General features: G+C 39.4%; 5 protein-coding genes across 9 annotated transcripts in view; 3 read left to right on the top strand and 2 right to left on the bottom strand.

The window, feature by feature from the left end:
- LOC129099221 (protein ILRUN-like) overlaps positions 1 to 2,319 on the top strand; it is a 4,965-nt gene extending 2,646 nt beyond the window's left edge. Inside the window, exons 4-5 of one of the 2 annotated variants that reach the window (XM_054608362.1) lie at positions 682 to 1,007; positions 2,232 to 2,319. In XM_054608362.1, coding sequence (XP_054464337.1) covers positions 682 to 1,007; positions 2,232 to 2,267 — 362 coding nt within the window. In that variant the 3' untranslated portion in view covers positions 2,268 to 2,319. Of the gene's footprint in view, positions 1 to 681; positions 1,792 to 2,231 lie in introns of those variants that run through there. The other variant, XM_054608361.1, reaches the window with a different exon arrangement.
- An 8,998-nt stretch (positions 2,320 to 11,317) lies between these two features.
- Positions 11,318 to 14,866, top strand: LOC129099501 (SAM pointed domain-containing Ets transcription factor-like). Its single transcript, XM_054608755.1, has 5 exons — positions 11,318 to 11,741; positions 12,798 to 12,995; positions 13,176 to 13,220; positions 13,344 to 13,478; positions 14,688 to 14,866. Exons 1-5 carry the CDS (start codon positions 11,318 to 11,320, stop codon positions 14,864 to 14,866), a joined length of 981 nt encoding a protein of 326 aa, XP_054464730.1.
- A 3,119-nt stretch (positions 14,867 to 17,985) lies between these two features.
- Positions 17,986 to 39,327, bottom strand: LOC129100138 (protein kinase C and casein kinase substrate in neurons protein 1-like). Its single transcript, XM_054609680.1, has 10 exons — positions 39,256 to 39,327; positions 27,967 to 28,096; positions 24,780 to 24,936; positions 24,360 to 24,595; positions 22,835 to 22,990; positions 22,138 to 22,313; positions 20,680 to 20,800; positions 20,468 to 20,574; positions 19,628 to 19,824; positions 17,986 to 18,313 (listed from the first exon to the last, which is right to left on the bottom strand). Exons 2-10 carry the CDS (start codon positions 28,024 to 28,026, stop codon positions 18,204 to 18,206), a joined length of 1,320 nt encoding a protein of 439 aa, XP_054465655.1. The 5' UTR covers positions 28,027 to 28,096; positions 39,256 to 39,327; the 3' UTR covers positions 17,986 to 18,203.
- Positions 39,328 to 56,514: 17,187 nt separating this feature from the next.
- smim29 (small integral membrane protein 29) lies at positions 56,515 to 60,347 on the top strand. Of its 2 annotated transcripts, none has more exons than XM_054609634.1 (6): positions 56,515 to 56,603; positions 56,687 to 56,767; positions 56,960 to 57,268; positions 57,404 to 57,429; positions 57,561 to 57,666; positions 58,751 to 60,347. In XM_054609634.1, the coding sequence occupies exons 3-6, from the start codon at positions 57,161 to 57,163 to the stop codon at positions 58,817 to 58,819; spliced, it is 309 nt and encodes a 102-aa protein (XP_054465609.1). In that variant the 5' UTR covers positions 56,515 to 56,603; positions 56,687 to 56,767; positions 56,960 to 57,160; the 3' UTR covers positions 58,820 to 60,347. The 2 variants fall into 2 exon arrangements, with proteins under 2 accessions (XP_054465609.1, XP_054465608.1); XM_054609633.1 differs by having other exon boundaries at positions 56,942 to 57,268.
- A 2,012-nt stretch (positions 60,348 to 62,359) lies between these two features.
- hmga1a (high mobility group AT-hook 1a) lies at positions 62,360 to 67,182 on the bottom strand. Of its 3 annotated transcripts, none has more exons than XM_054609411.1 (5): positions 67,082 to 67,182; positions 65,861 to 65,979; positions 64,760 to 64,840; positions 63,346 to 63,402; positions 62,360 to 62,619 (listed from the first exon to the last, which is right to left on the bottom strand). In XM_054609411.1, exons 2-5 carry the CDS (start codon positions 65,957 to 65,959, stop codon positions 62,554 to 62,556), a joined length of 303 nt encoding a protein of 100 aa, XP_054465386.1. In that variant the 5' UTR covers positions 65,960 to 65,979; positions 67,082 to 67,182; the 3' UTR covers positions 62,360 to 62,553. The 3 variants fall into 3 exon arrangements, with proteins under 3 accessions (XP_054465386.1, XP_054465387.1, XP_054465388.1); XM_054609412.1 differs by lacking the exon at positions 67,082 to 67,182 and adding an exon at positions 66,837 to 66,942; XM_054609413.1 differs by lacking the exon at positions 67,082 to 67,182 and adding an exon at positions 66,841 to 66,942.
- Between the last annotated feature and the right edge of the window lie 4,441 nt (positions 67,183 to 71,623).

Genomic DNA, 71,623 nt, shown 5'->3' with positions numbered 1-71,623 from the left:
TTTGGGCTCTGAAATTTATTTAATCTATTTTAAAATGTCAGCTTGGGCAAACATTAAAACATTTGTGTACACTACAAGAATACATCGGCAGTTATATGCAAATCACGGGTCTTGAACTGAGCTGCCAACATGTAAATAAAAAGCCACGTACTGTAGTTAGCGGTAGGAGGCAACAGCCATGACTGAAGATACAGTGCTGGATAATTTTGTAAGCATTTCCTTCCAGCGAAAACTATTAAGACTGAATGGCTATTCTATCAGCACACAAATTAAATTAAGAGTCATTCATTTAATTGATTTATATCCTCCTGCAGGTTAAATCTGTATGAAAGATCCCAACAGGAAGTCCCTCAAGATTTGCCTACTTAGAAATGAAAAAGCAGTGGGATATTCAATTAGAAATGTCTTGGCCTTAATGATTCTTTTAGGTGTTCATGGCGATCATTTCTCACTCCTTGAGAGAGAAGAATTGCTGTTCTGGAGCAATTTAAATCTTTGAAAATTACAGGGGGGGGTTTGTGGTTCAGCTTCTTTTTACATGATCTAAATATTGTTTCGGAGGCTCACTGGGATTTTCAGACTGGTTCATACAATCTTCTGGTGTGCAGCTAAGCATTAGGAAGCGTAGGACAGTAGTAGTGCCATTTTAAACTAGAACTATCTGTTCATTTCTTTCGACAGACGTCATTTGGGTGATCCTGAGTGTGGAGGTGGGAGGCCTCCTCGGCGTCACGCAACAGCTGTCCTCTTTTCAAGCAGAGTTCAACACCCAGCCTCACCGCAGCCTGGAAGGAGACTACAACCCGTTCGCCTCGCCGGAGAAGAGCAAGTGCCCCAACAGCAACAACAACAGCCTCCTTGACGCCAGCAGTCACATGGTCACAGAGGAACATTGGCAGGGAAGCCCCAACCAGCTGCAGCAAGATCAGAATGGACTTTCACACAACTCTGTGGATATAGTAGCAAATAGTCTACAAAGCAATCTATCAGTAGTCTCTTATAACCAGGTAAGACATATCAAAGGGCAGGGGGATTTCCCATATTAGTGAATCATGGTTGAGGTTATTATGGTCACATTTCCATCATCATTAGAATGGCAACTTAAAATTCTGGAAGAATTCTATAATTAACAAAAAAAAAAATCAAATCTATAAATACAAAGTTGATTGTAAGGATATTTTTTTTAAATACATTTAAAATTGTGTGAGTTGAAAGTGACGCCAATCGTGAGAAAGGAAATATCTAATCTAAGTCTCTATCGAGCTGATGTACTATTCTATTAACTTCAATATAACTTTACACAGAAAACATTTCTTACGGCTGCAGTTTTAGTTAAATGAGGTCTCTCAGATTTCCTCCCAACCATATTAACTTGAAGCTGCAGGGACGTTAATTCCTTCCATTTACCATTTTGATCTAATCTTTTAACGAATTGTCTACACCTACACGTTTGTGTGGCTATAATTGGGCACAGGGGAGATTTGAGATAGATACTAAAATGCCAATGTTAAGCAGGTTATTATATACCAGGTTTATCATATCAGTTTAGTCTTTAAGCATGCTAACATTTGCCAATTACTGCTAAACACAAAGCACAGCTCATGTTGATGGCAATGTCATTTATTTAGCAGGCATTTGGTCATAAACTTAACCTTCTATCATGGCTAAAAAACACCTAATAATGTTCAAAAATGAGAGTACAAGGCAACAGGATTTTAGATGCAAATGCACACTCAGAGCATTGACAGGGCAAAAAAAAAGAGGACTTTAGTAAACCAGCGTTCAAATGAACAAGCTTACAATTAGGCACGAGAGGGGAGTCCAAACAAGCAAACGCATCCGAAGGGTTGAAGCAGTTACCAGAGATCAAGCAGAGGAACAGGAGAGCTGGAACACAGAAATGCACAACACAGGAAACTGGCCGGTGAGCTGGTTGCATATAGAGACGGTCTGACGAGAGAGTTGGAGGCAGGTGTGTCTGGTGGGGGATGATTTGGAAGTCTGAGGGCAACTGGTGGACAGGTGGAGAAAGGCAGGTCTGGAAAGTTCCTCAGAAATGCACAGGGAAGTGAGAAGTGTCTGCAGGGAGACTGAGCAAAATGAAACTGAGGCAGCCGTTTGAGCAGTAATTTAGCTTTCTAAACCAATTCAACGCTGACTTTACAGAGAGTGGAACTGTACACTTAAGTTTTGTCTCATGTTTTGTTTTTAATAATGTCTCTCTATTACAGGGTATACAGGAGCCCTATCCTTTTGGGCACTCTTAAATCATGGGACTTGTCACAGTGAAGCAGCACTAAACCTCTGGAGTCTGTCACACCAATGAGAGAGAGAGAGAGAGAGAGCAAGAGAGAGAGAGTAGCTGAGGTCCAGAGTGTGGAGATTCAAAAACACTTTATGCAAAGCCCAGCTACACTTTTGAGAAAACCAGAGGCCAACGCTCCCGACGTGCAGCTCAACCAACATCCCGCAAACCCACTGTATGCACGTGTGAATGCTAAGTTAAAAAAAAAAATGAGTGCTATGAGTCTTTTTGAGTGGTGACTTTTTTCTTTTTTCAGATTTTTCTTTTTTTTTTTTTTTTTTTTTTTTTTTTTTTTTTTTTTTTTTTTTTTTAGTTGTCAGAGTGCAAATGAAACAACGATGACAGGGGTGTGTATTTGTGAAATAGTGTGTGTGTTTACGTGTGTGCATTGTGCAACCTGAAAGAGAGACTTTGGAGGAAAAGCCATTTATTTTGCCAACTGATTCTCCAGTTTCTGCTCTGACTCTTGGTATATCGATTGGGTTTCTGTACCTGTTCCATGTAACTAAATTTAATACCATCGTCATCTCTGAAACAAACCATTGGATATCATTATTTACTTTTTATATTCATTTTTCAATATACACTTTTTAAAAGAATGAGGACAGAGACACCCTTCAGAAATATATATCTTTAGCTCATTCAACATGCCTCGCGCATTATGGGCAATCATTTCTATGCTGTCATAGTACCGGAAGTCATTCAGCCGTTACTCTAACACAGAAGAGAAGATCAGCAATGATAAGCAGCATTTATGTACAGTATAACTCCTATGATTTGTTTAGGCGGAGTTTTCAAAGTTGTACAGAAACTTTATTCTCTAAAGCTTTAGAATCAGGAGCAAACATGCTGAAGGTTTTATTTTTCCACACATGAAAGAGAGTCATTGTTTTGCATATACACATCTATGAAATATTACAAGATTATAAACAGAGTATTCATTATTAGTAATAATGCAGTATTAGAGATTTCCCCAATTATTGTCCGGAGCTAAGAGTTAGTTTTTGTTTTACATGCTTGCATTAGAATTAAAAATAACAGGATTAATGCACACCATGACATGAGACATTGACTTCAAGCCATATGAACTGCGGTTAAAAAAAAAAAAAATCACATTAAAACATAAATTTCCCTTTTCATTTTAAAGCTGTCTTGGAGTTGCTTTTACCATATTAAGTTGAATGTATTCGATGAATGTAGAAGAGGATAATGTTTTATTAATTTACCCAAAGATTCAACATTGTATATAATTACATTGAACTGGCAATTTTATTAATGTAATTATTGTTCTGAATATTCCTGTCTATCGTTAAAGTTTTGCTTGGAATGTTCCACATTTAGAGTCTCCAAATTGTCTCACTTATCATCAATGAGCTTTTTAAAAACACATTTGATCCAGTTTGATCCTTTCAGACTTCCACTGCACCGGTTATGTTGTCTTGAAGAATTGTTACAGCATATTTACTCGCACCAACCAGCTGATTCTATGCACTGAGTGATGCGACCTCCACAGCGAGGCCTGTGCGTTTTCTTTCCCCTTCCACAAGTACGGTTAAGTCCTGAAGGGTTTTATCCACTCTGTGATTTTATCTCATCATCCACAGCCAGGGTGAAAGGCCACCCCGCCAGGTAAACACCCCTTTACCTTGAGGCGCTAACTGTTAGCCCGGGGGGGCTACTCAGCTTTGACATGACAATAACCCAACATGTCAGGTGGATCTCTGTGCATCATTTTCTTCTTCTTGTAATATCTCTGAGGTTTCCACTGGCCAGATTGCAGAGTGAATCAGTTGGCATTAGACTCATGCAACAGCACATTAATGAGGATTAGGAAGTGCAAACCATATGAAAGCTTTTTTTCCTGTATGTTTGATGAATGTTTGTATGATTAAATTATCACTGAAAACTAAAAGTATCGGCATTTGTCACGTGTTGTTTTCACACACAACTGCTTTTATATTGTCCTCATGTGTTTTCTTTACTCCACATAGTCAATTATGGTTAGATTTATATACTTTTTAACCGCTACTACAACATGTTTACTCTACTCCCAGCTTTCTATTTTGATTTAAAATCTAACAAATTTCAAGTGGAATTTATTTTATGATTACTGATGTGCAGCAGTTTTACCAAATGTTTTCTTGTGAACTGTTGTGAATGCTTTTATGCATTTACTACTTTATTAGTTTATTTACTATCAGTTTTATGCATTTAACATGGGCCTTTTCAAGATAAAGTAACATTCAAATTAACATAAAAAGGAATCAATCAAGACACTACTGCATAAGTAAACACATTATTGACATATGTTTCCTCCTCTTGCTCACCATTTTTGTAAAAAATATAAAATAAAGTTTAAAATCTAAGCAACAGGGTCAAATCAAGAGTGAGTGCATCAGTTTCTGGTGTCAGTGAGCTCTCAATTCTTTAATTATGGGTTTCTTATTTGAGTAAAAACAGTAACTGGGTCATTCCTACTATTCGGTGCCATTTCAGTCTGGTAACTTTCTATCAAAAACTTTAAAATGTTCCATGATTTTATCTTATCATCTGAAGGAGGGCATGTTAAATTATAAGAAAAATATATTGGTCCAGCTCAGGATATTATATTTTAATAATTTTGACCAAATTCTTCACACCTAACATAGGCCAAATGTCCACCCTGTTACGGGACATTCTCATTTCTATTAAAAAATGATTTGAATTCGCAGCTGTTATAAAATTTACATTTTCTTAGAGATATAATGTCCCTTATTTAACCCTGCAAATGTATTTTAACAAAAACTCATAAACAAGCATTATCTTGAGAAAAGACATGTGTTATTTTAGGACACAATGTAATTTCAACACATTTCTTTTAGTATAAAAAGGAATTTTAATGGGATTTGGCCCATTTTTTTAGTAATTTAATTTAGTCAATTTACTCCCTTTAAGCAACCACAAAGATATACATATTTTTTTGATGATTTCATTTAATTATTATCAATAAACACACAGGTAACAGGGTGGACAGAAGACTAACAGGGTGTACAGGACGTAACAGGGTGGACATCACAATATATATTTCATGAAAGAAAGGCAGTTAATTTACCTTAGAACATTCACATAAACATTGATAATGTAAAAATGATCTTCACTAACAACCCATTAATGAGGATAACTGCCCCAAACCTATATAGCAAATCAGCAACAGCAAAATAACACAAAGGTTGTGGCTCTTTCATCAGGCACACAATCTGGTCATCTCTGTACCAGCTAATGTCCTCTCGTGGACCTGGCCAGTAGAACTTGTTGATCCCATTCTTATGCATGCATTTTACTCTTACGTCTTCTTCAACTTCCAGGATGATTCCTGGGTAGGGTTCACCATCATATTTGACAATGCACCACTGCCCAATGTTTTCTTTCATGATGGCCTCAGGCCGTGAAGGCTCTTCAGTGCACTGCAGGCTTGCCTCTTCTCCCAGGCTCACCTCCTTTATCCCATAGCAGGCACATGTAGGAGGAGTGTTCATTGACTGAAAGGTCGTCCTGGCTCTGTCATTTTTCCTCAGCTTTCTCTTTCTTTCTCGCCATTTCTTTCTTACTGCTCTCTTCTCTCTTTCGCTTAGGTCTGACACTTTCTTTTTTCTCCCTTCATCAATGTCCTTTCTCCACCTCTCCTTCTCTTTATTGAGGTATTGCTGCCGTCTTTCATGGTCTACATCCCGACGAGCCCTGTAGCGCCGTTGCTTTTCTGCGGCAGACAACGGCGCCATTCCCTGATAATTACATGCAAACCATTTTTAAAAAATCTTATGGAATCTTATGGAAGTATGGAACAAAAAAGGCATAATAATGTATAAAAAATCCAATACAAACTGGAAACACTTATTCATCTAGCCCTCTTACATCCACCCTGTTACTATGTGTCCCCCCTGTTACTGTGTAAAACAGTAACAGGGGGGACATTTTATGCTAAATTTAGCTATTACTACTCATGTGATGCAGAAGAAGCTAGCTAATGTTGACCACTGAGGAGGATTTTTAACATGTTTTTTAACCATATTTTCAAAATTACAAAAAAGGATCAGTTTCCACTATTTATAAGCATAACAGGGTGGACATGTTATGCTTTACCGCATCAGTCAAGCTTTCTAAAACATTGAAAAAACGGTTGATTAAAGAGTGATACTTACTCTGCTTCTTGTAGATGATTTCCCTCCAAAAAGTAATGTTACTTGTTGAGTCATGTGACTAGAGGGATAGTCGGAGGGGGGTGTTCAGGGGGACTTGCATCAGAGTAACAGGGGGGACAGTCGATTCAGGGACACAACATATTTTAAATACTTAAAGTCTTAAAAATGTTTTAATCACAAAAAATAACATTTGGTAAGGAATATTATAAACAAAGCTATACAACAATAATGACAAATGTAGAATTTCTTTGATTTTTATTACTTATATTTGTAACTGAAGTTGAGCAAACACGATTGGGGACATGGCAGTTTAGTTGTTTGTGCTAAAGTTGGAGGAATTATTTTAAATGCAATTAATCCTGGGGACATACTGTTGTGTTCTACGGTAGAGGGGGTTAACTATATAAGATGAGCTTTTAAAAATAAGTATTGGCCAATTTTTACAAAAAATATACCATATTAGGCTATGGGGACTCAAATGGCACCGAATACTAGGAATGACCCAACTAGCTCAAACAGTAAACCTGAAAGAGACCTCACATAGCCTGGAGGTTTACTGGCCATGAGCAGTTTGCATCTCTAAGGTGCCTCGGCATCTATTAGGGTCTCTTGTGTCTGTCAAGCAGTAAAAACAAACTGCCTGAGGGAGCAGCACTCACCTGACATTTGCACATTGAATGTAAAACGTGTTACAGTGCAGACACAAGAGATTAGCAGAAGAAGAAGAGTTAGCTGCTTGAATGTTTATCTGTATAGATTTAACTTTTTTAAACAGTAGCATCTTGTGGAATAACTCTCTCTTCTTCTTTTTACATCATCATCTCAAAACACTTACCGTACAGGTTGTGAGCAGGTTGTGAAAGCCGCCACTCTAAAGGTGATTTATGTGGGCGGATACACATGCAGCACTTCTTTTGAATATTTCAACACGATCGCACAAACTCTACTGTTGAGCTTAAGCAAACATTTACACACTCTCGCTTTCTCTTTTCCTTCTCTCACACTCGCTCTGTGTACCAGTTATACAACTTTTTCCTGATAATAGTTTTTCGTCCTTTCAAAACTGTGTCCATTAGTTATTTCTAGTGATGCTATCTAGATCCCATGTGTTCCTTCCTGGTGTCATATAAGTTCAAGCTAAAATCAAGACTATAAAAACACACTACAGTGAGATATTAGATCCTGTCTCCATTATGACAGAACCGAGCCTTCATATTTCACTTTTCCTCCTATTCATTTCTGTCCTATAGTCTAAAAAAAAATCCCATTTTTGACTGTTTGGAAAAACATGTTTTGGACCATTTCTTTACCATGTAAAATTCCCTTTCCTGAAGCTTGACTTTAATAGGAAGCTCTGTATGCAAACAGTGTGCTAATCCTCTTAACAGTGGATTAATTTAAGGGTTAGTTTAACACTTCATAAAGTGTGAATTCACTTTTTTTTCTGTGGTGAGTTTAAAAGCTCCTCTGGTCTAAATTTCTACCAAAGATTCATCCCCCAAAAAAAGTTAAGGATTATTTCCCCACCTCTCACATAGAACAGTGAACTTACATCAGTGGATCAGATTTAGGTAATTCATTTATCTTCAACAGCTTAATGTTATCTTTAAAAACTGCCATTTGTTAAGAGCGCTTTTTTTTCTTTTTTTTTTCTACTAAGCTTCTCCTCATGGCTGTTAACACTCACCAGGTTTGTTTACTGAAGGAACTCTCTGTGAATACTGCAGTACTGCCCCAAGTCATTATTAAGGAACTCAGAGCAACCCTCCGTCACTGGGACACACCCTTTCTTTCAGAATTGATAAGTCAAGAAGCCACTGTGTCCGTAATTAGTAAAACTCCTGCTGCTCGGACCACGAGTCCAACAAGGTGCCTCGATAGCTGGACTGGACAGAGGGGATCCAGCTGTGAGTGCTGGGTACGAGGAAAAAGATTACATGCAGCACATCCTCACCTGAGGGCAAAATACAAACAGTCTCCTCAGGGCCTTGGCTTTAGTCCACACTTAAACTAAGACAGAGGCACAGTTTAAGAGAAGAGCCAGGCAGAGCTGAGAAGAGGCCTCAGCATTGGAAACTCTACTGAACGCAACACTGACAAGGTAAGACAGAAGTTCACAGTAAAACTCAAAATACTTCTACTACTACTTCTACTATACTACTATTATTACTACCACGTGATAGAACCTGTTACAAACGCTGCTACCACCACATTACCAGAAGTGGAAGAAGTAGTCAGGCCGTTATCCCGAGTTAACATCAAAATGTGAAAGAACTTTAAATAGATCAAGACCGGTATTGGAGTTGAAACAGTCATGTAGTCAAGAATAAATTTAGCACTTGGCATTTATTTTATGGTAATTCTATTGTATGATTGTTTTGAAATAGTTTGTGTTTTTATAACTTAGTTTTGTGTATTCTAAAAGACCCATCTTTGGCCATAAAGGCTGTGGTATGTGGAAATGGATGGCTGCTTTGACTACGAGAAAGAATAATACAATATATGTAAATGTTTTCCCTCAATATTTAACTCTTGCACAGTATTGTAGGGCCTTTGTTTAGTTGATGCTTCAGTTTTCTCAAACTCCAATCTCCTGAAAGGATTATTTTTTTAAACTCTAATCTGCCTTATGTTGTTTTTTTGTATCTTTTTTGCAATACAACACATTGATTAAAATACATATCATGATAGGCCCTTTTCACAGCAGACCCATTTTTTTTTTTGACACATTACAATAGTCAAGGCACTGGTAAATGAATTACAGCTGAATTCTATTTTGCGGTTATTGGGGTCCCAGTATTGTGCATGCTGGCTCACTGTCAAACACTGTCATGGCTTACTGGGACACTTAATGATGCTTAATGTTTTACACTATGACAAGTCAAAAGTCTGCTGTCAAAAAGATTGATTAAAACATATCCAAGTGTCCTGCGTTTAAAGTTTTACTACAGTTAAAAATAAATAAATGATCTTATATAACTTTTTTTTAATCATGGTACTCATACATTGATGGTTTGTTCAATTTAGAATATTGGCTCACATTTTATGAGAAGTTTGTTATAATCATTTATTATTTATAGCTTTCTTTATAATAATGTCTAGATCCATTAACCATAGCAAATATTATTTAAAATGATGAATTTCCAATTGGGATGCAGACAGTAATCAACTGTAGTTAACATCTTTGTTTTCTCCAGTTATTTTTCTGATAATGCACCTATTTATAATTGGATAAATGGCAATAATCACAATTTTGTAAAAGATCAGCCTTTAATGTAACACACAAACAGATGCATGCACACAGGCTCATACAAACACAGCTACATGTAGACATTTTGCTAAACAGACACAGAAAAGTGAAGGCGTGTTGTTAAACACCCTTTGTCCAAAGAACAGTGAAATGCAGGCAGCGATGAATGACTATAGCTTTTCATATCAACAAAATACCTCTCATATCAGTTTGGCTGCTATCTCACAAGATTTAAAACGCAACTCCAAATATGAGTCTTAAAATATTAGACTTCTAGATAATCTAGAAGAGCAACTTTTTGCTAAACATATAAACTGGTAAGGCCTGCAGGTGAGAAGATTATAGTAGAGACGTGTGTCCAGACATCTAGGCTTTGCAGAATGTTCACACAGACTCAGTACTGTTTAAGTTGGCTACAGGTAATAAAGAAGCATCAATATGAATGTCATTTCTGTCATCTTTGCCTCCTGTTTTGTCCTGCAAACACACTTCAATCTGTTACTTATAGCTCTGTTTTGTGAACAAATCTCCAACAGCAGTCCAGCTTCTGAGAAAAGCCTTATCACACCACCTCGCTCCATGTGCCAATTGTTTTTGACTGAGGAGCAGTCACATGATCAATCGTCCTGGCAGTAACTCAGCACAGTCAATGTTACCAAAAGGTAGCCTGTGAATAATATTCAGCATAATGTGCTCAGTGTGAACAGTCTGCGGATCATTTTTTGCAACATCTATTTCACTCGTATTTTTGACATGCATTTTTGATTTTTTTTTGAAAAGTCATATATATTGTGGGTGAAAGTAGGCAAAGTTGATGAAAAGTATTTCCTATAAATAAATACATATATCACTTTAAATAGAAACAGGTGTATGATTTTGTCAAATCAAACACTGGCATACAGCACCACTCCCCGCAGTGTGAGCTGTTCTCTTACTCATACCACGCTGAATACACTCCAGCTACTTATCCTTTATCCACATATTTAATGCGCCCCACCCTTCATGCTCTATTCTATCAAGCTTTTTCATTTGTAATTAACTTACGATCCATCTTAGTGACCTGATTTTTCTAAAAGGCACTGGGTGTTACACTTTGATAGTAGCCAAATGTAATCTCATGCATTTTTGGGAATTACTGTTAACTCGCAAACACATTTATTTTAACTTATAGTTGCAGTTTCAAACAAGGCTTTGATCTTCCTTTCTTTATTTACTTTTAAAGGTGGAGTAGATTGTTTTCTGATATTGTTGAATGATGTTGAAAATAATGTGAGGTAATGCTCAACGTGTTTGACCTGGATGTTTCCAGCAACGAATATTTGTGTATGCTTTGTTAAAAACTGCATTTTTGAGCCACAATGGCGCAGGTTTTGCCAAGCTGCAATGACAGAGTCCTTACTTTAAATTAAGTCCCAGAGAAGTAAATACCATGGAAGAAATGTCATGTTTACTTTAGGATTGTGGGTATTGAAGCATCAATGCAGTAAGTGTCACTGTTGAAAATGTCAGGTAGGGTGTAAATCAGTGATGACACAGATGACATTTTCTCACAACAGTGCTTTCTTCTTCCAGTGTTAAACAAACATGAGCATGGGCAGTCCAGGCTGTGAGCACACCGGCTACACTGTACACTCACCTATCTACATCAGCCAACCCCACACTGACGCCATGATGGCCTGGCCGGACGAGGCGGAGGACATCAAGCCGCCCCGCACCTTGTTGGGGCTGCCTGAGCTCAGCTGGCCGGGGGTCTACCTCCCCTGCTACGACAGACTAGCTATGGAGGAGAACCCCTGGATGCTGAGGATGACAGAGGCCCCTGCTCCCGCTGTTCCTCCCTCAAGGACCCTGGAGCCGAGCCCAGCCAAGCCCACTCAACCCCCGGAGCCCCCCTCTGAGATGGAGGGTCAGGTGGAGGAGCGCTGTCTGGAGCAGGTCCAGACCATGGTGGTGGGAGAGGTGCTGAAGGATATCGACACGGCTTGCAAGCTGCTCAACATTGCCCCAGGTAGGACAGGATGCAACTCGTTAAAGTCATATTATTATTATTATCATTCTACATTTCAATAGACAAACCTGCTGTAGAAAGTGTTGGCAGAGGTTGCAGTCTAATAAAATAAACCCGTCAGACGGCATCATTTGATGGATTAATCTCACATCAACATCCTGAGTGTCACAGCTGGTGAGCATCTGAGGCCCGGCCCACCTTGTGCAAACTTTTCTGTTGGTAGATGATCATCTTCACTTCTGATGAATTTCACTGCTAACGTTTGTGTCAAATATTGGTCAAACACTGGAGTCTTTGTTTTCCAAGGTGCTACTAAGAGCATCTTTTTGTTTCCTGCCTAGTTACAAATTTCTAACTCTATACCCCCAATATGTGATACGGGTTGTATGTTTAAAAATATGTAGTTTGAGAACCTAAAATTACATTACTCAAGTAAAGCAACATATCTTCATACAACGGTTCATATAGGTCTTTACTTATTTTATTTCATTTTTTTTTATTCTTGTCTTGGTTTGGTTTTGTAAAGAACATTCCTTGCATAAAATAAGTATATTTGTTACATAACTTACGTAGGCTATATTAGTTAAGTAGGGAAGTTACGTAACAAAACTAAGGTAAAATAAGTAAATATTGACTTGGTTTCACTGACATGGACAAAGGCTTCCTGGGAAAAAGTCCTGTGTTTGTTTGACCCATACGATCTTCCCCACAGCACTTTATTGCTCTTTAAATGACCTAATCTGACGTCCTCAGAGGCAGCCCTGCATATATTGGCTCACAATTATATATTTGAATGCAATACAGTGCAGAGTTACTTTTCATAGGTAGACGTAGGAACAGTAATTGAGAACAGCCTGAGCCTGAGTCACTAAAGCCACAGAGGAAGAAACTCTCTGGATACCAGAATAAAACCACAAACACAGGTCTGTTAGAGACCGAATTAATTGATGTTGTCACGTTTTCATTGGTGAAAATAATGTCATCATGAAAGTTCTGAACATGTTGGGGAGCTGTGTATAAAATACCTGCCTTCTCTCTCTGTATTTTCCTCTTTAGACCCGTTGGACTGGAGCTATGTTCACGTTCAGAAGTGGCTCCTCTGGACCGAGCACCTGTACAGACTGCCGCAGGTCAGCACGATGTTTAAGGACGTGAGCGGGAGGGATCTGTGCTCCATGACAGAAGCAGACTTCAGGCAACACTCTTCGCAGTTTGGAGACATGCTGTATGCTCATCTGGACATCTGGAGGTCTGGTAAGAACAACAGGAGCACAATGGAAATTAATCTACATCCACTCTGATGTTGTGCAAATTAGGGAAGGCTGATTGGAAAGCAAATGCAGTGTGACGAAGAGCAAATTTAAGACTTGGCTTTAAGTATTCTGTGCGGTGTAAACTGATAAATCTCTTTTTTCTTTCTGACTGTTCTTTTAGCTGCAGCAATGAAGGAGAGTAGCCCACCGGAAGACAGCAAATCTGGTAAGTTCTTGGTTATAACCAAATTTCAATAACACAAACTAAAACAATGGTTTTACAGATTTAAACATTGATGTTAAACAAGTTGAAGTGACATCTGTTTTCTGAAAATCCCTCATATGTCAGCAGCTGATGATTCCTGGTCAGATATGATACGTACCTACCCCAACCAGCCCATCCACCTGTGGCAGTTCCTCCGAGAGCTGCTCCTCAAGCCTCATAACTACGGCCGCTGCATCCGCTGGCTTAACAAAGAGAAAGGTACGGTGACACGGCATTATAGTGTGTTATAAACCATTGATTTAATGTTTGTATATAGATTATAAATGCAAAAAAGATGGATTTAAAGTGAAGTTACTCAAAAGAATATCACAACATTTACGCCAATCTACATATTTATCTTTTTTGCCAAGAGTTAGATGAGAAGATTGATACCCCTCTCATGTCTGTACGCTACATATGAAGCTACATGTAATGGTTGGTTAGCTTTAGCTTAGCATAAAGACTGGAAGAGGAGGAAACAGCTCGTCTGGCTCCATAAAAATGTAAAATATCTGCCTACCAGCAAACTGATTAACACAACACATCAAGTCAATTATTTTTCCTTTCTCTGTGCAAGTCATTGTGTCCGGCCAAGAAATAGTTGGGCATTAAAGGCCGTATAAAATTTGGATGTCTCCATGACATCACCCATAGGTTTCTAAAAACAGCGGTTGTGATGCTCAAAGTGGTTGCCCTGCTGTCGCCATCTTGGCAGTGACGACACCCTAAAAAATGGGCAGAGAAGTGCATCATTGGGCATAATTGAGCAAGCTGGAGACATGGACAGCGAGCTCAATTATGCCTAATATTTAATATAATTTAAATGGGGGAGTTATATAAAAATATCACCACCCCTACAGTTGTAATGAACTGGGAAAATAGTTATAGACACCAAAAACGTTTTATTTTTTCTGTAAACATGTTTATTTCTGCTGTAAAGTTGGCCATTTTACCATGACGGTCTATGGGGACTGACTTCGCTTTTGGAACCAGCCTCAAGTGGCCATTTTTAGGAACTGCAGTTTTTGTTACTTCAGCATTGGTTTCAATTCTCAGCAGTAGGGTTGTCTCTTGTTTGACAGAGAAACCCTCCTAAAACCACAACTTGTCGTTTTAATGTTTTTGTGCTTCTACGCATTAAACAACAAAGATATAATGTGTTAACTAAGAAGCTTTAAAGGTGCTGGTAGGCAGACTTTCTTAGCTTTGGATAGAGCCCGTTAGCTGTTTCCACTGTGTTTCCACACTGCTAGACTAAGCTAACAATCCTCTCGCTTCATGTGTTGCATACAGACATGGGAATGGTAGCCATCGGCTCATATGAGTCTTGGCAAGAAAGTAAATACGCCTACTTCCCAAAATGTTGACTTTCAGGTTCACTTCTAAAACAAACAAACTCAACACATGCAATTTCTTCTGTCCAAAAAGGGATTTTCAAAATAGAAGACTCCGCTCTCGTCGCCAGGCTATGGGGCATCAGGAAGAACCGCCCAGCCATGAACTATGACAAACTGAGCCGCTCTATACGCCAGTACTACAAGAAAGGCATCATTCGAAAGCCTGATGTATCACGCAGACTGGTCTATCAGTTCGTCAACCCCGTATGAGGCTGATCTCAAGACAACGAGCTGTGGAGGAACCAAAAAAAGATATGCTGGACATACAGTAGGAGTGACGTGAACTCTGAGGCTCTTTCGTTCATTGTACTTAATGTTTCATTTCAATTATAGAAGACTGCCTACTGAACTATGCACTCCTGCCTATCGTCACTCTACTTTATTATTCTAAATATTGATTTTATTTTATTTGTTTCCATCGCTCCTGTTTGAAATGGGGTTTTTGGCGTGATGTTTGATTTCTTAAAAGCGAGGCTAGCTGTTTAGCCCTGTTTTCCTGTCTTTGTGCTAAATTAATCTAACTTAACCAGCTGCAAAATCCTGCTACATATCTACATTGTCGGGTATCAAACTCGTCATCCAATTCTTGGAAAGAAAGTGAACTAGCATAATTTCAAACAAGGGATAGTGAATTTAAAGGGATAGTGACAAAAAAATGTCACTACCCCTTTAAATTCTATTTTTCAACAATGTCACTTATTGATATTCCCATTCAAGTGTCAAAGTACTTAGAAGTTGCAGAGCAATGCAAAAGTAAGTGAATATCTTATCAAAGCAGCCTTGATGGATAATGTGTTCAGGATCCAGAATAAAGGAATGTATTTCCGGATGTCGTCTTTTTTTAAAATGGAGAAAATAAATAGTATAAATCACATACAAAAAAAAAACACACAGACACTAACTTTCTTTTTTTCTTCAACAAACTTGTTTCCCCTTTCAAACCAATATCGCAATATTGACACCATCACAACAAATTTGAGTCGGGTTTTTCATCACTATCATCATTATTATCTGTGATCATAATCATCTTTATGCATATTTAAATGAACTTCTTGTTACATCAAGATGAACAGGCACTACACCAGTTAGGAGATAAAAGTACATCACTAACTATGAACATACATCTTCTAGACCGCTAATATAGGGTTTCCACAACGTGAGCTGCTGTCCCCTGTGTGCATAAGGAAGAGATCATCAACATAAAAAAGCATTTACATGTACACCTTTTTACTGCCTCAACATGGTTAGGTCTCATTTTTCAACTCAACACAGTTGTACAGTTACAATAGAATATAATCTTTAAATTACATCATCATATACAAATCTGACAGCGTGGGATAACGTCACGCTTTTATGATACACTGACAATTCCATTGCAATGAAATCCATAATATGGTACCTATTACTTAATATGTTTTCCATTGCTGTTATTTTAATGAATCACATTTACATGTATAACACTACATTTTGTCTTAATAGTCAATCACTTGCATTTTTTTTGTTACTTTTTTTTCTGTTACATTTACACAACTCATACACACTGGATGATGTTTTCCCCAAAAATATTAACCTGGTAATGTGGATTATGTGTTTGAACTTGTGTGTTTTATGCTTGTGTATATATATATGTATAAGTATATATCTGTGTGTGTGTGTGTGGGTGTGTGTGTGTGTGTGTGCCTGTGTGTGCATACGCACATCAAGGAAGTGGGACAGTTTAATGATAGTAGTCCTTTTTGCTATGCTGGACAGCTTTACTCTAAGACACAACTTGTGAGCTGGTGATGTGTTTCTCCTCATGTTTGAGACCCAAACCTGTCAAAACATGTTCCAGACACAGAGCTAAACACATCTGACTGCTGTTGGTCCAGTGAAATTTAAAAACTTCAGGACAACTAAGTTATAAAAAAGCATCTTTTCAATCTAATCAGAGATTTAGGTGCAACTCGTAGAAAGATGACTCGCTAATCAACATCTAATAAATTCCTGCTATAAATTTAATTTCTACGTATTAAGGATTTAAAAATGACCATGTAATGCACTGTGTATGAGTCATCTTACATGCAGTGCAGTACTGGTGACAAATGTATTCCCCACGTGTCATTGCGTGGTGATTTGCAGACAAATGAAGTTTAGGTGGACTGGGAGGCAGCTACAAGTTGATCCTCACTGAAGCTGTTGCACATGTGATATGTAAAGTTATTGCATGGAGAGAAAACAGATAGTTGATGGTATTGGGTCATTCTTTGGCTCAACAGGGAAACGGGCCACATAACTAGTGCTTTTTGCTAGGTAGGGCATTAAATGACGATGGAGAACCGTGTTTAGACAACACGACCTCTTTCGAGCCCAAAGACTAGTACATTCATGTCCTGTTGAAGAGGCTTCGATCTTCAGACAAGCGTCTGCCTCCACTGGCCCCTCGCTCTGGAAGAAAAGTGCCCGGCACAGGCATTGTTCAGAACCCACCTCTTCTACTGCAGTGGCAACCTCAAGAAGATGACTCGATCCGACTTCGCTCTTAGGGAACGTATCACTCGGGGTTTCTTGTTAGCAGTAGTGGATTACAATGAGACCTGAATTACTGAACCAAGAATGAAAGCATCTGCAGAAACTGTATATCCTTTCCTTGGGTTGCATGGAGATGATATTGTCAACGGGTTTGTGATGCTAAGAAAAGAAAAATGTCAAAAAAGAAAGAAACAAACATAAAATCAGTTCATCGACAAGCTTCCATTCATGAAAACAGAAGCACGTCCAGAAGAATGAGATGCTATTTGATGAACTCTGCATTTTGTAGTTGAAGTGTTGCATCAAGTTGTAGCCTAAACAAGGCTGCAGGATTTAGGGAATGCAAGTTTTTTTTTTTCTTTTGCATAGCACATGCTGCTATGCAAAGTTCAGAAACAGTTAAAAACACATAGCACTGCACACACTGGAAAAGAGGTTGGACCAAATCACAAAGAAAAACCAAAAAAACGAGGAGAAAAAAAAAGAAGAGGATACTGTTTGTGGTACTTTTTAACACTACACAGCATTCCAGATGTAAGGATGACGACTGACCACACACGGCATTAAAAATGCTACACAGAAATGGAATCACACCGTATATATACACAATGCAGGTTAGAGAAGCTTGTCTTTGTCGAATGGGCGTAACTGATTATATTATCTTCCCATTTTCACAAGAGAACAGACCGCAGTATACTGCAAGTTTAAATAAGCTGCATTATATGTTAAATACAGCTACACAGAGAAGCAATGTGTTCCTGCACTGTCTTGATGTTAAAGTTGAGTGTGTATATACTGGAATAACTGCTGCTCCTGTTTTTAAATGTGTAAGTCCACCCACCCCAAATGCTGGATAAAATATATTATACTGATATATTGTCTTTTTAGGTTACTAAGTTTTTTATTTAGGCAAGACTGCTTGGCGCATCTGTTGGGCAAGGGATGTGTTGCTCTTAAGTCTCTGGCTATGTGCGATGCAATTGGACGGGACAGTTCAAGCTGCCTCCAATGGCGTGTCCTTGTCCAGTTACCGGGACTAGATTGGCTCGACATAATTGGCCGGGTACAGTCCCTCTCGGCCGCTGTCCAAACGACCTCTACACCAGCCTTGCTCGTCTTCGTCCTCGGTCTTGGTCAGTTCATCACCTGTGAAGGAGACACCACTCCTTAATCAACACGCAGTCCCTTTGTCAAAAAGTGAATGTAATTTGAAAATGAAGATATATCTGTAAATTACAGCTCCACATTTGTTCTGATTAATGCTCTGTAGGTCTTTAGTTGTACTTATTGATGTAAAGTCTGTTTTTGTCCTGTATATTTGACAGTATTTTAGCAATACTGAATTCTGATATATTTGACAAACAATATTTTTTTTATTCATGCAAAGACAAAATATTTTTTTTACTATCTTGAAGTTATCCAAGTTAATTGTATGACATTTTGGGAGGGCAAGATGAGAAGGTCGATATTAAAATATTGTAAATATTAAAATTCTGTCAGAAACCAGTCATACAACAACTTCTTGTGTTACACTTACATTTTTTCTACCTTCAAATTATTCTCCACACTGCTAGGATTAAATCTGTGGTAGGGAAATAAAGAATTTGTGTTTTTGTTCTTGTTGGTTTAAAAAGGACCAGTGTGTAGGATTTTGCAGCCTCTAGTGGTGAGGTTGCAGATTGCAACCAACTGCAATCTGACTGTACGAGAACTATGGTGGCTGAAGCAAAAAACTTGAATAGCCCTGTCTAGAGCCAGTGTTTGGTTTGTCCCTTCTGGGCTAATGTAGAAACTGGACGTGCAACAGAGTGAAAACCGTTAGAAGGACCAACCTAGATTTAGAGGGCAACTTTCTTTTTGGTTTTCTTTCAAAGAACGAAGAAACTAACAAAATTTGCATGCAGGTATTAGCCGTCTTTAAAGACCTATTAGTCATTGCCAGATATCCATGAGATGACTTAAAAACACCTCATCTCAAACTGTGTGCTTAAAAATAGGACCTGGATGGGCATTATGAGAGGATGCTGAAGATGCAGAGCTGTGGCTTCTTCAGAAGTTGTTTTTCTGAGCAAAGCTTGTTTTTCTGAGTAAAGCTTGTTTTTCTGACTAAAGCTTGTTTTTCAATCGTTAGTCATGTCACTATGTCGGCTCTAAAGCACGTTTTAACACCATTTCCCAAAGAGCTTATGCTAATTGGTGGCGAGTGCCTGTAATTTGTTTTCCATGTGGCAATTATTGACTAATCACTGCTTTCTGTTCTATGGAGGAAGGGAGCTTTAGAATAGAAACCAGGAGAGAGTTGGTGATTTTTGACCACCTGGTTGATGCCACAGCTTCAACAGCTAAACTACAGCGTTCAAGCCCCTTTATAAAGATTAATAAGTTCATAAATTAATGAGAAAACATGAACTGTGCGATGGTAAATCATATCTCCTCTGTCATCTGCTAACTGACAAATACCTGCTTTGAAGGTGAGCTCATCCTGTTCCTGGCCTTCGTAATCATAGAGCGCGCGGACACGGACCGCTTTCCCAGAGCCGGAATCTTCTTCAAAAGAATTCCCGTTCCCGCCGTTTTCGTTGCCAGAGTACGTGGCGGGCTGCTCATCGTCGGACCACTCAGTCGAGTAAGCTTGGTTTTTCTCATAGCTGCTCACACTAGAGGACAGAGGAAATGCAGAGTGAGTAAATACTAAAAGTATTTTCAAAGATTAAAAAAAATAAATCATATACATATTGTCTGCGTAGCTCATTCTTCTGTGCTGCAGATTTAAACTGTAAAAAAACAATTAAAACAACTTTAATAGTCTCACTGTTGCACTGGGAGATGTGTTTCTTCTTTATGATGGACATAGACACTGTAGTTTATTTTTCCAATTGTTCCCAAATTCACCATCCTGCTGCTGTAAGTACTCACCAACATAAAAAATCTGCAGCTGAAAGTAGTCCCCGACAAATACACAATTTACTCCTGTTTGAGTAACATTAACTAAAAACTACAGCTGGTCTGTTTTAAGAAATGATTTAGCCATTTGAAAAACATGATAGTATGTATTTATTACCCATTTTTAAAGATGTATGTACAGGAATGACCAATGGGCTTGGGAGTGGGAATTATTGTTTTTGTGTCATTTTGTTGGTTTTGATCTTTTCATGAGATTTGTTGACACAATCTTTTCCTTCAAAAAAATATTAATTTGACCAAAAATAAATACGAGTTCAGTCCATGCAATTTAATGGAAATATCATTTCATGATAAGTTATGTGCTTTGCAATGTGATTGTAACCTTAGATTACTAACCTGCTACGGTCACCAGGGGGAGCCACATGGTCGGTGCTCGGAGTGGGTGGGGCTCCGTCTGGTTTCTTCTTCTTTGGAGGAGCAGCAGCCTGTTCTGGGTTGTATTCCTGGAGATTAGAGAGAAATAAAACACATGAAAGTGGAATAAAGAAGATCAGTAAATAAAGAGGAGAGGTGTCTAATGTTTGTGTGTGAAGGTTGTAACGTTGTACCTCAAATGCAGGCCAGTTCATATGCATCCCAGGGCCGTGGTTGTTGCTGAACCACTTCAGGTCCTCTTGTGTGTTTGAAGACAGGATGGTGCGCTCCAGTTCTCTGTATATTGTGGCATAGCTGAGGAGAGGAGGAGGAGGAAAATGGAACAAATGGTGAGGATGAAAAGTGCCAGAAGAGACCCGGGTGTCTGCTGCCAACTTGGCAACAGAACCGACAATGTAGTTCAAATTCTGGGTTGAGAGAGATCCAACATTAGGTCACGACAAGACTGAAGTGTTTGCCTGAGTTTTCTGCTGAAGCCCTCAGCAGCTGAAGCATTTGGCCTGAATAATCCTGAAAATCCTTTACAAGGATATTATTGTTTCTATTGCTACCGTTTTACAAAATCTCTGGAATTTGTAAGAGATTAAAACCGTGTAGTAATATTAACTATTTTACAGGGTAAACATGTCTAGGTATCACACATTAATGCAATAAGGAAATATTTATCTACATCCAGTCTCTGGACAAATTAGGCACAGACATTTTTTCCTTTCCAAAGATGGAACATTAAATAAATGGGATGCTGTTTTTGGATTGAACCACTCAGCAAATTTTTCAAAAGAGAATATTTTATTTTCATAACTAGATTTTTTAAAGACGAGTGTAAGATCTTTTGTAAAAGGCGATAATTTACTTTCATCTGGGAGTGCAGCAAATTCTTCTTTTTTTTTTATTGTTTAACTTAATTTAATTCAAGCCAAAACAATAATTGACTTAACTTTAGTAACGCTGTTGTGATGATGATCATTGAATCTTCCATGGCAACCAAAGGCAGGTTTGGTTAAAGGCCCTGAAAACCACTTTTCTGTGGATCCCCAGCTTTGTTGTTACACGCAGGTTAAAAACGACCCAGAATATGACAAGCATTCAACTTCCAATTCAAATTCAGTTTGGCAGAAACGTCATTGCCTGGATAATCAATTCATTAGTGCTGTGAGTGTGACCGCTAATGAGAAAATGCATGCCTGGTTGAGAAGTGTGTTGAGATTAATCAATGTGAAGTGAACTGGGCTGAATGTGACAAAACAAATCAAACTAATCCGTTATAAAATGTGTTTGCAACGTGATCATTTCTGATTAAAAGTAAAAGGTACAGTATGCAATCATGCTCAAAGAGTTATATGCCCATGTTGCATGAAATATGACTGTGAATTAACAAAATGTACATCAGATTGAGGGGGAATAAAAGAGAGGTAGATGAGCTACACTGCAGGGGGATGATGCTTTAGCAAGAAGCATACAGAGATAAAACAGAATAGTATACACATTGTAGACCAAAATTATCGCTAAAAGTCCGTTTTACCTCTCAGACACTATTTTACTAAATCATATATCGGAGTAAACACAGTCCATCATCTTAAACCAGCAGCTCTATAAAAATCAGAGTAAAACTGTTTTCTGGCCCCGCTGACCTTTGGTTCTCGGTGAGGTTAAGATGGCGTTTGATGTCCAGCAAGGCCTCTTTGAGGAAGGTCAGCCTCCTGACTTCATGCTGCTGGCACTGGTCGAACACCTGCTCCATGCACTCCATGTACTGCGGGGTGCACTTATTCAGCTCCTCCAGAGACTTCTCGTACTTTTCTTTAGCCTGAGACAGAAAACAGAAAACACACTGATGACTGAAACCTAGGTGGCAAAGAAACCAGCTTGCACTACAACTCATCTTTAAAAAGGGTTTATCAGGGCGCTTTGACAATGTTGTACAACTAAATATCTGATCTTAATATCTGATCCTATAACCGAAAACATCACATTAAAAGTACAAAAAAAGACATGTTTGCCTGCACACTGCATCGATCCATCACAACACAACACCTTACACTGTTTAGCTGAATAAGAATGTGTGAAAAAGACCTGATCAATTAGCCTGACTGAGCCATTTAAAATCCTGCCAGGTCACCATTTTAAAGCTGCAGTGAGGAAAAGCCTCAAGATGCTTTTCATTCGTGTTTGCACGGAAACATGTCTTGGATCTACTGACCAATGAGACGATGTTTTAAATGCATGCGATCGTGTGTATTTACGTGTTTTTGACATCTTTGTTTTTCACTCTCCTCAAACTAAATAAACTGAAAATGTTCTGCCTTTTTTTCACGGCCTTGTTCTCACCTTCTGGGAATCCTGTTTGCATTTGTCCACCTTCTCGTGGAGTTTCTTCTGCTGGTCTGCTGTGACAGAAGCCTCAGTCTTGCCGTTGGCCTCGCGGGCCACAGCCAGCTTCTCCTCCTTGCAGGCCATGTGGTATGTTTTCTTAGCTGCCTCCATCTGCATGTCCAAACACAGCAGGCAGTGTCAGTATCGCACATACATTATCTAATGTGACTGAAGGAAGTCACATCAACTCATCTCAAAGTAGGAGTGACCTCACCCAGACACAGTACTAGATCTTAATGTGATCAGTATCTATAACTGCATTGACATTATTATGTCCTTGTATCCACGACAAGAACCTTATTTAGCTATTTACAGCAAAAAACAACAACATGAGTACAAATACACTACTGCTTGCTCAAGTACATTTTTGTTTTTCAATAGTATAAGTAAGTTTCCATGTAGAATCATCATCATTTCATATCATACAGGTCCAGGCCCAAAGCAACAAACCCAAACAACCTTAAACACAGTTTTTAAATCGACAAAGTTGCTCCCCTTAGTTGAAAATCAATACTTGGTCCATTTACAATTTACTAAGTGACAGACTTTGTTTGAAATATCACATGCACATGCATTTGTACTCAATTGTAGCTCTCAGAGCTGTGAATCCGGAAACGTGCCAGTGACGCCACCATGGGTGCAGCAACAGACTCTGTCATGGAGAAGCTCCAGGATTGGCCTCAACAGGGGTTTTCAAAGTCTGTTATTTCATCCCATAGACACTCAACAATTGAGCCACGATAAGAGCCTAATATTGCTGTTTGACATTACTTTAGACTACAGCAAATACATAAATCAGCACTGATTGGACATCCACTTAAAATGATTTTTTTCAACATTAAACTGTCAATAAATAACATTTAGTCAACTTGAGGGCAGTGGAAACAAGTTAGGAGCACAACATTGACATATCACCTTCTAAGTTGATATGGCTAAAACAGTGGCTTATTTACACATCCAGCAGCTACGGAGCAACATTAGCGAACATTTGGAGTCCTTTTTGTGTCCACCTGATGAATGGAAGTCCAACATTGACTCTCTTTTATCTTTTTTTGGTCTCCACCAACTCCAGAGGGAGATATCTGTATCCATAGCTGCTAAATATTTCACGATGTTCACCAGCTGTGTGTGTCTGCAGTTTGGTGCCGAGCCGGGTTTTTAGAGCTTTATTGCTGAAAGCAGCTGCCTGCTGTGGCAGAAAACGTTTACACTATGAGCGTGGAGAGAGATAATCAGTAGAGTTGTGGGCTTGGCACTTTAAAAACAATTACCAAATAAATCAATCAAAACATTTTTAAGTTTAAGGTTTAAAAAATTAGGAAAGATGAATGTTGATGTGACACAGCTGGACACAGAACATCACAAGCACAAGGTCAGAGCCAGAACGAACCAGAGCTCGTTTATGAGGCGAATATCACTTTTTCTGCTACACCGAGAACAAAGACGATGAGTCATATACATTCGTTTCCATCCCCCTCACCTCCTTGAGCTTTTTGGCCCATGGTTTCTGAGCCTTCTTGAAGCCTTCGTCCGCCTCCTTGGCCTCTTTGAAGCCTCCGATCATCTGCTTGTGATAGGCCTCCTTCTGCCAGTTCTTCACCTTCTCCACGTCCTCGTTCATCAGGTTGTTCTTCACGTCTTGGTGCAGCTCACTCACCTTCTCCGCCTCGGTCATCACAGCCAGCCAGGCTCTCTCCACGGAGCCGTACTGTGGGCCTTTGGGGGAGTCGGACAAAATGATTCATTCCAAATAAATTATTAATCGAATAACATGTACCCAAATATTAACAGAGAGCAAACAGCAAACTGTGTAAACGGAGCTTTGGCAAATTGAAAGACAGCATGAGGTGCATACATTTGTTGAGGTATTTATTTTACTGACCCCATCCCACATGCTGACCTTTCTCAATGAGCTGCCTCCATCTCTTGGACCATGCAGTTAGCTGATCGCCGTACGATTTTTCTATCTTGGCACGCTCCTGCAGGCAGCCCATGAGGTCATTGCAGAGCCGATGGCCGTCATCAACTCTCTTGACAGCACGTTTGTAGTTCCCCACCTGAGAACACAGAAACAAATAGGTCAAAAGAACAGAAAGCAAATCTGTCTTTACATATGTCACAGAAGAAAAACTATTAGAAAATGTATGTCTACATCAAAATATACAAAAAAAAGGATTAAAATAGTATTTTTATATCTTTTTTTAATATGATATTATGCTTGATAATTACCAATTTATTTAAAGAATAAGATATTTTTTGAAAGGCCACTTATTCTCAAGTTTAATTGTTATTTGCAGATTTGCTGTAAGCAAACATTATCAGAGTTTAAAGTGATTTCCTGTCCATTCCTGGAAACAAAACATGTCTTTTTAGAGATCATAGTATTTTTTAATCATTGTTACAAAAATCAGGCAACATAAAAATATAAGTGAGGGGGAAGATTTTAATGTTTATACCCATTTACAATTAACAGGAAAAGATATATATAATATTTTCAGTTATGAATGGAGTAATGAATGGTTCCTCACATGCAATGCAGAGGCATTAACTTGTATTGTATTGGTTGGGCACTGGCTGAGTTACATGTGTGTGGGCATCCTGTTCCATTTCACCCTATAATGCATGTAAACCAGCACTGTTTTGATATTAAGAAGCATATCTCAAAGTACGTCCTGACATATAAAGCACGTTTAACATTCTAAAGAAAGAAACAGCATCAGCCACATTCATTGTATTTATTTTTTCATCCTACTCAGTCAAACATACCAGTATTCAGAGTTACTGTCTGCCAAAATGATTTTACTGCCTTTGCTTTTAGATCCTGCCACCTTAAGCGATACCGCCTTAAAAGAGCACTGCCAGGCCGTGTGGCTCCTCCTCCTCAGTGCCTGCAGGGGGCGTGAGCTCATGGTGCATGATGAAGGGGGTGGGGGATGCTCGTGCCTGTGCATGTGTAGTTATGCAATGACATGGGGCTTGTGTTTGTGTGTATGCGTGTATGTGTGTGTGTGTGTGTGTGTGTGTGTGTGTGTGTGTGTGTGTGTGTGTGTGTGTGTGTGTGTGTGTGTGTGTGTGTGTGTGTGTGCTTTAATCCTCTTGGGTAGTGTAATGCAGGCAGACAGAATCTCAGGGATAGACGTCGACGCAGATACAGAAATACAAAGAAACCATAGAGTGCATGTGTTTCTGCTGTAAATACATACAGTCATGCACATACATCATCTACTCGTTGAGAGGCCGTCTTATGCGTTGGCTGTCTGCAGCGCTGCACTGTGATTGGTCCTGACACGAGCATGCGTGTGTGCCTACTGTGTGAGATGAGAGAGAGCTGCAGGGAGGCAGTGAGACAGGTGTGCGGCAGTAGGAGCTTTGGCCTGTGTGACAGATTGCCAAATCACAACAACAACAACAACAACAACAACACGCAGGTGGACTTGTTGTACATATGAAAATGCACATGAGCTCTTGTATATTTGTACAGTGTGCAGATTATATTAGGGATATATTGAGTTTGATTAGTTGTGTCAAATATCAACATCTCTGAGGACAAAACCTGAGATTAAAGTGTCTTTCTGGCATTTATGAACGATGAGCTGACCCGAGCTGTGTTGCTGGTATACAGAGGCTATAGGCAGGTGCATGTGGTGAAAGGCCGCCTCAGAGCGACTGATGACTGAGGCTCTTTGTCTTTGTCTCCGTGGCTAAGAGCCATGACACAAAGAAGACTCTGTACTGAGGGAATTCATTAACGCTACTTTGGTGCGGGTATAAATGTACACACACACACACACACACACACACACACACACACACACACACACACACACACACACACACACACACACCGCATCTCAACAACAGGGAGTGATGATGGATTGAACTATGATGTTTACATTTGTTGTTCTGTGTTCATTAATTTGTTGTGCTGTACCCTGTGATGACACATTTTACAACAAATATGATATACAATATACTGCCAAAATAACTGTAACAGGTTCACATTTGGTATTTATTGTGAAATCCATTTTGGTTGTATCCAAATATTTAAAGTAAATGCGGAAGCCCATTTATAAAAATGTAATTAATGATTGCATAAGTTTAATTTTTCAATTAGTTATTCATACCGTGTCTTTATATCCACAAAGGGAAAAGACACACAAAAAGAAATGCAAAATATATAAATAAGCCAAAGTCTAACCCTTACCCAATTCAGTTCAATCTGTAGCTCATACTTTTAATGTACAATAACCATTTTTATTTGTATCTTTCCAAACTTTTATGTATTTACCAAATTACTGGAGAAAAAGTGAAAATAAAAAAAATCATTCAATTACTTCAAAAAGTACATGTGCATGTTCACAAAATAAGATTTGATAACGAGAACAATGCAAGAGTATGTCTTTGGATCATTACTCTTCATTTTCTTTCCTTTTTACAGCTGAACGTTTTAAACCCGTATGCTTTTTTCAAACTACTGAGAAGTGGCAACTGTATTATAGTCTAGTTCTACCAAAGACTAGTTAAAGCTTGTGTACTTTCATGAAATGTAAAAATGAAATGTTTGCACTGCGGCCAAAAATACAGACACTGCAGGTCTTAATTTGCGTAAAATATTTTTAGCTGCAGTCCTGCTTAATGAGATGGAGGAATTCTTAATCAGGTCACTTTAAGAAGCACGTCATTTAAAGCAATATTTTGATATTTTTGGAAATACCCTTGCCAATGGTAGGATGAGAAGATCGATACAACTCTTCTATCTGTCTGTTAAATATGAAGCTGGTTAGCATAGTTAAAAGTTTTAAAAACAAGGCACATCTTACTCTGGGCAGGATTGCTTTTGCTTTTATGCAAAAGCATTTTTTTTTTTTAAAGCCCTGGCAGAGTCACCCTCTGCATTGAGCCTCAGTGGGTATCAAACAGCTACAACTTCTCTCAAATGTTCCTGTAAAAGCTTGGTGACACTTTTCTCATTGTTGTGATTTCAAAAGTGACTCTTTTTGCTTTAGAGGCCACATGAATACAAGACAAAGAGGCAGGTAGGGGCTTGGGTTGTGGGGTGAAAACACACATGTCGGTTTGGTGTTTACCTCCCAGAAGCTGTCCATGGTGTCGTCAGCAACTGCAAATTCATCGTAGGAGCCAGACATTTTCCTGGATGTTGCAAAGCACTCTTATGACTAAACCTGTCCTCTGCAGCAGAGCTGGTTTCCTCATGCACTGAAAAGGCACAAAGAGAACAACAACAATGTGACATTACATTTCACGAATACAGAAACAAAGAAGGGCAGGTGATGTGCATGAGCAGACTAACACGGCCAAGCTGTCTAACACCGAGGAGAACCAATGTAGGACCTTTTCCATTGCAACTGGAGGGAACCGTACAGTGTGATGGTTTCTATTTGAGACGTTTATAATAATGAGATAAAAATAGTCTCCTCCGCCATGCATCCAGCGCCCTGCCCTGAGGAACGAGAGGGGGCATCTTAAACTGGCGCGTCCTAGAAAAGATACCAGAGAGAGTGGAGCATCACGGCAGCTCTGACCCTGAATCCTTTCATCGTGCAACTGATTCTTCTGACACATTTCATCTGAGAAATAAAAAAAAGCAAACCAAAAAATAGACTTTCAAAACAATTTCCTCCAAAATTGTCCTTTTGCATTTGTTTTATGATTAAATTTGAGGAAAACAAAAAGAATTGTGAAACAAATGCACGGTTTCAAGATGAGCACACTTTTTTTTTTTACGCCTACAGATGTCCTTTAATGATGTGGTTTAATCACCTAATGCTTTGAAACTCTACAAAATACATCTCCTGCCAGATTTCCTGCAGCGTCAAAGGTGATTCATATTTATTTGTGTGACGTTTGAGTCGATATCTCGCCACCGTGTGATAAAACAGAAGAGGCTGCGAGGCGCTTTGTGCGTATTGAACTCTTTTTGAAGCCTAATTCATTTTGCTCACATGACTAATGGCTTCCCCTTGACAGAGAGCTCTTCATTGCACTGCAGCAACCAATAAGACAATACAATACATTGCATGTGACTCATAATAATAATGACATTCTGTTGATAATGTTACCGCTCTGACATTGTTAGATTTGGGTTATCTACTTCTGCTGATGGCCAAACTAAACTTTATTATAGCTTTTAATTAAAACCACATTACGTTTTGATGAATGTTATTAAGAGAACTGTGCAACAATTGATTGATTCCCAGTATGCACAATGCAGATTAAGAGTTAGTTAAGCGTGCTAGATAGAGGTCAATGATGAAGGATGACTCGTGCTTATGTCAGACTAGAAGCTGAGTCTGCACTCTACAGTCTGCTGCAGCACAAGGAATATGTTTTCTTCAAATACGACCGGAGCCCTCCGAGCTTCATCCCTCAACTTCCTTCTGCAGTCGAGTGCATACTAATTCCTGCAACATCCTTCATCCCTGGAATGAGTCATGAAAAATGACTCTCTGCGTTAGGCTCAGTTTGAAGCGGGCTGACCTCACTTTCCTTACGCATAACATAATTGTCCTTGTGAGAAAAAAGTCCTCCAACTACAAGGTCAGCTTGTGAAGGGAAAGTATGTTTAGTAGCAGCTCCTGCAACACACTTTGTGTTTTCACAGGGGGTCTACTCATCAAAAAAAATCAGGGGAGTGTTCATGCCCCAGTGTGATTGGATCCGGTTTCAGCTGCAGAACAGGCAATCTATTCCTGCTCACTCAGTGTTTCTATAGAACATTGGCCGATTAAGCCCCAAGCTGTATTTCATCAAAGGCCTCTCGGTTGCTGTCAGCAGCCCCCACACCAGTCAGTGGTGCTCCTAACAGTCCAGGCTTTCAGGCACTGGCTATTTCAAAGTGGCACAACACAAAATACCAAATAACTATTTCATAGCTTGGCTGCTATTTTACTGTCAGTGTCAGAATCTGAGAAAACTTGAGCCTTTCAGTTGCAGTGGGACCAGCAGTAAAGGGTTTTTCTGTTTACTTTAGTGTTCTATAATACCTAGAGGGTTTGATACAGTAGGAAGTAGTTCTCTTTATAGGAGAACAACATTTTACTGAACACAGAGGAGTACTGAAGGTTTTGCCAATCTTAAAATTGACTGAAAGTGTCCTAATCCAGACATAAACACAAAACACGCAACGGTTTTCCACTATCCAGCTCACGTAACGGTAGTTTCACAAGTGTGTTGGAGAACTACGGTGGCCTTCAGGTAGCGTAAAAACACAAAATGTTTGGTATGTCCATTCTGGGTTAATGTAAAAACATGGCGGTGCAACATGGTGGAGTCTGTGAAAAGGACCTGTCCCAATGCAGATATGATGGGCTCAATCTTAGGTATCGAAAACACAACATTTCAGCAATTCTTAGTTTTAGGTAATTATACACTAATGAAAACAAAGTAATGAATATTAAAGCATGTTCCAGTTCTGCTAATAGGCCCTCTGAAATGAGTCACACTGGCCCTTCAAACAAACTGGTTTTCTCTTGTTAAGTGACCTGAATATAAACTGTTTGCATTTACTGAACATGAAAAATTCATAAAGCCAATTTGCTCAGAACAGTGCTTCCACTTCCAGATTAGTAAAGCTAGATGAGGCTCTCTCCTCAGTAAATACGGAAACAATCATAAAAACAGCAGCTTCAAATTCCTCAAAAATCTTTTAGGTAAAACATTTTAAGTTGAAGAAATAAATCACACTGAAACCCATATGACATAAAAACCTGACTTTGTGATGCAACAAGGCCTCATGCAGCTAAGCGGCCCTAAAGTGGCAGGTCTTAATCTCAGCAACAAACACACACCATTGGTCCTGCTACCTGACCATCAGTCCGGTCCTCCAATAAGCTTCTACATCCGTGAGTACAACACCTGGTGACATCAAAGCCAGTTAAACCCCGGCACGATGCCAGAATCCCAGCTCATAGCAAAAACCTGTGCATCCAGAGGCTTAGTTTAACCAAAACTCACAGACTTGATGATGTCTAGAAAGCATTTGGATTAACAGGATAATTCCCAGATTCCCTGATGGATGAGAGTGGAAGAAGCTATTTAGTTTGTGCGAAGACACTGTGGACATAGACGCCATCGTTCTTTGCTCACTAGGCTAAACAACACAGAGCGAACACATCACAGATCACAAGTCTCTGTTCGGTCCATTGTGGGAGATTGTTGTGTGTCCCATGAGTCGGGTAAGGATGGTTGGGGGGGTAGAAGCGATAAGCATTGTGGAGAGGGGCTTATACTTATCCTTAATGAGGTCAATCCACCTGAATGACTGCAAACACACCTCCCTTGCTCCACTGTATTAAGTGGTGAGGAAGTCATGATAAAGTCGCACTACGGTTTCTATTATTACTCTATTTTTTGTTAAACAAATTCATATAAATGGGACAGAATAATCAATATTAAGGTTGTCTGTAATCCAAAGAAAACGAAATACTGCAAACATAAGTAAAGTATAAAAGTACCAGCTGGTCTGTACGAGACACATTTATCCTTTGGATGCATCTTTCAGTTTGGAACTGTTATCCACCCACTCACTAACCACAACACTGTCAAAGCCATCCCGTTTGTAATTGAAAGTTTTTCAGGAGTCTGTTGTGATTGCAGAGGCGGTATTGTTGCCCGAAGCTGACAAAATACGACAATTTCAAACTTTTGCACATTCGTAAGTGACCAAGCACTCTTCTGCACATTCACTTACCATGGTTGGCTCCATTATAAGAAAGAAAAATCCAATCCAAGATCTTGAAATCAAACACAACTCCTTGAAAAGACTCCTTGTGGATGTGTGAATTTGTAGTCCAAATGTCTCCTTTATGGCTGCTACTTTTAAATGGTTAATGTGTTGCCAATTTTATTTTTGCAGCTTTGACCTCTGTGGCCAAAGAGAACCCAGAGAGGACGATAAGTCTGACCGAAACCAGCATGTCTCAGAGGCTGAGGGATAATCCTGCAGTGTGCCACTTGAATAGCTTTAGAGGGGGAGGGTGCTAGCTAGGAAGACGAGCAAAGAAGCGGATAGGACGAGTGAGACCAGAGACAAAGAGTGGAGAGAGGAATGTGATGTTGAGATGAAACTCTAATTATGTCACTACATACTGGCATGATAGTGGCACATAAATGTTTTTTCACCATTTGTTTCGTTTCTGCAATAATGATTTAAATAAATACTACAAGTCCCTGCAAAATGAACATGAATGCTGTGAGGAGAGATTTACAAAAACTCCAAACAGACAGCTCTTTCTGACACAGTCAGACGCTTCAATGTTGACAAGGCACCACAACAATCATGTAAGCTTGTTACGGTAAGAAGATTTCAGAGAGATGAACTAACTTTACTCCAGCACATTACCGAGCACTCACTGTCTTCTGACTGTTTGGACAACAGCAATTCAGAAGAGTTGCTGACCAAAAAGAACTGTTTTTCTCTTTAGTACTGTTAGGTAATGAAATAAATGAAGTACGGCTTCACTTAAAAATGAATGTGCCATGTTAAACACCGAGTAATAACCAGCAAAAGCCTCCGATTGATGTTTACAATTGGTTCACGATGCATTCTGGTTGACTGCGGATTCTGTTTGATAAGCGCAGCATGTCCTCCTCTACTGACGGAGTAAAAGAGGACACACAAGGAGAAAGACAGAGGGAGGTCTTTCATTGAGATATGAGGAAGGAGAGACAGAGAGACAGAGAGAAATCGAGCGAGACAACGGGAGAAAGGGGGGGAGGCGAGATGAAGATTGAGTTGGAGGCGTGGGGAGGGACGTGACAGGAGAGAGGTGAAGGAGATGAGGAGGGACGAAGGCAGCGAGAGCTCGGGACGTGGAGAGAGCGTGGAGCGGCTCAGACAGCCGGAGTGTTCCCGGGTGGACTAGAGAGGGGCCAAAAGGGCCAGAACGGCAGCCGAACACATCAGTACAGAGATGTGATTCATCTCTGGGTGCAGCGCGGAATAAGCAGGCTGTTGGATGTTGCCAGGAGACGGAGCTGCCTTGTGCAGACTTCACACACACGCCGTAACAGCCGTGGCCGTCATTAGAGCGGCCCGTGTGACCGATGCTTTAGGAAGCAGCAAGAACGCTGGTTAGATGATGCAGTGTCGTCTCTCTGGACGTCCTCAAGTATATGCATTGAGGTATATATATATATAAATACTGAAGAGGATACTCATTCAAAAAAAAGCAGTTAACTGAGCTAGATAGTAAAAAATGAGGCAGAGCAGTAGATGCAGACATAGAGGGGAAGTGAAGGAAAACCAGTGAGGGTGGTCATGTGATGTATTTATCAGTTGAACCTGTAGTGCCGTGAGCGCTCTTCGCTGCTCGCTGGGGCAAAGAGTAGGAGAGCCAAATGTGGTCTGATGTGTGGATCCAAATAGGGAGTCTGTAACAGAATTTAGGGGGTAAAAAACAACCCTCATCTTCTCTCTCTCCTCCATCAGCTTACTGGCCCAAACCCCCATGGTTTTCCATAGTAAGGAAATACTCAATGTAAATAAAACGTTATGCAAAAGCACATACATAAGTACAGATCTTGAGTTCATTTAGTTACATCCCACTACTGCAAAAATGAATGGGTGAGGGTGGGATTTGTATAACCTGTAGCAAGATGTCACTCTCAATCTGTTTCCAACATCAAACCAATCAGATATTTAACAGATGTCGTCTTCAATACAGAAAAAACAGCGACTTATCCAACATACGTTTCATTCAGATTTAAATTAACTCTATTCAATAAGCTGCCGGGTATTTTAACGAACAGATCTGGTCCAAAGACGCCTTTGCCTTTGCAGGCTAGCGGTGTGGGTCATGATTTTCAAGCAAACAAACAGCATGACTCAGCTATCTGATTAAGAATGCCTCCAGAGGCTGCTGCACAGAACCGAGTTTCTACGTCATTGTTTGTTCCTTGTGTGTGTGTTTGTGTGTTGCCCTTTTCCAATCAATATCCATGTTGCACTATTGTGTGAGTCAGCCAGGCGTGCTATTGTTAAGCTCCCCGAAACAACACATCACCCCCTAATTTATCAGCACTGCAAGGTTAATAACAAAAAGGACATCATGCTATTATTATTTCTGAAGGAAGATGGTCTCTTTCTCTTCCTGCGTCCCACGTGGAGGTCAGAGGTCATGGTCAGTTAAAGGTCATATAGAGAAGGTCATAGTCATACGACTGCAGATAAAACACTTTGTGCTCTGGTTCAATCTCCAATATCTCTGTAAATATAAGGACTGACCAAATGAGGAAATGGCCTGGAACTATGAAATGTTGCTAATTGAATGTAAACAAAGACTAGGTACGCACAATGCTTTTGAAGTAAGTAAAAATCCACTTAATGAAAGGACCATAACGGGAACAAGGGAAACTTCTTTCTTAAGCAGTTTCTCAAAAATGATTTATGATAATTATTGAATGTCTCTTTAAAAGAATAATCATATTCAATCAATAAATGGTCAAATCAGAAATTAAACTAAGAAAATAAATTAAAAAAGGACAAATTTCCCACCTGGACATCCGAGTATGTTATAGTTGCCAGGACGACAACGACATGATAATAATAATGATAATAAAATGGAAATTGACAATCAGATAGTAAAACTAAAAAGTCATAAAATCATAACACTGACTTTGGTTCAAGACCTTTGTCTCAGAGAGAAGGAGAACGTGGGCATTATTGGGCCATAATCCATTTAAAACATCATAATATGAAACTAAAGCAGCAAACCTGTACACTCTTTCCAGGAATGATCACTGAATAAGAGACTACACAGACATTGCCATTGCCTCAAGTCACACAGGTAGCATAGCTAAAGACTCAAAGTAAAGTAAGTCTGACCTTTTGACTATAATACTGAGACAAAGTGACAGAACTTGTGAGTTGGATAGGGAGGTGTCATAAGACTAGAACAAAGTTTAGTTACTGGTGGCTGGAGTATTTTCAAATTTTGGATGGACATGAAACTCTCTGTTGAATCAACAGTAGAAAATATTAACATAGATGATTTGGATAGCACTGGGAAAGAAATCTAGTTCAATTACAAGAGTAAAAGAGACAATACTGAGAACATAAATACTTCTGAATTCGGTCCTATGCTGCTAATGAAGGGCTGAAATAACAGTTTGAGCTTCATTGTAATTTGTTCATTAATTACGCAGCTTTAATCAACTTAGTTTCTGGGTCATTGTTGGATTCATCAGTGGAGTTCAGCCACTGTGGGCTCTGACTTGTAACTTCTCTGCTAATGTTCATCAGTATTATCATATTTTTAGCCACACTAATGGCATGGCTCTATGAATGGCAATGTCACTCGGTTAGTCGCTCCCCCACTTTGGTCCAGACTGAAATGTCTCATTTACTACCTGATAAAATGCCATGGTCTTGGTCCTCAGAGGATGACTCCTATTGACTTTACAGATTTACTTTTTCCTCTAGTGCCATCATGAGGTTGACATTTAATTGACATGTCTCAAAAACTACAGGATGGATGGCCATGACATTTTCTTTCCCTCTGGATGAATTGAAATAACTATGTTGCCTAAGTTTAGGCTCTGGCGCCACCATCAGGTCATAATTATCATTTGTCCAATACTTTTTTTAATGACCAAATGCAAAGCTGCAAAGCTAACTCCCATCTGCCTCAGCTGTTTTTTTTGTGCAAATTAGCAAATGTTATCATGCCAACATGCTAACATGATACCTGCTGCACATCAACATTAGCATTGTCATTGTGAGCTTGTTAGCATTCAGATGGAAACAACGCATGGCTAGGTACAGACTCACAGAGCTACTCGCATGGCTTGTCTTGTTTAGCTACATGACAAACTGAAAAACATGATTTTCCTGAAAAGATAAACTGTTGAACTGTAAGCATAATGCAGGAGACCCCTGTGTGTCTTGGAGCCATGTGGATTTCTACATGTTGAACCATCCATGTCAGACACTTTGTGAGGATATAAAGCAAAAGACAGCTGGCTGTATCCATCTCCAAATGTGGCTGTTAGGCTGAAACATACACACACACACACACACACACACACACACACACACACACACACACACACACACACACACACACACACACACACACACACACACACACACACACACACACACACACACACACACACACACACACACACACACACACACACACGGTAGCGACTGAGTTGTGATCTAACAGTGTCCCGAGCGCTGCAGCAGTCGTTATGTAACTATCAAGCCTCTTGCCACAAGCCTCCTGGTGACACACGACAGGGTTAAAAAACATCCGGGGGAGGGCAGAGAGAGAGAGAGAGAGAGAGAGAGAGAGAGAGAGAGAGAGAGAGAGAGAGAGAGAAGATGGACAAGAGAGGCAGAGCAGAGTGGGGGAGGGGAAAGACAGACATATTGTGATGGGTGGTGATGAAGGAATGAACTGCAGGCATGAAGCAGTGGCAGAGTGAGATGAAGCAGAGAGGATGGAGGCTGTGGTTACGGTCCAGTTTTTCCTGATGTCCAGGCAGAGAGAGGGAGCAGAGGAAGGGAGGGAGTAAACGAGCAAGGCGACAGTCAATCTGGAAATGCTGCTCTTCAAAACACGCCAGCTTTTCCTCGTTCTTACCGTTTAGCTGCCTGACGCCGCACTGAATACTGATGGGCTGCCTTCAAACGCCTGTACATGTGTGTATGTGAATATATGAGAAGTGGGGAGAGTGAGAGGTGGAGTTATTTAAAAAGGAGAGAGTGCTAGGGATTATTTTAACTAGAACGGGATACGCATTGCATATCTCAAAATATTATAAACAAAATCTGCTAATATTTTCATTTTGAAAATAATAAACAGTTTTGAAATGTTACTGATCCTATCAACAGCGGAACTTAAATGTGATTTCCTTTTTTAGAAAACGACAAGGCTCCTTAGTAACCCTCCTTAGTAACCCTCTTTCCAAAGTAAATATGGCAAATGAAACTGTGAATTTAAATAATTTAATACTGACTTTTAAAACCAGTAGGACAATTTATGTTCTTCATGGTTAAAATGCATGTTTGGTTTGTTTGTACTGGCGAGGGAAGAGAGGAGGGGGTGCTTACACAGCAAAATGAAACCTCTTACAGTCAGCTGGATTTCAGTTAGCTTTTTTGAAATGTGGAAAAGAAGTAAAATTTTATAAAAAAAAAGGCTAAAAGGTTCATCATCTTGGTTTTAGCATGTTAGTGTGCTAACATTAGCTAATTAGCAACATACAGCTGAGACTGATGGAATGTCACTCATTTTGCAGGTCATAGAAATGATTGGGCAAATAGATATTTTGACCTGAATGTGGCAGAAGAAAAAAGTCAGAAGATCACCAAAGATGATACGATTTATCGTGAGGGGGCCGTGAATCTTTGTAGTCAATTACATGGTAATCCACCTTCTAATAGTAATTTTACTTAAAAACACAGATTTTAACCTAATGGTGGTGCTAGGAGAAAAGTCATTATATCACTAAAGTTAGTAACATTCATCTTCTATGGGGCCATGAATGTCTGTTTTGTATGTATAACTAACCGACATTGCCATTCATAGAGCCACAACGCTACATGGCAGAAAAAAAACTACATGAATGGGAAATCTCATGTTCCTTAAATAATGACCGCCAACGTAGCAACAAGCTATCCCCCTCAAAGTGCTAACAAGCTATCTTATAAAAGAAAGTAAATCTGTGTGTCAATGCAATGAACTCTTCCTTGATACAGTTAAATACGATCATGATAACAGGAAACTGACAGGAGCATACAAGCAACAAAACCAGTTCGCCCAGAGATCCATCAACTTCATTTCCAGACTATGGACTCACAACTGGACCAAGACTTGTTTACAATGGGGTCAAATCTGACTGGAGACATAACTCAGCACTAAAAAGCAAAAAACTCAAGACTATATCACACTTAGAATTGGCACAAACATGTAGTATTTATTTGAAGTAGTCGTGACAACAGATACGGCCAATTTGGCGTTGAGAGTGATGGATGGATATGTCTAATAAGGAGCCAGACTAGTGCTGCGGGTTGTTAAATAAAGAAGGAAGAAAAATAAATAAGTCTGGTGTAAATGTTTCCATGTAGGAATTGGAAAACCATCCTGAAGGCATAAACAAGCCCACCAAGTCTGGGCGACCCCTCCCCCAGCTGGTGGTCAACTTGATATTTGACTTTAGAATTTAGAGCAACCTACTTTCCAAATGTTTACAGGCGATGCTGCAAAGTGGGTCAGACAGATAACAAATACATAACACAAAATGGTAGGTTTTATTTGATATCTTGCTAATACTGGCTGTGATGCGACAGCAACTCTAGATTGTATCGCATCAATTCTTAACTTTCTACTTCTCCTCAATTGAGCTTTTAATTTGTAAAATATAGAAGAATATAACAGATGTTTGGTATTACCACCTCAAAGACTTCATTTCTTCTTTCTCAAAAAATAATCATGAATTGGTACAAATTGTCCTTAATTATACATTTTAGAATAGCATGAATGAAAACTCTGAATCCCCTGATTTGATGAGCCATTTTATGGTTATCTTAAAATAAAAAAACTGAAGAAAAAAATGCATTTCTGCAAAGAAAAAAATGCAGCATCATTTTAACAGAGCATACGTGGACGCAAGGTAATTAGAGCAAACAATTTCCTGCTAACCCTTCGAGCATACTTATTTTACCTACAGTATAACTCAGGCCCAGCTTCATCTTCCAGTCCAAACTGCCCAGGATCCCTGGAGAAGCCTCACTGAACTGGGCCATGACAACGTGATGAGCCTTCTCGTACAAAAACAACAGTCTGTGCTCATCAAACAGCTGCTTAACCTCCCTGCTGCAGTGAGGTTCTGCCATAATACACACACACACAACAAACATATCAAACAAGAAAATCAATAATCCCCCATGAGTAACTGTTCTCTCCGGTGAGAGCTGCTCACTGGAATAAAGATAAATTCGGAGAAGACCTCCTCTAAAAACAGAGAGTCTAAATGTATTATTATTGTTACGACCCAAAGAGACTTCAGATCAGTGGATACGATCATATGTGGCTGTAAGGCTGATATGTAATACTACAGTAGCGTTGTTAACTTATACGTAATGTCAATCATGCACAGAGTAAACCAAATAAAGAATTCAATAAAAGTCTAAAATAAGAATCTAAAATGACCTCCAGTTGGCTCACAGACGGGACCACCCTCATGAAATATTAACACCACTGACAAAAGAGCTAGTAATTACCTCAAGTGGTGTCTTTAGCATTATAAATTATACAAAAAGATCCTTAAAAAGCACTTGAGGGGCCTTTTGGTGTAGCAAGCGGGAAGATTTTGGAGAACAGACAGCACAAACAGGTTCAACTCACCTTCTCCACCAATGGGAGGTCAGGTTTCCATAAACCTGAGAGAGAGCTGTTGGTCCCCTGCAGGAGATCACCTGTGGGAATAGAACATGAGATGTTGGGTTCAGTATTTTGAGGATAAAGTTAACAGTAAGTTGCTGCTAAATTGCTCTTAATGGGGACATAAATGGAAATCAGTGCAAAAACACGTGTCAAAACACCAATTATAATATCACTGACACTGTAGGAAGTAAAACAATGAATAATATCAGCCAGCTATGTCAATTTGTAGTTGTACACTATTATAACAGCAAGTTAACGCAATTAGAACCGAGTAAAAACAAAAAGCTATTAACTTAAAATATGCTCTTCAAACACATTAAAAGGTAATTATGCACTTCAGCTCTAAAAGGGAGTGGAAGACAATGATTTTGGTGTGAATTCTGCAATTATTTTTGATAACAACATGTGTCAGCAGACGGCATGTACACTGATATAAGATGAAACAATACTATCGTATATAATGTATATATTCAGCTGTCATTTTGTCACGAACAGGTACCACATTATGGCAGTATGCAGCCCACTCAGTACACATAAATCAAAACTTAATGCTCGCCAACACTGCAGAAGTTTAAACAGCAATATAGAGAGTATAAGATAATTACATTCCATATGTGATGTGTATTTTATTAGACAGACGAATCATTTGTGTGTTAAGACTGAAATCTACAGCGTTTTCCAACTGTCATTACGCCATGAACCAACCGCGGAGGGATTGTAGTTAACTGTAAACTCATATCTCATATTCATGGACTACTTTATCCCCTTTATACAATCCCTGTAAAGATTGAAGTCAAGTGTTAAATGTATTATAATGAAACAAAGGTTGAAATGCTGTTTTGTAAGCATTTAAAAGACAAATTGTTAGTCTTTGTAAAAACCTCAGACATGTTAATAGGGCTTTTATCTGTAAACTATTCCAATTTACAAAAATCCAGAGGTGCACCACCTAGCACAGTGATATCAGCGTTTTTTGGCGAGTGCACTGGGGTCACTACAGCGAGCATAAACCAAGCATGAGTCTGTGTTTTTAGTCATTTATGTAGAGCGACAGAATATTTCTGCTGGGATTTGCTCCTGGTGCACCTTATAAACACGATGAGCAGTTTATATAACAGATGGATGGACTGAATTTCAGGCGTGGAACCCATCGAATGAAGCGACCGGAGATGTGGCCACCATGGGATGCCTGACAACGATTCTGGCACAAATTCACGTCGAAATGCTGAGTCATGGTCACCTAATGCTGCATTTCACCTGACTGTTCCCTCTGAAAGATACAGAGATCAGCAGTCTCCTGCAGAAGGAATCATCAATCATTCAGCAGCTAGCTGCAGTTTCTGACAGATGTGAAGTGATTACTTGATTTGGTGCATGAATAGAAAATGAACAGAAAACAGTTTTTGATAATAGATAAATCACATTCACCAAAAATGACCTTGTTACAGCTTCTTAAATGTGAATATTTGCTCGTTTTCTTCATGTATAATAAGAAATTAAATATCTGTTGGGTTTTGAAATGTTGGTCGGACAAAATATCACATTTGCTTTATTAAAGACGAAATAATTGTTGGATGCAGCGAGTTTCTGATCATAAATTTCATTCCGAGGAAAACACATACACATAACAAGATTAACTGCTTTACTATCCAGTGAAGAAGGCAACATTATATCATGTTTTGAATGTGTGTGTTTCTATTTGATCGTATCCTTGTTTGTTTTTATTGCTGTGTGGTTGGGTGTATGCTTGTGTGTACTGCTGTATTCTTATATCTAGTTGATTACGCTGATATGTTCTTATGCTTACATCTATATTCCTATATTTTGTCCTTAATGTAAAGCTCTTTGAGGTTACATGTAATTTAAATGTGCTACATAAATCAAATTGCCATCTGTCTGAGTATGTCCATGAGGAACACACCCTCTGGTGTTCAAAGCAATAACCTCAAACTGCTCAACTCAAACATTCACGTGTCGCCAATTATCACCAAAACCTCACTGACGCTGATGTTTATCCAACCAAACCCAGCATCGATCCAAACTCCAGCACATGATTCATGACTGGTGAGCTCGGGGACTCCATTTTGAATTGACCCAAAAGGATCATGACACACACTGACTCAGGGCTCTGCCTCGGGGCCGAGGCACAGCTACGTGGTCGAGGCTGAGTGAAGTGACATGTTGGGGTGACGCTGCGGGAGAGCCAGCTGGTAACATTGACCCTCATACATACTGTCCTACATAAAGACACACACACTCGTTTGAGCAGGAAAAAACATTATGTACTGATAAGCACTACTGTAGATGAAGCTACAGTAAATGTTCATTATTGATGTTGTGATTAGCATCCCGTCCTGTGAATATTTCATATAATTAATAGAACATTAATAGCATCTTACTCCTGTTCTTTTCTCTGGCTCTTAGCGTAAAATCAAACACATAGTACAGGTTCAAGGATTAAAAAAAAAAAAAAGAGATGCTTTATTGTGGTGGGAAAGGCTACGAGGATTCTTTTGATCATCTCCAATGTCATAAATCTTCAAACCAAGGCTAGAGCCTCAGCTTGTGTGTGTTCCCCGGCTGCACTCAGAGAAATGAGACACTCCTGCTGCCCTTCAGACTCTCTGTTCTTACACGGCCTCTTTTCTCACACCTTGTCAGACACCACTATCTCTTCGCTCAGCGGAGGAACAGCAGCCTTTAACCCTTTCGTCAACAAACACATTTATATATATATATATATATATATATATATATATATATATATATATAAAAAAAAAACCCGTCTATTTCACACATTGTCCTTTCTCCGTCACACATGGTGTCTCAGGACCATCCACAAAACACCAAATACTGACAATGTAACAAAGCAACACAAAAGGTCACCGACATGAGGAAACACCCCCATTCCTCCGAGTGGGATGTATTGAGAGAGACAGAGCAAGAATCGGATCAAACTGAAACCTACTTAAATGCAGGTTTAGGGAGCTGCACATATCAGTATTCTGCACCGGTTTCTCCGATAGCCCTCGCATTGTCTTCATGCATTGCAATGAAACATAAGAGGAGACCAAGAGAAGGGAAATCTCAGCTAATAAAACATTATGTGTTCAGTAAAATCATTAATGGTTTTAATTGACATGCGCTTTGATAAGAACAAAGCAACCTTGTCAGAAGAGCTGCGTCTGTTTCTCCATCTCACATTTAAAAGAAAAAAAAACAAACAACCAAATGACAATAGCTTGAACTGCAGTGCTTCCCACAAATCCCACGCTGCTGTTAATCCTTTGTCATTATGGACATGGACGAAAAGAAACAGAATCGTAGAGGAGTCAGATTAAAAACGTCCTAAAACCATTTAGCAAAAACTGCCCAGAACTATTACATTACATTACAGTCATTTAGCAGACGCTTTTATCCAAAGCGACTTACAGGAAGTGTATTCAACATAGGTATTCAAGAGAACTACTAGTCACCAGAAGTCATAAGTGCATCTCCTTTCTTAAACAAGCATCTTAAAGCATAAACCAGAGCAAAAGTATAGTGCAGAAGCAAATTACTACGAAAACAACGAAAACATTACATTTCCACTTCCTGGGTTAAGCTTTCTATCCTCCATCACTGTGATCCTTGTGTTGGACAACAACTGTGTTCTATTAACCGTTAAAGATAAACCGCAGATCAAATCAGCGGTTTCATGAGGGCAAATTGCAATATAATTCTGACAACAAGCCTCCTGAGCAGGAAGATGCAGCCTCACGATAATCGCAAACAAAAACAAGTGAACCATGGAAACACCAAGTGAACGTTACCTCAGAGACAGTGTGAGCAGAACCGCAAGTTAGAGAGGACATATTTGTGGCTTTACCTCAAAGTGAAAGGAAGGATAGTAAGTGTCTTAATTAACAGCTCTATGCACAAACAGACTCAGACACAAACAAATGCACATAAATAGAAAAGTATAGTTGTGATAGGGCCTGTGAGGGTTTGTATTAAATGCTGGAAATTTGGATTATTTCAAAACCAGCAGCAGAAAATATCAGATTTTCAGTATTGATACAAAACAAGGATTCATTTGTACTTTAACAGCTGAGGACATATTTTTCTATTTTTAAGAAAGGCTCCAAACTTCCTAAATCTTGCGTAACACAATGCTGTTGCCGCGACAAGATTTGATAAAAACATTTTTCCAAACAAAGGACTATCTGATTAAAAAGTGGAAAAGATTATAAATCGGCCCAGACATTCAATGGCAGCTTTTGGTTACTGAGTGTTTTTGATATTTCCAAATAAGATACCCAGCTTTACTTACGAGGCCCAAATTCAGGCCTAAATAGACAGATCACGGGCTCCAAACTCTGGATAAATGTGAAATGTAATCTGATGATAAATCTGAAAGGCCACATGATGATTAAAGGGATAAGAAAGAAAATCTGTAGCGCAAAAAATAATGTTAATTTTCATATGACCGTAATTTATTTTGCTTACTTTCTTTTCACCAGGTGAAATAGTGAATATATATATATATATATATATATATATATATATATATATATATATTATCCCTACAGGCGGTAAAAATCGTTCAAATTAAACACACAAAGGCCATCAGTTATGTGTGTTATGTAATCACAACCACACATTGCTTCATTTTGAGAGGTCACAAGCTGTTAAGTTTGGTAAACACTGCTACAGACAGACAGATGAAATAGATAGACAGGTGACAGACAGACAGACAGACAGACATTCTGCCTTTGCAAAAATATCATTGAGTTCCTGGTGATGCACTTCTAACTTGTCTCCACAGTGAAGAGTGAGGAGTCTGCTAATAAATAGCAGGTACTCTTTGACTCTCCTTTCCGCAATTACAATTGGATTACACCCCCCCACACACACACACACACACTATCATCATCTCCTCTCTGCAGCCTGGTCTCGGGCTCTCATGGGGGCACCTTGGCCGCTCACAGACATCAGCACTCCGGCAAAAAACAGTGAATTCAGCACCGCGGACAGCTCCACAACAACATCTGCGTCTGCGTCACCATGAGACCCTTCAATGAATAAGAACACATAAGAGGGGCCCTTTGCACATTTTTTTGTTTTTTGTTTGTTTTTTTGGTCGATTGTAGCTGTGAGGCTTTCAAAAAAAAAAAAAAAAAAAAAAAAAAAAAAAAAAAAAAAAAAAAAAAAAGCAGGTCATGATGTTTCTCCTGCTGCGGTGTAAACGCATGCATGTGGCCACAAAAATCAGCTGTGAGCCTTGGATGCATTTCAGCATGAATGATTAAATAAACCACATGCACTTAATCCCGTGTAGCAAACAGGGATGGCTCCTCCTCCTCCTCCTCCTCCTCCTCCTCCTCCTCCTCCTCCTCGGTGCGGTTAGTTTGTCAGAGAGGAAAACAATGACGCTGGAGATGGCTTCCTCCTCTCTGTGACAACCGAAATTACATAACGTCGGAGAGGAGGACGCGCATTAACACCCACGTCCCTTTTCACCGAGAAACACCTCAAATCTACAAACAGGGCCATTAATGCCTCCTATACACACACACACACACACACACACACACACACACACACACACACACACGCACACACACACACACGCATGAAGTAGGTGGTGATTACGACATCCACGTAGTTCACGCTCCCTGGTCTGGTCTTGTTTACCCGTTTGACGCATGGACAGGAAGATAAAATGGCAATCCTTCCCCCCTTGACCACCATCTCCATCTCCACCTCCATCTCCATCTCCATCTCCATCCACTGTAGACTGCAGGTCACTCAACATGGATATGTTACATTGATATCATATTCATGCTGCAGAGCTCTGTTTTCAGGCAGATGCACGGTAAGCATCGCTAATACACTGAGGTCAAACCAGCTGCAGAGTGGGGACAACAACACCCTGCATCACCCGGTCATCACGGAGGGACACTGGATGGCAAAACCAAAAATCAAACGACTTCATAATATAGTTCCGCCGCTGAGCAAATCGTGCAGGAGTAATCCAAGATGATGCAAGATGCTCCATTTCATTTTTCAACAGTACACCATTTAAAAATGACGCATGCACAATTCAGAAACAGAACAGGCTGTAATACTGCTCATGGATGTGTAGGTAGTACTTGTTTGGCGAGATGTCCTTTATCCCCGCGTCGCCCTTTGCTGAAAGGATGCTCAGCTTCTCTTCCCCAGTGCAGCAATGTGCCATCAACACGGATCACACACACACACACACACTGACTACCAGATGATGCTGATGCTGATGCTGCTCAGGTCTCTACACTGTGCTTTGCTCGGTATTTCCCCCCCTTGCAAGTGACAGAAGGTGACCCTGCGTTCTCACGAGCAAGACTCTGCATCCACCAGATCACGATGCACGCAGCTGGGGGGGAGCTCCACGGCACAGGCGCGTCGTGGGGGGATGGCCCAGAGATTTTCCATTCAATGGACGAGAGAGAGAGAGAGAGAGAGAGAGAGAGAGAGAGAGAGAGAGAATAAGGCTGCAGGGAGAACGAGGATGCAACTTTTTAAATTCCCCTCTCAACATCAGCCACATGAGCTTATGGGGAGCTTTGCCAGATGTGTCAGCATCTGCAAGGGGGTTTGGAGAGTGGGTCATTTGTGTGGATTCATAAGCATTTAAGCTTTGTGTGGATGACATTTGAGTCTGTGGGAAATTATTGTTGTTTTTCATAATATAAAGAGGAAATAATATGGCAGTTTCAATAATGGGGAGAGCCCCAAATCTGAATTCCACTTTCTAACCAATAGGGAGAGCGGACGGTATGAGGGGGCGTTGACGTTTTTTCTTGTCAATCACGCCCACATTGCACTACACTGCAGGGGAGGGAGATGGAGTGTTTTTGTCCTTTAGGTGCCTAACAGGCCTACTGAATCTCCACTATTTCACGTACATAAGAAGGTCTGTTAGCCTGCTGGTTTCTGAATATGTACAAACCAAAGTGTTCTCTCAATGACAGCGCAATACGATAGTACTGCTAATACATAAAAGGCCAAAAACCATTATCAACAGAGAAGGAACCCATAGGTGAGCAAAGGAAAGATAATAAAGAACATGTTTTATTTAGGAAACATGGCAAGGTCATGAAGGACTGCAGCCCTAAAATCTTGCAATCTCTATGTAATGTCAATTTTTGGAAGACTGATTTATATTTGGCAGACCCAGGGTCAGATTTTCTGTGTCTGTAAGCTTGATCAATACATGATAAATGGTGTTAGTTTGGTTCATCATTGTGAGGATTTCACTAAATCCAATCATTTTTTTTTAATGTATTTGTAAAGCTTTTTAATCCGATGTGTAATCGTTGCATCACAAGCCTCTTTCAATCAAGTAAATACAATTCTATTTTAAGTATAAACTTCATAAAGAGAAAATAATTAAATAGGTATGATTGACTGTTTCCTGATTGTATTTTTTTTAAATGACATGTACATCTATAACAACAAGACACTCACAGTGCAGGCTCTTTTTTAGTGTATTATTGGAGAAAACAAGATAAAACAGCGTCCTCCATCACTCTTTATGGATCGGTCTGACAGGTATAAAGTGCTAATTATCTTGTTTCCATCAAAATAAATGTAATAACAACACGGAAACAAACATCTCTGTTCAATCGGGGAAAGAATATTCTTGTTTTTGGTTTTTGCAGCGCTGGTCTTTTCAACTCTCAGTGGAGCGAAGCGCCCTGCCAGAGCCACTCAGCATCTAACACAAACAGGGTGGAGAGAGAGGAGGTGTTTGTTTTGGGAGCTTTCTGGAGTAGAACATGCCTTAAAGCAGATTAGCTGGATGCTGCTATTGGTCTGACTTTTAGGAGCAATAACTTTATTCTCATGATATAATACGTCACAACTGCTCATTATCAGAGCAGCGCATTAAAACGCTTTGATGCACACGTGGATGATCTCTTTCTCTTGCTACATATGAATGTTTTATTGCTCAGGGACAGCCTCCACTGCATGCATAACCTATTCACCCCATACACAAACATTAAACAATGACATGAAAATGATTTAATTCAGATCTATATATGCAACTCTGAAACACCAACAGCTCCTCCAGAAGTGAAGACACAATACAATTTTAGGATTTTTTTCATCCCTAGTATCAATTAACATTACAGCACCCTGGCTAAATATATGTCAGTATTAACTGAATATCCAACATTTATATGTTCGGGAAAAAATATAACAATCTACCATCAACAAGCCCCCTTCTTGTTAAATAAAAGATGTTTATTGACATCTAGTGGCAACAGACTGGCAGTGCATATATTTTCTGTAAACAGTCAATATGATAAGCTTATTCTCAATTGTGTGATAAAGGTTATGTAATATGCAACATACCAAATACACAAACATTTGACCAATTTAATATATTTTTTTATTCAGACCAATCAATTGTGTCTCCATTAACACTGATCCTGTAGATATCCTAGCATCACTTATCAATAAACTTAATTTGACCATCACAGTAAAAACCTATTAGTACAATACATTTTTGGTGATTGCATCTTACAGATATTGCATTATCTGTAGTTCTAATGACACAGTTGGAACAGTTCCAGAACAGAACATTATGATGACTAAGGCGTTCTAAAGTACCTTCTACATCATGGAGCGTGGAAATGAGTCAATCTATTCTTTACCCGCTGGACAAGAAACAACTTCTGAACCAAACTTATCCTTTAAAATCCAAACAACTCAACTGGACATAACAACTGAACGCAAGACACGCTGTAGCGGATAACAGGTAGACATTGTTCCTTTTTTTCTAAGTTTCTGGGGTCGAGTGAATCGGTGACATACAATCACAAGTGGAAAGAGGAGTGAAATATACAGCATTTGTAATCCATATTTCTAATTGAAGTGTTTTAACTAGCAATAAATCATGGGGACCAGAAACAGCAGGTGGCTACTTGTAAATGACCTCAACAATTTAAGAAGAGTGTACTTCGCAAATTGTTCATCTTGAATCGAAATGGTGGTAGGGCAATGTAAAAACAAGCTGGCAAAGTTTGGTCTGCACAAACACTGGGTAATCTGATTAAAATCATTACGCTGGGGCTTTTAGATTCAATCAAAAACACTTGTTGAGGCAGGAAAATATTAAATTATGGCAATTGGAATAAACACATGCAAACTTTGCTTTCGATTTTCTTTGCAGAAATGGCAAAAAAACCTCAGATAAACAAATTCTTAGACAACTATAAGATACTGAATGTTCTGGGACACGGGTGCTTCGGACATGTCGTCAGATGTTTGAAACAGGACACTAAAGAGACTGTGGCTGTGAAGGTCTTAAAACAGAGACATTCACCGAACAGCAACATCAGGGAGGTGAGCTGCTTCATGATGATCACAATTACGTTTTTTTTACTGAGGACATTGAGTTATATAAGTCCCATCGCATGAAAAGTTGATGACTGTCATTCATCCCCAGGTGTTCATACTAGAAAAGCTCAGATGTTTGGACCCCGATAAGTCAAACATCGTCAGATGTCTTGAATGGTTCCAGGCGCTCGGCCAGACCTTCATGGTCTTTGAAAAGCTCGATATGAGCCTCTTTGAGTACATGTGCCAGAGAAAATGGGTCCCCATGCCTTTAAATGGATTAAGGACCATCATCAGCGATGTAAGGACACCAGATAGAAAGCACAATTTAAAGCTCTGTCTGTTTTCCTCTCTGGAACATCCTTCATATTTCTGTCACTGACTTGACTTGCAGGTGGCCACAGCGTTAAATGTCCTGAAGGGTGTCGGCCTGATCCACACAGATTTGAAACTGGACAACATCATGCTGGTGCACCATCAGAACCAGCCATTCAGGGTGAAGGTCATTGACTTTGGCTTAACTCTTATGACATCTGAAGCCTGGCCACAGAAAGGCGTTCAGCCTCTTTGGCATAGGTGAGACCTTTAGAGATCTTTGTTTCAGAATGTTTCTGGTCAGTTATTGAGATGACACAACTCTGCTTGAATGTATTTGCAGTATTCTCCTCTCTGTTCCACTAGATTTAAATTCCCAATGTATTTTCCTATACAAGTTTTTTTTTTCATTGCTCTTCCAAAAATAATCAAAACTGAGTTGTAGCTATGTGCACAGCCCCACATTTGTGGGGTATATAAGCATCAAAAAACCCCAGTATCATGTTTCTTTCCCCATCTTTCTGTACAGCACAAACGAGGGAATTTGTTGAATACAAGGGCCCATGTGCAAGTTGCCGTGGCATCCTTATTATACCATGTCGCAAGTTGTATTTTCACACTTTTAAACAGTGTTTCAGAGAGTGTTCTTCATTTTATGTGTTGCTGTTCTTCCACAATCAGGTCTCCCGAAATCATTCTGGGCCTCTCATTCACCGAGGCCATCGACATTTGGTCTCTTGGCTCAGTAATGGCCGAGATGCTCCTCGGATTTCCACTTTTCCCGGGGAGAACTGAATATGATACGGTCAGTGCCAATGCAGGTTAACTTCTACATCCATCTTAATGTGTGAGTCATATTTATTTTAACATGTCAGGCATCTTTAATACCTGGGCTGTTCTAAGAGCAGTCGCACCAAACAAAGTGTTCAGAACACAAATACTCCACAGCTGTTGGCTCTGTAAGACTTTGCTTAGGCACAGTGGTGCTTTGAGCTAAATGCTAACATGCTGCTGTTTAGCAGGTTTAATCTCTACCATATTCACCATCATAGCATGGTAGCGCACTAATATTGGCTAATTAGCACTTAACACACAGTGCAGCTTTAAGCACAGCCTCATGATGGCGCTAGACTAGTCAGCAATCATGTTTTTGCCGTGTTTTGTCTCCAGCTGCGCTTCATCACCGACCTCCTGGGTGAACCTCCTAAGAGACTTCTGAATGGTGGAATGAATACGGGGCGGTTCTATCATGGAAGTCGAAAGTTCCTAATGCTCATCCACTGGACACTAATGGTAGAGTGCTTCAACGTTCAGTATCAGTCAGTATAAAAACATTAACTCTGATGAAGAGTCACCTCAAGTCGATTTTATTCCTCTTTCAGACGCCAACGGAGTTTCACGCTGAAACAGGCATCGAGCCCGTAGAAAACAGGAGACACAAGTTCTCCTCTCTGGATGAGCTGAAAACAGTAGGTTGACAGGTAGATGCTGCCTGAAGAGGACACGCAATAAATAGTCAAATTTTATGAGCCCGAGAGTGATTTTGGCTGATATCAATATAACAAAAATGTTTCTAAATTAAGTTGAGCGTGCACCAAAAAAACAGTGCAGACGCTGCTGAGAGGAACGCTTGTGTTGAGCTGTTGAAGGAAATGCTTCAGATGGAACCCAGAAACAGGATCACCCCAAACAACATCCTGGCTCATCCATTCATAACAGGGAGCAACCTCAGCACCGGCAACAGCTGTCAGTAAGTGTGTATGTATATTAGGGCCCTCTTCTTGGCACACAGGGTATCAGACAATAGTAGGCATTGGAGAGTCCTTTACTGGCTGGTGTAACGTGTATCTTTGTGTGCAATCTAAACATGATCATAAAAGTGTAAATGTATCCTTTGGTAGCAATGAAACTTTAGCCGCTGAAACCAGTGGGAGCCAAACAATCACCAATAAAGACCCTGCAGAGACCAAGGATGTCAGGTAGCTGATGATTTATATGTTTTCTTTAGATGTGTGGTAAAAAAAAAAGCACATATTTGTTGTACTTTCAGTTGGAAACATTTGCTCTCTACTCGACACACTTCTAAAAGGGGAATTGCTAAATATATTTGAACAACAAATTTCACGGGCGTACGATTTCTTGAGTGCGTGTGTCTTTGTTTACCTGTGAAACCCTCCCGTAGGTGTCCCATACAGCTGCCGGTTGGTGTCATTATGGTTCTTCCAGCTGAGAAGACCCCGCAGAGGGAAGAAGCCACCACACAGAGTGGATCCATTAGGTACCAATCATTTCCTCTGGTAGCTAAACCTTCAGATGAGGGTAAAAGAAAAGGCACAGTATCAAATCAGTGATCAGGTTCATACCTAATGTACACAGATAACATTTGATGGGCCAGTACACCCACAGTGCAACTCAATATCAGAGAAAAATAGGTCGGCCCTGCAACACCTTCACTTGCACAAATTAATGTGCAAGGTTACTTTTTCACACACCAGAAATCTCACTGTATTAATAACTAAGTACATTTAATCATACTCAAATATGGTACCTAAAATAGTTGTGATCAACATCTTTCTTATAACAATGCATCATGACAGTGTGAGCACCAACCCGCAGCTTTTTAGTAACACATTTAGAGACTTGCTGGTGAACATAGAGGAACATTTAGCAGCTAGAGAGCGAGATAAATCCCTCATTAGAGGTAAAGGAGAGTGAATATTGGACTTGGATTCATCAATTTGACACAAATATGACTCTCACTTAATATTAATGTTGCTCCGTACCTGCTGGATGTGTAAATACTCAACTGTTTGCTGACAAGTTTGCCATATCAAAAGCCAGTATACTGTAGTGCTCGTAAGTCGTTTCTGCTGCCCCAAGTGGCAAATTGAAGTATTTGCACTTTTGAGTATGTCCATTTTATATTACTTGTTATACTTTATACTTCTATGTCAATACAATTCAGAGGGAGATGTTCATTTCACTCCATTCATTTCTAAATTACTTCTCCAGATACAATATGTGATGAGCTTATGACATATGATGCTTTGTTGTAGATCAAACTATCCAACAGTATGTAGAGTAGTTAAAACTTGTTTCACCTTAACCAACTAAAACAGTGAAATTCTTGTAACATTTTCCAACACAGGACTTTTAGCTCTAGTGTAGTTTTTTTATATTATGATAATGCTACATTTACTAAAATTACTTTAATACTTCCTTTACAACTGTTGGCCAAAGGGAAATATCAAATCTTCTAAAGTAAGATCTGAATCAGCCCTACTGAGCTTTTCAGTCTCTTTTATTAGTTTTGGTTGTACGTTAATGTCACTCTCATCAAACCAGCATCCAGCAGCGACCAGTTTGTGAAACTGAAAATAAATGCAAACAGCTCAAATTATACTTGCTCAGTGTTTAGATGTGTGAATACGAAAATGAAGGCCAATATGATTGCCAGGGAGCTGGAGTCAGGGCATGCAAGATCAGACTATCAACTGTTAACGTTAGCATCAAGTATGCACGTGTAGAAGTAACGCAACTTGCTAAAATACACAAGTAAACTATTTTAGAAGTCAATATATATCAGATACTTGTTTCATCAACTCATAGACTATGTGAGAGATGTCAGGTAGTGGATTCTAGATGACGCAGACACACCCTTGCCTTAAAAAACAGATAATGTCAATGGTTCCTTCTGATCTAGACAGGATTGTACGGACCAACACTGACTGTGTGTGTGTTTGTTTAGTCCCAAGGCTGTGCAGATCAACATGACCAACCCTCAAAAGGCTGAGGATGATAGAGACCACATATTGGAACCTGTCAACGTCACTTATAGTGATCTTGTATTGGAGTCCTTCAGTGATAGTGTAGAAACAAGCTCATCTATGGAGAGTGACATCACTAAAATCCCATCGGTTCCTCCAAACAGCTGTGTCGAGGATTACGACGGTTTAAACTCCTTGCACGTGATTGGTAGGAATTTGTCACCTCCACAACTCCTCCCACTCTCCATTAACGGTAATTCCTTCCAGGCTGATCTAAGCACTTGTTGTAATTTTAATTTGCAGAGAGGGAGAAAAAGGAGGAAGGAATCCAAGGATTCTTCTTCACCTTGAAGAGGAGTTTCTTCTTCATCTGCTGTGTGTCTGAGGACAACGATGAGTGAAGTAGTCAGTGAATGTTTTGTAGTAAAAGTCACTCTGTCAAGCCGAGTTCAATCTCATCAGTTTTTCATTGCACTGAATTGTTCTTGGATGTTCAAAACATCATCAAGGTCTCGGGAGTTTTATAAACACATACATATAAAGCTGTTTGAAGACAACACACTGGATACAAATCTGGATGTAAAAATCAAGTGCGTGTTTTTCTTTTAAGATTTTTAAAGACATAAACTTGACCTCCTCTGATCCAATAACAGTGGTGTTTTCTGATATTTTGACTGATTAAATCAGGCTAATTCTGTGAATTTATTGCTACAGTTTCACCTACAATTTTGCCGCAAAGTGCAAAGTGCATAAACTAAAAACAATGATAAGAAATGGAAACAGCAAAGAAAAAAATAAATGCTGTGATGGTTTAGGGTTATTTCAGCTGTGATTATTATAACATTTGGTGCATTTTAGGTCAAATAGCCTTTGATAACAAGTAACACCATGTCTGATGCATTCCTCAGACTCAAACTATATCTTTTTCTGTCCCACTAGATGTAAGGGTCTCAGAATAAATAGCTATTTTTTGTTTTCTGGCAGTTAATAAGGCTTGTCTGCCCACATGGCTGCTACCATGGCTACAGATTTTAAGTCTTGTTTGACCAAATGTTGAGTAAAGCTTGGAGATGTCCAACTCCCACATTTTGTATCATTATCCTAACAATCTGACAACAGAGAATATATTTTTCTTTCTCATACATAAATCATTTTGTGACATCCGTCCTATTTAGAGTTCACAGATAAAAGTCACAGACTTGTAACCTCTGTTCTGACTTGCCTTCCTGGATGCTGGAGAGCTTTTGAGAACATTTGACACTATTGAACAGACAGGAGATAGATGTATCTTACTTGGATGGATGGATGGATGGATGTGACATGATTAATTATGGTAGCCTCAGTGGTAACTTCTGCAAAACCTCATGGAGTCCTTCGTTTAGAATTTTCTTCCAGGATTTTGGAGGGATGTTCAGGGAAGAAAAATACAAATATTTGTGTCATTAATGACGTTTGTTCAAAGACATGGCATTAACGGTTTTAAATGATTTTTAAGTGCTTCACAACTCTCAAATACAGCGTCACTTGTAAAGTTACATTCATCATGGATTACAAATATTCAAATGTATGTCTATTAATCTCAATAAGACTTTAACTTTAACTCCTGCTTCTCTCCTTGTCAAAAATGAGGCAGACAAACCAGAAAATTACACAATTTTACATAATACGCTTTTTAACATTTCCGCACACACTTACATCCGAATTGACACTCAGCAATTTGCTGTAAACTACTGAACTCACCTTTTTAATGGCTGTCTGCACGGTATGTTTAACCAGTTTAACCGCACATGGGAAGCTAAGGAATGTATTTCTTTTTTTTTTCTTTCTTTTTTTTGTTTAGTTTGTAACATGGTAGAGCACCAAGATGTTTAATCTCAAGTGTTTAATCAAAAAGCAAACATTGAAATCGTCTCCAGACAGTTAAAGATAACCCACTTCATTCATGGAGGTAAGGTTTGCAGGTGTAGACAGCAATCAGCTTTGGGCATGCGCATATGGGTTTTCCACGGTCGGGGCACTTTTACTCTGGACCTGCTCACTGCTACTCTTAGCAAGTGTAATTAAAACACCATATTAACTGATAACTAATAAATAGATACATTGATTTACTTATATTGTAGTGATGAAAATAACTGCAAAAAAAATGAAAAACACGAATTATATGACTTCCTAAAATACTCAAAACCACTTAAATCATTTTTTCATCTAGACACCATACATTAAATTAGATTTTTTTTTTTTACAGATGATTGAGAAACACACAACCTGGTGCTTGTGTTGAGACTGTTTTTGTTGTTTTGCATGGGTCTTTGATTAAAAAAAATGGGATGTGCTCTAATGTTAAAACATATCACAGCCACAGTTCTTCTTTTGTACGTGAGTAAATCGTCTGTGTGTCTCAGTTGCAACGTCAACAAACTAAGATGCAGTGATGATAGCAGGTCGTGTTATTTATGTCGATGATAGCTCCGGATGTAGTTCAAAACGATTTGTAGTTCCCCATAACACCAAGTATAAATAAATAAATAAATGCATAAATAAATGTATAAATAAATACAGGAATAAATAAATAAATGCTTAAATAAATGTATAAATACAGAAATGAATAAAGAAATTAATAAATGTAAGTGAAAAGAAATGTAGAAATAAATGTAGGATATGTATTTATTTATTTATGTCCTGTTTGATTATTAACTTGTATTTATTTATCTATAGATTAATGTATTCATTTCTATATTTATTTCAGCATTTACTTATTTATTTATACTTTTATTTATTCATTTCAGTATTTATTTAAGCATTTATTTATTACTGTATTTATTTCAGCATTTAACTTATTCTTTTACTTATTTATTTCTGAATTCAAACATTTATTTAAGCATTTATTTATTTATTTCTGTATTTATTTATACAATTATTTATGCATTTACTTATTTATTTATACTTTTATTTATTCATTTCAGTATTTATTTAAGCATTTATTTATTACTGTATTTATTTCAGCATTTAACTATTCTTTTACTTATTTATTTCTGAATTCAAACATTTATTTAAGCATTTATTTATTTATTCTTATTTATTTATACTTTTTATTTATTCATTTCAGTATTTATTTAAGCATTTATTTATTACTGTATTTATTTCAGCATTTAATTATTATTTTACTTATTTATTTCTGAATTCAAACATTTATTTAAGCATTTATTTATTCATTCCTGTCCTATTTATTTATACAATTATTTATGCATTTACTTATTTATTTATACTTTTATTTATTTATTTCAGTATTTATTTAAGCATTTATTTATTACTGTATTTATTTCAGCATTTAATTATTCTTTTACTTATTTATTTCTGAATTCAAACATTTATTTAAGCATTTATTTATTTATTCGTGTATTTATTTACACAATTATTTCAGCATTTATTTCAGCATTTACTTATTTATTTATACTTTTATTTATTTATTTCAGTATTTATTTAAGCATTTATTTATTACTGTATTTATTTCAGCATTTAATTATTCTTTTACTTATTTATTTCTGTATTCAAACATTTATTTAAGCATTTATTTATTCATTCCTGTATTTATTTATATACAATTATTTATACATTTATTTATTTATATATTTATACTTACTATAAAAATGTCATTTTTCGTCCTCTATATTATGGGACTAAGTCGGACACGTTTACAAATACATGTATTTATTCATGTACAGTTTTGTGTAGTCATGATGCTTTTATTCTGACAGAGTCAGACCGGAGTGCTGCTGTCGGTGCCATGCTGCTGACCTGATGACGGAAGGCTGCAGCCTGCGCACCACAAACACAACAGAGAGGGGGTTTCCACGTCGCACAGTGAGTGATCATGTACGCAAATTGATCAAATACTACAAACATGTATATTGCAGCTCGTTATTAATAAACCTCCTCTCACACAGGGCTGCTTTCTGCTGGTGTCTGCTGCAAAACAACTTGTCATTAGTACCGGTGTCATCTAACGGGGACCGGAGCAGCTAGCGGTAACCTTAGCCATGATTATAACTCTTAATATGTTTACAGCATTGAATGCATATAAAAGGAATGTCTTTTATATTTAAAAAAAAATGAAATTACATAGTCATCAGTCTCTATTGCTACTTCCTTGATCTGCTCATCACTGTGTGCACATTCTTTTTATTCCCTCCTCCCATCAGATTTGTGTCTCTGATTAGGAAGGGCAGTGATACCATGTGGGAGTCACATGCACGACAAGGATGAGGCATAAACAACAAGGGGGCCCCTTCAGGAAAGAGCCACTGCACACTGTCCATCACAGTGAGGGGGTTTGCTGCTTGTAGAGGCCCTGCACAAGCAGCCACCCCCCCCAACACACACACACACACACACACACCCTCCTCTGCTGAACATATGCAATGAACAGCACCACTGAGCCCCCTGCCATTGTGGATGGAGATGTGGCAGTCAGCTATGTGTTGGTGCCATTTTTCTTCATCACCATTATTGGGATAGCTGCAGCTGTGGTGAGTTGGTCGACATGCACCAAAGTTAACATATAGTGCGTGCAAGCTGCAAAGGGGATATGTTGCAATGAATCTAGGCAAAATAACATCATAACTCCACATTATATGTAACTCCCTTAATTCTGTCCGTTTCAGGTCATGTATATTCGTAAGAAAAGAAGGTAGGCTTTTTAATCTACCTATATTGATTTTATGGCATAATGCTTTTGTGATAAAAGCCTGATTGCTTCACTTCTGTGAATCAGTGGATGTCATTGAATAAATATTGGATCTCTCTTGTTTTGTCCCGCAGGATTGACAGACTCCGTCATCAGCTGTTACCAGTTTACACATATGATCCATCAGAGGAGCTAAATGAAGCTGAGCAAGAAATGTTGTGGAAAGAGGAGGACACAAGGGTATGACGCAACGTTGCTTTTTCAGACCTTTTGGAGTTTTTTTGTGTGTCATTGAGAAATAAGATCAAAGTCAGGATCATCACTTAGAAAAATGTAGTTTTCTAAATGTAGACTGTTGGATTAAGCATCTCCGATCTTAATACAACTGATATTTCCACATAAGACGGGGCTAATGTCGACTGTTTTTTCTTTTTAAAGTGTGTGGTTGTCGTTGGTTGCGCAGCCCAGCAGTTCCTCATTTGATCAGTCACTTCCTCCCCCACATAGAAACTTGGCGGCAAGAAGTGCAGTGAAAAGTATAGTGATAGTAGTGGTTGTAGTAAAATAGTAGAAAAGTTGCACTACTCGTTTTATTTGCAAGCCTCAAATCCCTTACAATAGCTGTTCAGTGGCTTTCCTGACCAAACATGACCGACACAGTTTGTCCTGTCAAACATTTCCTAGAATCAATGTTTATGTTTATTTAACAGAAGTTCCTAAAAGCAAATCTACATTTCAGTGTGAACATGTATCTTTCATGTTAACAACAAAGAAACGTCATTACCTGCTTCTGAAGTTCTTCTGATACTCCTGCTGGTGTAAATGTTCTAGTTTAGAAATAGATGAAATAGAAATAGATGGTTATAGATAGAATAACACTACACACATCAAATGATTGACCTGGTTAATTCCAGTCAAACATAATGCACTGAGTCGTGAGAAACACCAGGTGGCAGTGCTGACCACGTAGAGTTGTTCATTAAGTTTTACTCCAGTTATAATATAGAAATGGAAGAAAAATACCATCAAATCGACTCATGTATCAGTTAAAGAGGCTGCTACTATTATTGTTATTGTTTTTATTATTATAACGTCCTTAAATGTTCTGTTCATCCAAATCACAAAACTACATTTTGTCACTTACATTATCGTCATGGCTTTATACCACTCAGTGAATATCGTTTTTTTTTGTGGGATATAGGTGAACTGACCTTTTTATCACAGTGACAACAGTTAACATATCGTCATCAGAAACAATATTACGCTTAAGTTATGCCTTTTTAAAAATAAACGTGCTAAACACTTTGCATTTTTATGTCCTCAGATTGTACAAAGTTGGGCCAGAAGTTATCAACAGCGACGCCCTCTTCTGACCAAAGATGTCAATGCATGACGGCGGTTAACCATGGCTTAGGACATTACCATTGTGGAGACAACGCAACCACAGAGATCAGTCATTTTCGAAGTCATGCAGTCAGTCACTCTTTGTCCGTCTCGTTGGTTTTCCGTCCCTACCGTTTGCCGTTATCCATCATGTTTTATGTACAGACAGATCGTTCATTTCTGTGGTTCTGATTCCAAATCCCGTGTGCCTAATAGACACAGTACCATCAATTAATTTATTTGAAATTATTTATTCAAACCTTTGTTTTGTACTGTGGTATTCAGTGATATATGACTCAAAGGTAAGAAAGGTGGAGTCTTTCTAAAGATATAGGTCCCTGTGGGTTTACTCTTTTGTTTACGTGCATGATGTTGGAGTGGGAGGTGTGTGGCGAGCGGTTATCTTCCTGTGGGTTGCAGTAGGCATTCGCACTGACTGAAATTTAGGGGCAGTGTTCACAGTGTGGTAAGGGTACGAATGTTCTGCACTAGTTTAAAATCATCAGTCTTGCAGTGAGACGTTTGCAATCATTGCATGGATAGGTTGTTGTGAAGAGGTTGTTTGCCGTGCATTAAAAAACAAATATGGCTTCTTTGGTAGATGATTTTAGTTTTCAAGTTGACATGAAACACTGTAGTAGGTCTTTTAAATTCAAAGTTCCATATTGATAGTGATATATTTGAGAGATTTATTAACTAGATTAGATAGGTTGGGTGAATTTTCAGTTTCTTTTTGAGTCAAAGATTTGGACGTGCCCTTTTTGTTTTGAATTGCCTCCCCACGCCACACGATCCGGATCCTTTTGTGGTTTCGCCAAATCCTATGACTCCTATCAATGGCATGGAAAGACAGATATGGGTTTAATAACACCAACCCCCTCACATCCACAAAATGAGCTGTGACTCGTGCCCTGAATATGTCCTGTCTAACTGGCATGACACCAACATAAACGGACCTCCAGCTGAGGATGAATGCCATGGGTCTGACTGTATCAAGCACTCAGGAAACCTTGCTCTGTTTTTTTTTTCTTGACGAATTGTAACCTTTATTTGCCTTTGCATTTGTGAATGTAATCCTAATACAATGAGGTATTCTGTAAGGGGAACATTTATTGGTTATGATTATGTCTTAAGGGTAATGCCCAGACTTGATCTCATCTAGTATCACACCTAGATGTGTTTCAAAAAGGGGAATTGGTTTTATTATAGGTTTCACTTGCGATTTGTGGACCTAAAGACATATCACCGAACTCGGTTTATTATCTATGCATTATCTGAATGCTCTATTTTATGTTAAAAGACAAAATTATGAAGGATAATCACAATTGTATCTATATTTATATCCAACCATACCACTGGTTTGCACTGGTAAAAACACATGGAGCTCAGGATCCACATGAAAAGAAAAAATAAACTACTGATGTAAATGTGAATTTGGCAGCACTGTAAAAAAAAGAATGTCCCTTCAGATTGTTTTACCAGTGTGTTGCTTTGATTGGGGCCGTTTAATTGAACATGAATAAAGTGATATAACTCGTCTTTATGCTCATTGTAATTTGCATCTTAGTCCGTATGGTATGAAAGCACTAAAATGCACACCTGCATTTCAAGTGTTGGTGGGGGAAAAAAAATGAATCATAAGATGGATACATAAGTCAGAAAAAGTGACAGAAAATTGACAAAGAAAAATTCTTTATTGACCATTTCTGATACAAATTGTTGTAGGGCACCATAGAAATATAGACATTGTACATTTATATACGGTGTACATTAAAAAGAATGATCCCATCCTAGAGTTTACAGTATATAAATGAACGGATGTAAGATTGCATGTAAAAAAAAAAGAAAGAAATGATACCGATATTGTCCAGAGTAGTTTGAGGATGTTGGGGAAAGATACATGAAGTGACCGTTGAATGAGTACGGCGGTCAACAGAAGAGTTAGGTGGAAAGAGCGCCCGGTCTATCGCAAACATTAGTCCATGAATATCTGAACCAAACATTTCAGTGCACCAGAAGAATAAAAACACACCTGCTAATCTACCACAGTCAGCGAACACAGTTGTCAGGCTGACAGGTCTCCCTGACTGGCTTCACACATTAACCTGTCTGCGAGCTCCGGTTATGAACGAGCCATAAGACGCGCATGCGTGTGCGCACACAATCACAAAAATTGGACATTTTGGATATCTCATGACAATCAGGTTAAAAACAAAAAACCATTGAAAAAAAACAAACCAAAAAAAGAAAAACCTTTGTAATAACATCTTCCCAACTCATGCCAGAGGTTACATTTAAAAACAGAAACCCAGTTTAATGCAATTACACGGTAAAGTAAGCTGTTGAGTGAGGTATGAAAATACAGGCCATGTATTGCCCGTTTGCAGTTTTCCGGGTTCGTAACTGAGGTTGTAGCAGCTTAGGTGTGTGGAAAAAACCCAGTTAAGTGGACTGTGACTGCGGGTTCCCTGACACTTAGAAATACACAAACTTTTTTTTTATTTTATTGTAGCCGACAGAGAACAACACACATCTCCAAAAGACTAAGAAAGTAGATTACGGTTCTAGGTGATGACAGGAGGACCAAGCTAGATGAAGCAGTGAGAGCTAGATGGAATGAAAAAAAACGAAAACTTGCAGCCCTGTTGGATAGTAAAAATGCCACCAAACTAACCGCCATTACAATCAAACTCCTTGTTTGACCAATTGCAATTTGCCTTACGAGTGATTGGGTGAGCGCGTGGAAACTGAGGACCATGTGAGGACAAAGACGTCGATGTAACAGCATTTGTAAAAAGCTCCCTGAAGAAATGACACTGATGCTCTCTGCCTAGAACTATACCAACCCTATCCTTAAAAACACACATTATACCAAAAAAAAGATTTGAGTTTTATTATAACATGAAAAGCAGCACACTCATGTTTTTCTGTTGTTTTTTTTTGAAACGGTATGTAACCCGAAGGAACAAAAACAGTAAGTTATCAGACTAATGATACGCTTTACATCTCCCCACTACACGCAGAGGACCTTGAAGGAAGTTCGAGAAAACGTAACCATACCTAAACTGTCCTACAGGATGGGGTAAAAAGGTGGTGATGAGGATTCTGCTCTACCGGTGGGTGGAGTAAAATCAGTTAATGCAGATTAGGAAAAAAAGTGGGAAATACACCCCCTACCGCCTGTTATCTCATCTTTAATGCTGAAGCTCAACTCCATCTATAATACAATGCAAAGGATAGGTTAACCACTTCACACGAACACACACACACAAAAAAACAAACAAAAAAAAAAACAGCAAGTATAGGTAAAATTCACCTTTGTCCAGTACAAAACATGAAGAAAAAAAATCTATATGCCCTACCATCTCAGATGCAGGTCCAACGAATAAGTAACATTAAGCAGAGAAAACGTCCTACAAACCATATTTAGGGGGGAAAACTGAAATGTCCAGGCTCCTCGGAGCACACTTTTGTCCAGTATAAAAGACTTGTGATAACATGACATGTTGAGAAAAGGGCTGTTACCTTTCATGTAATTTCTTTAGATCTATGCTTGAGCAAGGTCCATCGTTCTATCCAGTGCTGTTGCATGATATTTGTACTGTGTTAACCCGTCCTTTGGAGCAAAGGGGGGGGGCTTTGTCGTGAAACAGTGGTCATGTGGTGGCACCTGGTGTTGGAGATACAGCCCAGTTCTGGTTAACAGTAAGTCAGTATGTTGAGTGAGGTAGCATGCGTTGTGAATTACTGGTCTTCTTCATCTTCCTCCTCCTCCTCGGATGATTCCTGGGATGCTTTTTCTTCCTTCTCCTGTGACAGAAGGGGGGGTGAAGTCTTTATTGTATTAAACCCTAAACATCACCTTTTAAAAAAAACAAAAACAACTAATTGTTATTATAAATCCCTTTGATAAACCACTATGGCATGAATAACACTCAGGGGAAGGGTGAGCCATCTGTAGTGAAATGTGATTCATAAGAGTGGTGAGTCACAATGAGGCATCCTGTTTTTGCTTTTTCCTGCTCACACTCGCTGCTGCCCAAGATGTTCATTCATAAAAATGAGAGGGCTGCTTGGGAGGGTAACTTCGGGTCATTCCTCTCTGTGACTAATTCGATCCAGACTCGTTGCAACAGTCCGCCCTAACCACTCGTGCACATGACAGAATGTTACGAGTGCCATTTCCCCCCCCCTCGATTAAAACATGCTCATTTGACCTGCTGCACATGTTACGTTGACAAATTGTGCAGTTACAAAAAATGAAAAACTGTCAAGACAAGACTCAAGACTTGGACTAGGAACACTTAAAAAGGAGTAAAATATCCATGTAGGTTCAGAGCTGTTCTATAATGAACACATTCCTTAACATAAATAGCTGTGATGAGTAACAATGACTCATCTGAGAGGAAGGAGACAGGCAAGGGAATTAGGAAAATGCAACTTCGCCCTGCAGACAGTCATAATTCAATCCGGGGCGTAATGGTTAAAAACAAAAAACGAACACTGATGTTACACTGTTTGTCGTGTGACTCTTACCTCCTTCTTAGGTCTTCCCCTGCGTTTTCCCGTTGCAGCTGGGGCTGCTGCTGCCTTCTGTGAGGGGGGAGAAAAAGGAGTACATGGTTAATAGAGCGCCATCTAGTGGGCCGCAGAGCTTCTGCCAAATGTTCTGATTGCATTTAACGTCTTCATTTACACACCATTTTATTTTTTTTATATCTAAAGTGCTTGAAAATTCATAGGAGTACATAACAGATATGACCTGTTATGTTTGACTATCACCAAGACAGGTCAGGTACAAACAAACAAACCTTTTTTTGTACCGTTAGCTAGCATAATGTTCCCTCAGATGCAGTGGATCGCTTTTTGCAACAAACATATGGGATAAATCTATTATATTTTAGCCATAACAGCTGTGCAATAAGCATATTTGCAGAGCAGTTTATTCTCTCCGCCTGTTATGTTATGTCATGTTTTTTCCTCTCATTTACTGGGTAAGATGGTCCTTGGAAAATTATCAGTCAGAAGTGGGCCATAAGTTACTAAAGATTGAGAACCCCTGTTGTAAACAAACCAAATCTGCACAGAGCTCTGCTTCTATCTGCCTGCAGATGGCGGCAGTACCTCTGTATTGAAACAGATAGAAAGGGGGCATTGGGTTCATTGGCTATTATCTGGAAGGCCGACAGGAACTGCACACAGGGCACTCCAGTTCGCTGGCCACCTGGTCTGAGGCTCAGAGACAGCTGGTGGAGCTGAGCAGAGACACAAACCCTCTGCAGCCTGGCCCTCGCTGCTAAACCTATATCATACATGTATGCGTGCTTCCTCTCTCTATCTCCCTCTCTCTTTCCCTTTCCCATACATAGCAGTGAAGACTGAGCGCACGGGGGAGCTGCAGGGTTGGGGCGGGGGAGAAGGAAAAAAAAAAAAAAAAGAAAATCAGTTGTTGCTATGGAGACGACGGGCAGAGAAGAACTAGGGCTGTGTGCTGGGTGGAGGCGGAGGGGTGCTTAGTGTCAGCTTGGAAACAGTCTTGCGGCCTCTGCACCTGCAACAAACTGTGCATGACAAGCTGCAGGAAGCTGGAGGACAGGAAGTACAGAGCATCACTCGTATGTATAAAAAAATAAAGGTGAAAAAAGAAAGGCAGTAAACCAAGGTCCTTACAATGGGAAGCCTAGGCCAGTCTATTTCTGACACCCGGGGGGGGGAAAGCAGCTACACTGCAGCCAACCAATATATCACAAGTAACAGCAGGACGTCCTTTTTAAGAGGATGGGGTTAGCTACTGTTAAAGCCTTCATCAGCCAAAAGGAATCAAGGGTTAGAAAAAGGAAATGATTGTGGCGTGGACGCTGTTCTGGCTCAGGATGCACATTAGCCGTTGCTGAAATCACAACGTAAAAAAATAAAATTAAAAAAACACCTCCAGAAGACATCGACTTACTTTGCCCTTGACGACCGTCTTGTTTTTGCTGCCCTTCGGCCGTCCTCTGGACCTCTTTGGAGCAGGGGACCCGCTTGGTTCCTGACAATCAAGACAGTGAAAATAGTTAGCATACTGCAGAAACAGAAACACTTTTACAGGTGACACTTTCTGTATATAACACATTATAATATGAGAAGGAGCAGGTCCCTGTACAAAAGAATACAAGCATAGATGCACTTCTACATGCAAGACTCTCACAGACGTTAAGTTCACTTCGGGTCAGTCCGACTGTCATGAACGTTAAAGACTGACGGGTGCTCAAAACCACATGTTGCCATGGAGATAAAACTATGTAAACTGTTATCAACTAAAACGTTCAGGAAGAAAAATATTGGTTCATAAACTGTAAACACAGACACGTTAAACTAAAGCAACCACACTGAGGTGCAGAAAGGGGATTATCCAATTTACCACTGAGGGGGATTACCACCAACTCAGAAATGCAAGGTAAATTCAGAATCTTGATCACGTGATCATTTGTGGTTGCAGGCCATATCATGGCAGACCTCTCTCCTGTTGCATTTTTGAGCTAGTGTTTACAACCGCAGCTCATAGCAACCGAGCAATTCAATACTGAAACACACCTCTCGTGAGTGACAGCTATGCGAGCCATTCTGCGCTTCCACTCGGCTATGTCATCCATTACATGACGGGCTGAGGGGGTGAGTCATGAGGAGGGGTTGAAAACTGGTTTAAAGGTGTTGGGTTACAGGTTGCTTACAAACTGGTCAGACACACACAGGAAGTTGGGTGTAGACTTCTAATGCTTGCGGAAGATAAGGGGGTGAGCAAATGGTCACAGAGGCTCGCTGCAGCCACACCGTGCTCCTCAGAGAGGCTCAGTGAGGAAGACCTGGAGCTTATGTTATAGATATGCACGAGCACCTCACCTGCAGCAACAGCTTACCTGAGCACTAGCTGTGACCAAAAGGGCGTGTTTTCTTAGGCATCTTATTATCTTAACTTACCTTTTGTTGTGTGTTTTAACTTGGTGACAGCCTCATGAAACACAAACCAGAAATAATGACCCACTTTAATGAGGAAATTGGCACTACTTACGTCAGAGGTCTTCACCTGGGGCTGCTTGCGGGGTCTTCCACGCCCCCTCTTCTCTGTTGCCTCCTTCTCTTTCGGCGAGACTGTCCCCTTGTCGCTCATATTTCCTTTACTCTTCAGACCTTGGGGGGAAGAGAGAGAGACACAGAGAGAGAGAGAGAAATAAATCACACCGGTTTAGGAGCTTGCAGCACGACAAACACAGAGGGGGGGCTGCTATTAAACTCACTGACCGCAACAACCAAGCCACCATCCGCCAAAAAAAAAAAAAAAAAAAAAAAAAAAAAAAAAAAAAAAAAGGAAACCTCACATCGGTAACGCGTTTAACTCAAATTAATCCGCGTGTATTTTGCAGATCTATTTCTGTCTTATCTGTGCTCCGTTACACAGACGGTGCCTCATGAACATGGGAGATTTACACACACACACACACACATATATATATAAAATCTCCTTGTAGGATATTGCTGTGGACTCCGTAGGCGGTCGCATAAATCTGCTAAAAAAGACTACTGAACCCGATGCTCCCTCGCCGCACCACCGACCATGTTTATAGGCCCCTTCTGCTGGAGCTGGAGCTGGTGTGGCCAATAATCAGGGCCTGCAATGTAGACACACACACACAGCGACTCATATACATGGCTGGTGTGTGTGTTCAGTGAGACTTCTAGGTAAATATTAAAAATAAAAATGCGTGCATGGACATTTAAAATAAAAAAAATATATAAATATATATATATATGCACAAACAAAACGCGGTCGGTTAGTTTGCGGTGGTTAAAGCCCAGACCCCTCAACAAAAGGCGGCTTCACATTTAAAGCATGCAACCCCCCCTCCTCCTTCACCTCCTCTCTGCTGAGCTACAATGTATCAAAATCTGCTTTTTTGTATCGAGCATGCACACACACACACACACACACACACACACAGAGAGAGAGAGAGAGAGAGAAAACCCTCCGCTGCGTTTCCTCCACTCACCTACCGCTCGGCTGTAATCGCTGCTCTGAATTTAAGACCTAATGTTTCCTTTAAGCCTGGCTGGTTGTACCCGGTTAAAAAGCCTTGCACGGCTCTATAGGCTGCAGCTTTTTATTCGTCAGTCTGAACTCAGCCCGCCCCTTTCAAATCCCAGCATGCGGCGTTAAATAAGGACGCTGCTATGAATTAAAGAAAAAAATAAAGAAAAATGTTTTTAAACGAAATAAGGTTTTGAAAATGCTTACCGGCAGGTTGAGAAGTTTGTTCTTACCACGTCCTAAAAATAGCACGTGTGTCTTGTCTCCTGCAGATAACGGAAAAAAGGCGCCAGGCAGGAGGAGTTTTGAGGCAATTTAAAGAGCCGCCCTCATGGGAGGGGCGGAGATATAATAAATGGGCCACCAACAGACGAAGAACAGGAGGACATCCTTCTTGTTCCCCAAGTTTGATAGTAAAATATCAACAACAAAAAAAAAAAGCATGTGTTTAAGTTGCAGAATAAACTTTTTAGCAATAAAGGAAAATATTAAAATAGTCAAAAGAAACTGTCTCTTATTGTGTGTGTGTGTTCAACAGAACATACCAGAGTCTCCACAGTGATGGTGGGTGAACTATGACCTCCCCCAATGTAAACATGAGCCGGTTTGAAGCTCAGAGAGGAATTTCTTTTTATTTTCCTCTTAACTTAAAGCGGTGGAAGACACACTCAGATTCCTGAGTAAAAGTAGCAACATCACAATTTAGAACTTCACCAGTGCAATGCAGGTGTGTCAAAAATGTTAAGTAAAAAGTAGGCAAGTGGGCTGTGTAAGTCAGCAAAATGTCATTTGAGTATCAAAGTTAGGAGAAAATAGTATCTGTAAGTACATATTTCCCTCTTAAATGTAGTGGATTAGAAGAATAAGGTGTCCTATATTGCTCTTGTTCTATTTTAAGGTGTTTTGTAGGTTAATTTTTTTAGATTAAATCTTCTATTTGAATACTTTAAATGTTATTCGTGATTTTCTTAATCACATCTCTGTCTTTTGGTACAGAATTTTAAACAGTTTAAATTGGTGAAAAACATTAGCAACAGTAAAAACACTGAGGGATCTACAAATCCTATTTTCTTTTCCCATCCACCCTTTCACCCGGCACAAAAACAACAAAGAACACAAAATAATATATATTTAATTACTTTAAAAAACCTTTAAAAAAGTTCTCATAGTTACTGATTTAAAAGAAATAACCTTTGGGATTTATTTTCAGTACTCAGAACACTTGAGAGAAGGGTATAGTGTTCAAATATTTTTGTAAAAAACTTACAATACACAAAATGAAGAGCACTAAAGCAACCCCAGGTTACTCCTCTGTTCTTTGCTTATTGTTCTAATTCAAATGGCTGCACAGTTTCCCCCATTTCTGATGCCTCTGGAGGACAGGCGGTAACATCTTCCAGACTGCTATGAATGTGATTCCAGCTGTTTAGGTTGACATTATTTCAATTAAAAGTTCGATCAAATTCACAACAAATAAAACTGGTTGATTACCCCATGCCAACGATATGTTACCATTCATTTATTTCTTGAGTATAAGCAAGTTTATGTGCTCCTACTCTAAAGGACATAATTTACATTACATTACATTACATTACATTAGTCATTTAGCAGACGCTAGCAGACCTCTGGGTCCAGTAATAAATCAAATTAACTTATTTGCCTACTACTACCTCTTTCATTCATATAGACATAGGTGAACCCTTCATGATTTTCCCACTCTGTGTTGATGTGACCATTTTGCATTTGAAATGGGCTGGGTGTCTATTGCACGGGTGTGGTGGATACAGAGGAGACAAGGTGAAGGTATAGACACTCCAAACTGTGATAATCAAACCACCTACTGGTACTTTCACACAATGGTTTCTCATGTAAATGAACCGCCCATCTGGAGCTGATGGCTCCTCTACTACGCAATTGAAAACGGATACTGAGAATCTATAGTGACCTGAAGGTGGTCGAAAAACACAGTTTATCATCATCATCATCTGTGCGTATTTCACTTCTCCATCTGTTGTGTCAGGACTTATCTCATATAACTTGTAAACAAAAACATAACATTTTGTTGTCAGCCAAAAATCTTTGCCATGTGCAGAAAGATATCATCATACTGTACGTACATGACGAGGAGTGGGAATTTGGTGAAAAAAGGGGGATTGCATGGGGCATGAATGGAGAGAGCGCTTTTCTCAATGAGTCCAATGTTCTGCTCAGCATGTGCTCGCCTTGCATGCCCCCCCACCTTCCCCTCCCCATTTCTCACTCTATTCACTTCCTTCATCTCTATCTTCCACAACTACTTCAGCCCCATCCCCCACACCCTCACACATCCCTGCCATACCCAGCCCCTCGGAGCGGGGATGGGGACAGGAAAATCGGTCCACTCTGTGTGTGTGTGTGTGTGTGTGTGTGTGTGTGTGTGTGTGTGTGTGTGTGTGTGTGTGTGTGTGTGTGTGTGTGTGTGAGGAATGTTGTCCTTCTCAATCACTGGCACCACCTGGAGACCAATGAGGGGACTGGACAATGTGGCTGATATTAGCATTTTTCTCAATTGAGTTGTGAAGCAAAAAAGTTGCTTACAAAAATTGCAAAATCAGTGCAGACCGTGAAACTTAAAACCGAGCAGCATTTCTCATGTTTTCTTCTTCATTCTTATGATTGCCAATGAGAAAGCGCTGCAAATAACTGTCCATTATCACTGCACAGACACAGGACAATTTGAATACAATACACTGTAAAGTACAGAAAAAAATCTACAGTACCTAATTGAACGTCTTCAAAAAATTGTCTGTCTTATCTCATATGTGTAATCAGGTCAAATGCGAGTTGAAATAAGTTCAACATTTTCATGGAATTCCATTCTTAATCAATCCTCCAACTGCTTGTCCACTAGTCACTTTTGGGGATTTTGACTAATGAGATGCATTCTGAGATTATTTATATCAGGATCATTTAATAGTTTTACACCAGTTAGTAGATTTGAACTGAGGTTACGCTAAATCAGTGAACTGCCTCTTATCACGGGCTGATAAATAAATGTTTTCTCTAAAGGAATGCCCAGATCAAAAAAAAAGCCCCATCAATTTAAATGCTAATCAAAACTTCCAGGAGACAAACACTTCCACATCAGACGCCCTCTTCAGAGCCGTCTCCTGGCTCGTGAACTCTGCAGCAGCTCAGGGCAGACAGAATCCTATTAACCATCAGGGGGGTCTTGGCCAACTGGCATGTTCACCCCTCCCCCCAACCTATGTCCTTCTGCCCTTTTTTTTTTCTCCCCTCCTCCAATATGCTCATCCGTCTTCCCCTCCAGCACGCTCTCTCTATAGCTCATTCTAGCAATCCATTTTTAGGCTCTGCGTAAACCGCCAGAGTGCTGCAGCCAAACCACCTAACAGATGTGGACAAAACATCCTATTCCTGCCTGGGCCTGGGATTCCCCCTGCTTGTGCTGCTGTTGGCCCTGGATGAGCCTGAACATGACTAACACACACATACACACACGCACACACACACACACACACACACACACACACACACACACACACACACACACACACACACACACACACATCCTCCCTCTATAGAGTGAAAAAAAAGAAAGAAAAAGGAGCAGGAGTGAGAGAGGACAAGTGTGGGAGCAGTTGAAAGGCAAGGTGGGCGGAGATGGGAATATTTGTGTGGGTGTCTTTTATATTTCTGCGAGGGGGCGGATGGAGGTTAGTGGGCGGGGGATGGGATGGGGCCCCGGCTGATTCAGTCCGCTCATGAGTAGTATCTGACTCACACAAACAGGAAGTAGCGCGTGCTGCCTGTTTAGTGGACAAGGCACCGTATTTATGTGACACCCTCAGGAATAATAGGAGCTCTTATACACTACCTAATTTCACCTCCGAATGTCGGTCACTGAGTCAACGCTCAGCTCTCCCTTTTCCAATAGTTTCATATCCACATCCTGAGATTTTTTGGAACGAGATCTAGCGGGTGCATCAGTCATACTGTGACTCAAGCTTGTGAAATTTATAAGGGCTAAAACAGTGCCATATTTGAAACTTCCTTTGGCAATAGCAGCCTTAACATGCCCATAGATCACTCTCTTTTTTTAATATGTATTTCTATTTGTTGTTCTATATGACATATGATATAAAAATATATATACTTCTGCTCACTTTCTTCTTCTAATTAATTAAATAATTTGAATAACTCCAATCAATCATGTGGATTATTGTGAAGAATCATGCATACAGTGGAGCTTTTGCATGACAAAATATACAAAAAATAAAACACCACTCCCTCTTCAGCTTTGTTACCATAACATCAATTAATACCTGGAGGCCAACTCTTGTTGCTTGGTGCCTCCACAGGAAGGTCAGAGGTCAGGGTCAGCTTAAGTGCAGCATCTCTCAAGCCAGCAGCAATTATATGATGACTGATTTTTTACTACAGCAGCTTTTTAAATATGTAATATTTGACATTACAAATGTTTGTTTTGCAAGTTTCATGTACTTATCTTGAGCCATTTAGGTACTTTTAGATGTTTTGTTAGTATCTGTGACTCATACAAGGCAGTCTGCTGTCTTCACCAATAGGTGGCAGACTCAGATTACATTTGCCAAATGACACCTAGGCCAACACCATGTGACATCTCTGAGAAATGACACCATCTTGTGGTGATACTTGTACATGAACAGTACTTGTATGCCGAGTGAGAAAATATCTTCTCCTTCCCTTAAAATAATTTCTTACTGGTTA

The sequence above is a fragment of the Anoplopoma fimbria genome, chromosome 12 (assembly GCF_027596085.1).
Source record: "Anoplopoma fimbria isolate UVic2021 breed Golden Eagle Sablefish chromosome 12, Afim_UVic_2022, whole genome shotgun sequence".
Taxonomy (NCBI): Eukaryota; Metazoa; Chordata; class Actinopteri; order Perciformes; family Anoplopomatidae; genus Anoplopoma; species Anoplopoma fimbria.
The sequence above is the reverse complement of the archived record's forward strand: the minus strand, read 5'-3'. Positions and strand labels throughout refer to the sequence as shown.

Coding starts and splice junctions, on each gene's coding strand:
- LOC129099501 (XM_054608755.1), top strand. CDS start 11,318: ATGAGCATGGGCAGTCCAGGCTGTGAGCACACCGGCTACACTGTACAC. Junction 13,221..13,343: donor ACCGGAAGACAGCAAATCTG/GTAAGTTCTTGG, acceptor CTCATATGTCAG/CAGCTGATGATTCCTGGTCA. Junction 13,479..14,687: donor CTGGCTTAACAAAGAGAAAG/GTACGGTGACAC, acceptor CTGTCCAAAAAG/GGATTTTCAAAATAGAAGAC.
- LOC129100138 (XM_054609680.1), bottom strand. CDS start 28,026: ATGTCTGGCTCCTACGATGAATTTGCAGTTGCTGACGACACCATGGAC. Junction 24,596..24,779: donor GAGGCAGCTCATTGAGAAAG/GTCAGCATGTGG, acceptor ACTCCCCCAAAG/GCCCACAGTACGGCTCCGTG. Junction 20,575..20,679: donor TGAACTGGCCTGCATTTGAG/GTACAACGTTAC, acceptor TCTAATCTCCAG/GAATACAACCCAGAACAGGC.
- smim29 (XM_054609634.1), top strand. CDS start 57,161: ATGAACAGCACCACTGAGCCCCCTGCCATTGTGGATGGAGATGTGGCA. Junction 57,269..57,403: donor TTGGGATAGCTGCAGCTGTG/GTGAGTTGGTCG, acceptor TGTCCGTTTCAG/GTCATGTATATTCGTAAGAA. Junction 57,430..57,560: donor TATATTCGTAAGAAAAGAAG/GTAGGCTTTTTA, acceptor TTTGTCCCGCAG/GATTGACAGACTCCGTCATC.
- hmga1a (XM_054609411.1), bottom strand. CDS start 65,959: ATGAGCGACAAGGGGACAGTCTCGCCGAAAGAGAAGGAGGCAACAGAG. Junction 64,841..65,860: donor CCCAGGTGAAGACCTCTGAC/GTAAGTAGTGCC, acceptor CTTGATTGTCAG/GAACCAAGCGGGTCCCCTGC. Junction 63,403..64,759: donor AGACGGTCGTCAAGGGCAAA/GTAAGTCGATGT, acceptor CCCCCCTCACAG/AAGGCAGCAGCAGCCCCAGC.